Source organism: Lampris incognitus, chromosome 1, assembly GCF_029633865.1.
Source record: "Lampris incognitus isolate fLamInc1 chromosome 1, fLamInc1.hap2, whole genome shotgun sequence".
In the NCBI taxonomy this organism is placed as follows: domain Eukaryota; kingdom Metazoa; phylum Chordata; class Actinopteri; order Lampriformes; family Lampridae; genus Lampris; species Lampris incognitus.
In genome coordinates, this window is record NC_079211.1 from 50,573,601 (window position 1) to 50,645,689 (window position 72,089).

The following is a 72,089-nucleotide window of genomic DNA, read 5'->3' on the forward strand; positions in this document are numbered from 1 at the left end:
GCTTATCATTAGTTGCAACTAATGCTTCACACACCCCTTCTCATCAGTGAAAGCTGAGGTTCACCTGAGAGAAATTGTTCAATTTAGGAGACATTTTCAGGGGGGAAAAAAGATAAAAAATGTATAAAATTTGCTTGACAGATTTTGACAACTAGTTCAACATTTTTGTATGTAATGACTCAAGCAATGAAATGAGGACTATTAGTTTTATAGGGAATGACTATTCAGGATTCACAAGTATAGTTCATTTTGACTGACATGACATAAACAAATGATAATGTTATAAAACAGCAGAGAGTTGTATGAAAGCAATTGATGCATGTCCAAAAGCATTTGCAATTTGTTGGAAGGAATGAGAAACTGCTACTATGATGTGCACAAATGACTAAATGTTGTGGAGGCTGAACTAACTGTTGTGCAAATGTTAATAGTGATGTGAGAAATGCACCAGAGCCACTGAGAAAAACTGTAATGAACATTGGTATGGCAGATACACATGTAAACATGCCGGATTGTAGCAATACTGCTAATTTACATCCGTTGTCCCTCGGCAGGTCAACACAAAAAAAAAACAGATGTGGTACACCACAACACAATACAATAACACTAAAATACACAACAATACATATTATACAACATTATATACCCCACAAAACCATACACCACAATACAATACAATACAATAGAATACACCACAATACAATACAATACAATACAATACAATACAATACAATACGATACAACATCATACCATGAAACACACAACACACAAGTGAGTGATATCATCAGCAGGACAAAGCTGCACTGAGCTCGCACCGATTAAGAATGATCACAAACTTTCCCCCTTTGTTCTTCCCAGTTGTACCCGTCCAATTACCCCACTCTTCTGAGCCATCCCGGTCGCTGCTCCACCCCCTCTGCCAATCCGGGGAGGGCTGCACACTACCACATGCCTCCTCCCATAAATATGGAGTCGCCAGCTGCTTCTTTTCACCTGACAGTGAGGAGTTTCACCAGCGGAAGGTAGTGCGTGGGAGGGTAAAGCTATTCCCCCCAGTTCCCCCTCCCCCTAAACAGGTGCCCAGACCCACCAGGTGCCCAGACCGACACATCTGGTGTGCAGTCCATCATGATGCTGTAATATCCACCTGTTTTGACCTTCTGCACGATGTTTTCCAACACTGCCTCAGCTAGTAGTCCAATGAACACATGTTGAATGTTTTTGCCGAGGTAGTGGGTAGTCTTGGAATGATTGACATGTCGTGCTAATGGCGCATCATATTTGGCCAAAAATTCCACAAGCTTGAGAAAATTGCCGTTGTTTTCTTGGTAAAGGCGATCGACACTTCCTCTAAATGCAAGGTTTTGTAATGCAAGAAACATGATGCAATCCAACATTCTGCTAAGCACTTCATGCCACCGTTGTCTCTCACTGAGAAGCTCTGCTTGCTGGTGGCTGTCAATCGTTGTACCAGCAGCCAGAGCGAATTCCAGAGTTTCCCACTTTGAAAAGTTCTCAAGAGGAGAACGATAATTCTCGTGTTCAGTCAGTCTCGTTGATAACTTGACCCAGTTTGAAAAACCAGTAGTGAAGATCCCTTTGTCAGTTCCAAACAACTTACAACAGAAACAGAAGACGGCATTGGCAGACTCTGAGTAGACTAACCATGGCCGACCGGTGCTAAGTGCAATGTCCTGTCAATTCGGACATTTGAACAGATAGAGAGAAATGAACAATTTGAAGTAAATGTGAAACCCAGAAACCTTGTTGCATATGGGGGCAGCAAAATTAAAACTGTTGTTCTTGTTCGGCTGCAGTGTCACCTAGAGGGACAAACACACACATTTCCGTTCTTCATTGTTCATGAGGATGTTTTGCCACTGCTTGGTCTACGTGCATGTAGAGAGATGGGACTTGTCTCATTCAGCAAAGATGTTCATCAGTTAGGTCCTACTGATGATGATCTGTCGCAGCAAATTTACGCTGAATACAGCGACCTCTTTTCAGATGAGCTTGGGAAACTACCTGTGACTTACTCCATGACACTTGATCCAGAGGTGAGACCTGTTGTTTGTCCTGCACATCACATTCCTGTGGCTATGAAAGACAGAGTCAAAGCTAAATTGAACAGAATGCAGGAATTAGGTGTCATCACCCCAGTATCTGAGCCAACTGACTGGGTGTCATCAATGGTTGCTACACACAAAAAGGACAAGCAAGAAATCAGAATATGCATAAATCCAAGAGACCTTAACTCTGCTCTAAAAAGACCACATCACCCCATGCGCACTGTAGAGGAAGTGGCTGCACACATGTCAAATGCAACTGTATTTTCAGTTCTAGATGCAAAAAAATTAATTTTGGCAGATTCCTCTTGATCACAAATCCTCAATGTTAACCACTTTCAGCACCAGTTTTGGTCGTTACAGATTTCTGCGAATGCCCTTCGGACTCAACTCAGCCAGTGAGGTCTTCCAGCGCTCCATGGAACAGATTTTTGCTGGATATCCCTGTGCAATCATAGTGGATGACATACTCATTGGTGGTAAGATTGTGGAAGAACATGATGCTAACTTGAGAAAAGTGCTTAACCGTGCCAGAGAGGTGAACTTGAGACTCAATCCTCTCAAGTGCAGGTTCTGGCTGAACCAGGTCAGCTATGATGGTCCTGTTTTCTCCAGTGAAGGCCTCAAGGCAGACCCCTCCAAAACAAAAGCGATCAGTGAAATGCCAACATCAACAGATGTTCCAGCTTTACAAAGATTTCTCGGGATGGTTAACTACCTTGGAAAGTTCATTCCCAACTTTAGTGAGCTTACGGCTCCACTACGACAACTAACACACAAGGACCCAGCATGGACATGGCACGAGCAGCAGCAAAATGCTTTTGAACAGCTAAAAACACACGCGTCTAGCCCACCAGTTCTGTCATACTACGATGTCAGTAAACCAGTGACGCTCACATGCAATGCTTCACAGCATGGACTTGGTGCTGCATGTCTGCAGGGAGGAAAACCTGTAGCCTATGCTTCATGCACATTAACGGACACTGAAACTAGATACGCACAGATTGAGAAGGAGCTGCTAGCAGTAGTTTTTGCATGCTCAAAATTCAATGACTATATCTATGGCAAGTCAGTGACCACAGAAACAGACCATCAACCCCTAGTCACCATACTAAAGAAGCCTATACATGCAGCTCCAACAAGACTGCAAAAGTATGACCTCACACTGGTATACAAAAGTGGCAAACTTACACTACCGTTCAAAAGTTTGGGATCACCCAAACAATTTCGTGTTTTCCATGAAAAGTCACACTTATTCACCACCATATGTTGTGAAATGAATAGAAAATAGAGTCAAGACATTGACAAGGTTAGAAATAATGATTTGTATTTGAAATAAGATTTTTTTTACATCAAACTTTGCTTTCGTCAAAGAATCCTCCATTTGCAGCAATTACAGCATTGCAGACCTTTGGCATTCTAGCTGTTAATTTGTTGAGGTAATCTGGAGAAATTGCACCCCACGCTTCCAGAAGCAGCTCCCACAAGTTGGATTGGTTGGATGGGCACTTCTTTGAGCAGATTGAGTTTCTGGAGCATCACATTTGTGGGGTCAATTAAACGCTCAAAATGGCCAGAAAAAGAGAACTTTCATCTGAAACTCGACAGTCTATTCTTGTTCTTAGAAATGAAGGCTATTCCATGCGAGAAATTGCTAAGAAATTGAAGATTTCCTACACCGGTGTGTACTACTCCCTTCAGAGGACAGCACAAACAGGCTCTAACAGGTACTATTTAATGAAGATGCCAGTTGGGGACCTGTGAGGCATCTGTTTCTCAAACTAGAGACTCTAATGTACTTATCTTCTTGCTCAGTTGTGCAACGCGGCCTCCCACTTCTTTCTCTACTCTGGTTAGAGCCTGTTTGTGCTGTCCTCTGAAGGGAGTAGTACACACCGGTGTAGGAAATCTTCAATTTCTTAGCAATTTCTCGCATGGAATAGCCTTCATTTCTAAGAACAAGAATAGACTGTCGAGTTTCAGATGAAAGTTCTCTTTTTCTGGCCATTTTGAGCGTTTAATTGACCCCACAAATGTGATGCTCCAGAAACTCAATCTGCTCAAAGAAGTGCCCATCCAACCAATCCAACTTGTGGGAGCTGCTTCTGGAAGCGTGGGGTGCAATTTCTCTAGATTACCTCAACAAATTAACAGCTAGAATGCCAAAGGTCTGCAATGCTGTAATTGCTGCAAATGGAGGATTCTTTGACGAAAGCAAAGTTTGATGTAAAAAAAATCTTATTTCAAATACAAATCATTATTTCTAACCTTGTCAATGTCTTGACTCTATTTTCTATTCATTTCACAACATATGGTGGTGAATAAGTGTGACTTTTCATGGAAAACACAAAATTGTTTGGGTGATCCCAAACTTTTGAACGGTAGTGTATGTATGTGGCTGACACACTGTCTCGAGCTTCCAGAAGCTCAACTGCTCAGGAAGCTGAAGAGGAGGACAGCTTTGATGCCATGACGGTCAACTACATCTCTTCTTCCCGGCTGTTGGAGTTGAAAGAACACACAGCAACTGACACAACTCTGCAGACTCTCAGCTCCATCATCAGACATGGATGGCCTAGCAGACCATCCAGCCTTCCTTATGCTATTCGTTCCTATTATAATAGGAACGAATAGCATAAGGACGGCTGTGCAGAATGCTGACAGAATGACACGCAGCATGCCCCCTCGCTGAATGTGAGTATAAGCGCTACATAAATCTGATGCTATACATGCAGCATTTTTTCGCACACACGATGTGCTCACAACATCACACTCAAACGATAAATGATTAATTTATTGTTTTAATTAATGCAGCGTCTCATGTTGCCGTCGTTGATGTTGTTATTGTTGGCACTGCTTCCATTGTGCGAGTGTGAAGCTGTGTTGTGTGTTTATGCTGGCCCTTCCTCAAGGCCAGGGGGTGCCTGCTATTGTCATCATTCAATGATACAGCATTCCCAAACCTTAGCAATAGTTGGTCCGTCGTTTTAATCAGGAAAAGGGCAGTGCAACCGACATACCAAGATGATAGCTGAGAGAGGAAAAAACACAAACAATGAACGAAGGGAGATACATTTTCAAAATTAACTGTCCATCTAGACTCCAAAATGAGTTTTAAAAGGGTGATGTTGGCTAACAGCACTTACTAAGACCAAAAAAAAAAAAATCAATGACGAAAGACACAATCTTTAAATGAAAATCATTGCTAAAAAAGATGTCTGTGAATGTTCTCATTCATCCAGGTCATGCGCAGGCACGGCTCCAGGATTTCAGTTTTGGGTGGGCCAGGCCAATTATGGATGGGCCTGGAATTCCCTAGGGGGGTCCGGGGTATGCTCCCCCGGAAGAAAATGTTTCAATATTGATAATTTAAATGCATCAATTTGGTGCATTTTGAGACCAAAATCGAGCTAGATAGAATAACAAATGCAATCACAAAAAACCCTCATAATTCATGCAACATTGACAAAATGAGCCAAAATGTTAAAAATTACTCAGTGCAAAATATATATTGTTTGAACAGCAGCAGGACCATCACTTGCCAACGTTGAAAGCCAGTGAGTGACCATTTTGAACTATAATTCTATCACTGACCGACCAATAGAGGGTGCAACAGGTCTGTGAACAAGCAACCACAGCCCAATCAAAGGCCCTGTCCCAATACGCCCATTTCACGCCGCGGCCATTTTGGATTTTTAAAAAACCAAGTGGTGGGAATTTAGCCACGCCCCCTTCTTACTCAATCGGAAATCAATGCAGCCGGGGCCAGCAGGCAAACATGGTTTTGACTACCAACCTTGAGCACCTACCGTCATTTACCACAATATGAAAACTAAGCTGGATCTTTTCTTTTTCGAGTACTTTCTGCCTCTCCTGTGCCAGTGAGGAGAGACACACACACAGGGCTGTATTCAAAGAAGCTGTTTAATCACAATAAAATAAAAAATAAGATACATTTCATTTTTATACTGTACATTCAATATTTATACATTAGATTGTCCCATCTACAATATTTTCATTCTTTGACCTTTAACTTTAACAAAACTGTTGGTTCATTTTAAACTAAAATATGTTCGGTCAACTGTCATTCTGTTGTAGCAATAAACTGGAACTGGCTACCAACTCAAATCATCAATTGTTTACTAAACTAAGATAGTGATTGCTCATCTCAAGGTGTGGGCTAAAAAATGGGACTGTACTGAAATGAAGTTAAATATGTTTCAATCTATCTAAGGTTTGTGTGCACTATTTTCTTGTCAGCTGAATTTAACAAAGGTATAAAGCAGTGGTCCCTGAAAATTTGTTAGGAGAGCACACACAGTCCCCAGTTGGTTGACTGTTCCACTTAGTGAAAGGGGTATGACTCCATCAAAAATGTGGTACTCCTTTATGCGTCTTATTGACTGTTCGACGTGTATTCTAAAGCCAGCAATACTCTCTGTGTCTGTGAGTTCATCACAGCTAAACTGTCCACTTGGGCCTAAAAATCCAGGGATGACAAGTTTTACATCTATTTCATCGAGCAGGTCTTTGATAAGGAAGCCCTTATCGGCCATGACCTCATCACCTGACTCTAAGAGGTCCAGAACACCTGACCTCTTAGTTATCTCCTTATCAGAAATACATCCTGTGTATAGATTACTTACCAGGATAACTGACCCTGAGGGAGTGATCCCAATTAGGGATTTCAGCGTAGTGTTACTTTTAAAAAGGGAGTATGTCATGGTGTTCAAAACCTTCGAACTAGCTGTCTCGATGCGGATCTCTGTGCAGTATAGTGTCACTCTTGTGTTTGGGTAGAATTCCCTGAATACTGGTGGCATTAGCTCGTCTACTGCTGCTCTACTAGGCCATATTGGGAGGGTCCCTAACATAAAGAGCAAATAGTTGGCCCACGTCATACAGTTCCTGCTGACTGTGGCCGGCGACACATTGAATCGTACGGATAAATCCAGAGCAAAAAAGCCCTGCCTCACACGGCACAAGAACAGGAAAAACTGATCAATCAGCGATAAATGCTCTGCATGGAAGCCATACACAGAAATGTGTTCTAGGTTATGGCTGTTCCTCGCATTTGAGTCCATCGCACCATGGACTCTGCAGTAGGCTGTAAAGCTAGGAAGAGTGCTTTGATGGTGTGGTAATCCTTAAAACCAGTGTAAAACCTGATCAGATTGGGCGCACACTGGAAGCGTTCTAGACCAAAACGCTCACTTTTCAGCTTTTTATTTTCGTCCTCCAGGAAAGCGATGCGTTTCTTTACTGCGTCAAGCTGGTCTTCCACAGAAAGGGGCTTCACGTCGTAGTCATGATCAGGTAGAGTCGCCCAAACCTCACTGGACACATGAGGATATGTCATAGATGTGGGAAGCAATATAAATCCACACATTTTCCTGTTATCAGGATGATGTGTCAGAACAGAGCTATCCACTATTATACAATGCAGTAATCTACATGTTTGAAAAATTGTATTGTACTGACAGTAACAACTCACCTATCTCTCTCATGTTCCTCTTCATGTTCCTCTTCATCTTCTTCCGCTATTAAGTCACCAATGCGACTACAAACAGGAGCAAACATTTTTCAACGTCAAACTTCTGTCTCCCTTCTAATGTTTTAGTCACAGTGAAACTGGTCACCCCAATATTATTTAACTGGCTGTACATGGTGCAACCTCTGCAGCTCAATGCATACAGTAGGCCTACATGTACATAATGTCTGTTGCAATAATAGCAGGAGGAGTAAACATTTAGCCATATGGCATCTTAATGTGTCAGTTGAATTTAGGATGGTACACAGCAGTACGACATGTTGCTTCCAGCAGTGTTTTCAATGAAGTAAGAAGGGGGCGTGGCTAAATTCCCACCGCTCGGTCTTTTATTTAATCCAAGATGGCCGCGGTGTGAAATGGGCGTATAGGACACGTAGAGCCTCTCGGTGTTGCCAGTAGGGGGCAGTGTTGCGCTTCCCCTCTTTGCGTGCGGACTCTCGTTGCTTCTTCGTTCTGCTGAGCGGAGCCACATTGAACAACACGGCGTGTGAGGCCTGTCTCGGTCCTCTCCTGTTTCTACAGGTTGGTGGGGGTTTAAACATTTGTATGGCGACATACACATGTTGTTTAGCATTAGAATGAACAGTTGGGCCAATGTTGTAAGAGTAATGGGGACATTTATATGGTTTTGTGGACAAGTAGAGAGACACGGTCTCCTTTGTGTCGGGTGAGCCAAAATGGCGCCGGCTGTAAACGTTCCGTTGAGGTCTGAATGAGAAACCTGTATGTTCTGGTTCTGTTGCTCCAGTACATTTCATTTTGGGTTCGTACTGTTAATCTCGGTGTAGCAACTTGTTCCAAATGAGTGGTGTTGGTGGTATAGTTTGATCTATTCTGAAACATTATCAGTACTATGAAATATGAGACGTTGCAGGTTTCCAGCTCCTGGTACCGAACTGACAGATGATGAGGACCAACGTGTTTTACTTGACTAGGAAACAAGTTGTACCTGGCTTATGTATTTAGTGTTGTTGTTGATGTTGTGCATGTTCGTATTAAGATGGAATAGGGAAAACAAAACGCAGGAAGGGAAATAAAGAGGTTTTGCGTGTCGGTAAATAAAGTTGGTGCTGAGCGGAGCTGCATTGAACAGAAGCACGTGTGGCCTGTCTCCTCGGCTTCCTGTTTCTACCGGAAGCTTATCTGTTCATGGGCTCTCAGTCTGACACCTGCAACATTTACCACTCACCTGCTTGGTCGGCCCACCACTCAGTCGTGTCATGGTTGCCAGGAGCTGGAACCGTCGTTGGTCAGCTGATCCAGAGGCCCAGTGTGTGAGACTGATCACTGTCCGTCACTCACTTACGATGCTCACTCAGTCAGTCAGGGACATTCGCGTTTGTAGGGCTGTCCCCGCTGGCCGGTCCAGCCAACAAGATGTGTGTCCCATCTGTGATGCAATAAAATGATCTGTTTCTTAACAAGATCTAAGGTCAAGTGACTCCAGTGTGTTTTAGTGCCATTTGGAGAGTTGGAAGAATATTTTGATGGTGATCAGGATAATATTCCATCCATCCATTATCCAAACCACTTATTCTGCTCAGGGTCGCGGGGATGCTGGAGCTTATCCCAGCAGTCATGGGGCCGCAGGCGGGGAGACACCCTGGACATGCCGCCATTACATCACATGGCCCACACACACACACACCTAGGGACAATTTAGTACGGCTGATCCACCTGACCTACATGTCTTTGGACTGTGGGAGGAAACCGGAGCACCCGGAGGAAACCCACACAGACACGGGGAGAACATGCAAACTCCACACAGAGGACAACCCGGGACGACCCCCAAGGTGGGACTACCCCGGGGGCTCGAACCCAGGACCTTCTTGCTGTGAGGCGACCACACTAACCACTGGGCCACCCTGCCGCCCCAGGATAATGTTGTGAATCACAGTTATTGTAGCCCGGATAATCGTGACATGACATTGTCATATCGTCCCACCCCTCGTCTCAGGCTCTTTGGAAATCATCTAACAAGGGTTCAGGTTTCCCATTAAAAAAGGGATAACAGGCAACAGTGATATGAATAAAAGAAGAGCATCATGAAGAGTGGCAGATTTATATTGTACTCCATCCAGTTCTGAGAGAAATCTGCTGATGGAGAAGACAAGTTGATTCAGAGCAGACAACTCTAAAGCTGTCAGAGTAAAGACAGAAGGACCAAAACACGTTGAACATGTTTACTGTCATGTGCAGCCTCCTCATTAAAGCACAGATAAACTAGGGAAAAGGAGGCGAGACGGCAGCAACATCCTGTTTGTCCCAGGAAGCAGCAATAAAGAAGACACAACAGCATCACAGCTAATGCGAGACATTAACACATCACAGTTTGGGACAGGAAAATGTCTTGTGCCTTGTTGGCAGAGGTAATAACTAGAAGAAGAAAGCCACTGTCATTGTGTTGCAGTGTATTTTTACAACGAATGTGTTCTCTGCATGTAACCCCTCCTATTGTATAGGAGCAGTGGGCAGCTAGCTGCAGCGCCCGGGGACCAACTCCAGTTCTTCTTTCTGTTGCCTTGCTCAGGGGCACAGGCAGGAGTATTAACCCTAACATGCAGGTCTTTTTGATGGTGGGAGGAATCCCACACAGACACGAGGAGAACATGCAAACTCCACACAGAAAGGACCTGGGATGGCCTGGGGTTCGAACCTAGGACCTTCTTGCTGTGAGGCAGCAGCGCTGTCCACTGGGCCACCATGCTGCCCCGGTATACAGTGCATCCAGAAAGTATTCACACCCCTTCACTTTCCCCACATTTTGTTATGTTACAGCCTTGTTCCAAATTGGATTAAATTCCTTTTTTTTCTCATCAATCTACACACAATACCCCATAATGACAAAGTGCAAAAGGTTTTGTAGAAATTTTTGCAAATTTATTAAAAATAAAAAACTGAAATATTGCATGCACATAAGTATTCACACCCTTTACTCAGTACTTGGTTGAGGCACGCTTGGCAGCGATTACAGCCTCAAGTCTTCTTGGGTATGAAGCTACAAGCTTGGCACACCTATATTGGGGGTATTTCTCCCATTCTTCTCTGCAGATCCTCTCGAGCTCTGTAAGGTTAGATGGGGAGCGTCGCTGCACAGCTATTTTCAGGTCTTTCCAGAGATGTTCAAAGGGTTTCAAGTCTGGGCTCTGGCTGGGCCACTCAAGGACATTCACAGACTTGTCCCGAAGCCACTCCTTCATTGTCTTGGCTGTGTGCTTAGGGTCGTTGTCATGTTGAAAGGTAAACCTTCGCCCCAGTCTGAGGTCCTGAGCACTCTGGAGCAGGTTTACATCAAGGATCTCTCTGTACTTTGCTCCATTCATCTTTCCCTCGATCCTGACTAGTCTCCCAGTTCCTGCCACTGAAAAGCATCCCCACATCATGATGCTGCCACCATCATGCTTCACTGTAGGGATGGTATTAGCAAGGTGATGAGAGGTGCCTGGTTTCCTCCAGATGTGACGTTTGGCATTCAGGCCAAAGAGTTCAATCTTGGTTTCATCAGACCAGAGAATCTTGTTTCTCATGGTCTGAGAGTCCTTTAGGTGCTTTCTGGCAAACTCCAAGCAGGATGTCATGTGCCTTTTACTGAGCAGAGGCTTCCGTCTGGCCACTCTACCATAAAGGCCTGATTGGTGGAGTGCTGCAGAGATGGTTGTTGTTCTGGAAGGTTCTCCCATCTCCACAGAGGAACGCTGGAGCTCTGTCAGAGTGACCATCGGGTTCTTGGTCACCTCCCTGACCAAGGCCCTTATCCCCCGATTGCTCAGTTTGGCTGGGCGGCCAGCTCTAGGAAGAGTCCTGGTGGATCCAAACTTCTTCCATTTACGAATGATGGAGACCACTGTGCTCTTCGGGACCTTTAAAGCTGTAGAATTTTTTCCGTACCCTTCCCCAGATCTGTGCCTCGATACAATCCTGTCTCGGAGGTCCACAGACAATTCCTTTGACTTCATGGCTTGGTTTCTGCTCTGACATGCACTGTTAACAGTGGGACCTTATATAGACAGGTGTGTGCCTTTCCAAATCATGTCCGATCAATTGAATTTACTACAGGTGGACTCCAATCAAGATGTAGAAAAATCTCAAGGAAGATCAGTGGAAACAGGATGAACCTGAGCTCAATTTTGAGTGTCATAGCTAAGGGTGTGAATACTTATGTACATACAATATTTCTGTTTTTTATTTTTAATAAATTTGCAAAACTTTCTACAAAACCTTTTTCACTTTGTCATTATGGGGTATTGTGTGTAGATTGATGAGGGAAAAAAAGGAATTTAATCCTTTTTGGAATAAGGCTGTAACATAAAAAAATGTGGGGAAAGTGAAAGGGTGTGAATACTTTCCGGATGCACTGTAACTAATAAGGGTGCTACCTGGATGTGCTTTGCCTCTCTGAAAAGTCTCCTGCAACATCTTGTGTGGGATGGAGGGTGGTGCAGGACACTTGGATATATGGGCATCTTCTTGTTTCTGTCCAGCCTCATAACTTTCAGGGGTGTTGTTTTTAAATGTTTGAAGAGGTGACTCGTGTTGCTGCCGTGTGGCACTTTCTGTCACAAATAGTTCATCTTGCTGTATTGTTATCTACAGGTGGAAAGTAGCATCACACCACGCTACGTTTCTTTCCCATCTCTCACAAGTTTGATGCCGAAGTGTGCGCACAAACATCAACATTTATATTTAATATTTATATTTAACAATTAAAGTTTATATTCATATTTTGTATTTAACATTTATATTTATATAATAAAAAAAGCTTATATATAAGATGTATAAATATAATATAATAATGCAGATCTTATATAAGATCTAATTAAAGCAAAATTTCATAATTTTGCTTTAATGCAGATCATTACTCTTTAAAAAGATAATAAATAGTTTACATGATTTTCTTGAGATGTTTAAAAAAGTGACACTTGAAAATTGCATTTATTTATCTATCTATTTATTTATTTATTTAACTTTGGCGTTGCTAAATTTGCAAAAACTGAGCAGGAAAACAGAAGGTGCAGCTTTTTACAAGCAGCGCCCCATAAAGCTCTTCGGGACAACCTTGTGAATTTGGGCGATACAAAAAAAGCTTGAGGTAACTACAAATTCTACCTTTTCTCACTTGAGTGGTTTTGATTTTTATCATTTGGAGGTGGATCAACAGACTGGCCACTCTTCATGGACCCACAGCTGGACACAGAGGAGTCTGCTCTCTCTTCCTGGACCCTTTCAGAGACAAGACCAGGACACAGTAAATACATCAGTGTCTGTACTTAGAAAGACAAAGTTGCCTTTTTGTTTGCTGGTATATTTGATAGTGTTATTCATCATAATGCCATATAGTAATATATAATAGCATAACCACTAAACGCTGTCTAAGAGTGGGGACCATCTCAAAGTTAAGGTACTGACTCTTAGACCGGTCACTCTTGATGGACACACAGCTGGGTACAGGGGGGTCTGGTCTCTCCTGATGGACTGGGCTTCAACACAACACAAACAGACCTTTGACTCTGACTGATGACGTCACGGTGACGTCACTGCTGAGCTGTGAGATGGAGACCAGTCATGGACAGTTGGAGGTCCTCATCTCACCTCTTAGCTTTGGTCTGGCTGTCATGTCCTCCAGACAGAGTGGTTTTAGAGGTAGGACCTCCCTCCTGTCTCTCCTCAGACACATTCATAGTAAAGACCTTTATTCAAAGACAACACACAGCTGAGTTTCATTCTGATTAGCTTTCTATCAGGGTCAGTGGTGATTATGAATGTCAGCAACAGCTTCCTGTTGTGTCAGCATGAAGGCGAGCAGGCGAAACAGTCTGGTAGGACAATGATGCTGGTTTTAATTTTGAATATAAGTCTTAATATATTTGATTCAGATGAAGATTGTGTGCAGAAAACAGCACACACAGTAGGAAGACACAAGCTGAATAAGTGGCAGAATACATCTTGGGAACTACATAATGCTTGAGGTAACAAAAGTCAAACTAAATATCAATTTCTTCACTTGTGGTTTGGTTTTACAGTTTAGGATTCGTTCGTTGTTTGACACTGGTCAGGTAAATGCCCCCCCCCCCCCATTTTCTCCTCTATTGTATTTGCCCAGTTACCTTATTTTCTGAGCCATCCTGGTCGCTGCCCCCCCCTCCCTCTGCCGGTCCGGGGAGGGCTGCAGACTGCAGACTTGCCTCCCCTGATACATGTGGAGTCACCAGCTGCTTCTTTTCACCTGACAGTGAGGAGTTTCACTAGGGGGACGTAGCGTGTGGGAGGATTACGCTATTCCACCCTGTTCCCCCTCCCCTCTGAACAGGCACCCCTACTGATCAGAGGAGGCGCCAGTGCAGCGACCAGGACATGCACCCACATCCGGCTTCCCACCCACAGACACGGCCAATTGTGTCTGTAGGGACTCCCGACCAAGCTGGAGGTAACACGGGGATTCGAACCAGCGAGCCCTGTGTTGGTAGGCAACAGAGTAGACCGCTACGCTACCCGGAGGCCCAGGTGAACTTTATGATGGTTTACAGTTTGTCTTTTTCCTTGCAGACCTGCTGACATGCATGTTTGCGTGTCATTAGAGGTCAACAGAAGGTTGATCCTGGTTGTTGTGTCTGGTGCAGTCCTGTGTTGGTCAGTAGACATGGAGACAGTTGATGGCTGTGTTACGGCAGGTCTCCTGCTGGAGGCGTTGGAGGAGTGTACGGCTGGGACAGTGTATTTCTCTTAAACTTGACTTGAACGTCCATTCAAGTCATCTTAATGAAGTCCTAGTCAGGTTTTTGTGTCTTCTTATGAAATACAACATGTAATGGAGTGTAAATGGTGACCTCCATGTGTTGGCTCTGTAAGATGTCTACCAAACTCACATCCTCAGCAGTCCTCTGTAAGGACTGTATTTTCCTGTCCTCGGGGTTCATCAGGAGGGACGTTGATTATCTCCTCACACCGTTCCACTTTACACTTCATTTGTATTTTAGTAAAACACGTTATGATGTTACGCTTTCCTCCCACAGGCCACAGACGTGCAGGTCAGCTGAGTCGGCCATGCTGACTTGTCCCCGGTGTGTGTGTGTGTGTGTGTGTATGTGTGAGTGTGTGTGTGTGTGTGTGTGTGTGTGTGAGCGTGTGTGTGTGTGTGTGAGAGAGATGGACTGGCGTCCTGTCCAGCGTGTCTCCCCACCTGCCGCCCAATGACTGCTGGGATAGGCTCCAGCATCCCCGTGACCCTGAGAGCAGGATAAGCGCTTTGGATAATGAATGAATGATGTTATGAAGTAATTTAAACTTTTTAAGATGTTTTATTCTTACTATAAGTTTTTTTTAAATACATGTTTCTGGTATGCCAACAAAAGCAGTTTGACAGTGGACACTGAAAGATGTTGGTTTGTATGAGTTTGTGGACAAATCACCCATCCTGTGTTTTATGCTTCTTTCTTCTTGCTTGTGTACATTGCAGTGGGGCTCTTCAAGCCTTTAACGGGTTTCTCAGCCAGCTGGTCATCCACAGTTTAACTCACCACATCTTGTTGAGACACATGTTCACCCTAACTAACTAAGCCTGGCTGAGAAACCTCCAAGCACAGGATGTTGTGTTGCTGTAAAGCCTCTGAAGGCAAATGTGTAATTTGTGATATTGGGCTTTACAAATAAAACTGACTTGACTTGACTCGGCTGGGGTGTTATGCCAAAACAATCCACCAGGGGGCAGAGGGGTTTCACACTCTCTTTGAAACCGAAAGTTCCTTTTTCACAGTTCATCGTTGTAAACACCATATGTGCTAGTGTTATTTCATGATGGTGTTATTCAGTTAATTGTTTCTTTGTGATTTTTGCCTGTAGTTAAATATGACTGCGTGAAAGTTATACTCAGTCCAGTCAAACAAAGCTGAAAGTAAAATAATAAAGCTGTCATGGTGTCTTGCTTTCTGTCTCAATACAAATAGATGGAAGCCAGCATCCTTTATGATTCACAGACGTGCTGTTTTCTGGCTCTGGTACCTGAAAAGCTTCTTGGTCCGATGCTGAGGATCTGGGTGATGAGGATAAAATGGAGGATCCTGATTATAAGCCCACACTAGCAGAACTGAATGACAACTCTTCTTCTAAGTCTTTGGATAAGACAGACGAGGCCCCACCAAGCACTTCTTCATCACCTCCTGACAAGAAGGAAAAGAAATGTGGAAAAACACTGAAAACCATCTCAGTGGAACAGCCAGAGGACTTCCCTGTTTCCCAGTCAGGAGAAAAAAACATGAGAATAAATGAAGGTAAAGATCGTGGAGGGGTGAGAATACTGAATCATCCCTTTCTCCGGATTCAGTGGGTTTGAAGCCCTAGAAGATGCAAAGACTCCTTCTCGATATTGAAAGGTGCTCCTCACAGACCGGATGGTTGACCATATCAATCTGTATTCTGCCCAGGAGTCGGGAGAGCAGTTAAAATGAGAGACTGAAGACTTCTTGGGGATACTCTTGTACTACATGGTTGTGTTGTCCTTCCCAGCCATTGATGACTGCTGGAAACCAGGGTCACACTTCAGCTTGGTTACAGATACACCATTGAAGGTTTTTTGACTGTTGTGTTGGTTCATACTTTTCGGTGATAATAACCAATATGGTGGCAGCAGTGACAGATTTTACAAAATCTGTCCCCTTTCTGAGATGCTCCGTCAGCCGTGTCGTCTGGTCCCTCCTGAATACAAGCAGACTGTGGATGGGTCATGGGGACATATAAAGGAAGAAGGGCAGGCTCTCTGTGACCCTACATTGCAAATAAACTTTAACAAGTTGGGAGTCAGATTGTCTTGCAGGGCCAGGTCCTCTGGCATTATCCCTGACTGACTCTGTATCAAGGGGCCTTCACATTAGTCAGTGCTACCCTGAGTGAGGAGGGACAGGCGCTAACCCTTGGGGCCAAAGTGGTGATGGGCTTATGCAAAGCCATTCAAGAGCCAAATCCTAGTTATCTTCTGTGAAAATTACTTTACCCACTTTGATTTGGTCCAGAGACTTGATCCAAGCCTGGGTGTAAAGTGCGTTGGCACTGTGACATCAGCCCTCACAGGTGGAGCTCCTCAGATGTCTGATAAGGAGCTTGTCCAGAAGGGACAGGGAGCTTGTGATCGCTGCTCATCTGAAGGAGTCACTGCAGTGAGATGGTTTGACAGACAACAAGTGTGTCACCATCCGTAGCATCGCCTGGTTAGTTGAGCCTCTTTCCTCTCTGACGTGGTGGAGCAAAGGAGCCAGTGTAAAGATTGCTGTTCCTGTCTCCAGTCAGCATATGGGAGGGACTTAGCTCTCAGATATGCTGCTTAAACCTGGACAAACCACAGACATGGTGCAGGTTCTTGTTCTAAATATAATCCGTCTCACATGGTTGGCTGGTGATGAAGAGGGAGTGTGAGGAAGAGAAACCCATGTCTCTCTAAAGAGTTTTTGCAGTTGCACACAGATTGAAAACAGACAAGACAGCTCCACCCCAAGAGCTGTTTTCTTTTGCCCATGAAGGCTTCCTAGGGTTTTATATTGTTCCTTTATTTTGATGCATTTTAATCTTAATTTAGTTTAATTTCATACTTTTAGAATTTAATTAGTATTTATGTTGACATTTATAATTCAGTTGCTGGTTATTATTCTGTAGGATTTGAGGTTTCATCATTTAATAATGGTCTAGTCTAGTATTATATAAAGGGTCAGTGCTGCCCTCATCTCATAACCTGTAGCATCCTGCATCACTTTGTGTCCTGAGTTAAAGGAATAGAAAGGGTCATATCCAATGCAAGACTTAATGTGCTTTTCTTATTAATCTGTAGGCCCACACATGTCTGTTCTAGCAGTGACTGCTGCTGAGCAATACAAAAACTATAATTACCTGGAGGATGAACAAGTTATTACAGGACTATCTGGGACACTGGTGGTCTGTTGAGAGCAGGATTGACCCTTAGACTCTACTAGAAATTACAGTCACACACATGCAACTTGCTTTTAGGCTGGAGACTCTTTTTCATAGGACCAACCTGTTGTATTGAACTTGGCAGGTGGAAAAAATATATATATAACTAACACACACACACACACACACACACACACACACACACACACACACACACACACACACACACACACACACACACAGGTTGAGTTACAGTCTAATAAGCTTTCTACTGGAGGATCAGTGGTGATTATGAACAGAAACAACACGTCACATTAAAGTCAGTGTAAAAACACTACAACCATCTGCTGTTTCCATCAGATGGGCTGAGCAGACCAGCATTTTAAATCTTGGACAACGTCAAAGGCTGTGTAAGGTATTTCAGGTTGTGTTTCTGCTTTGGTGGTGTGCCAACAGACTGTTTTCAGTAACAACACTGTCAAACTGGCTCTGAGACTTTGGCATCATTTCCAAATGAAACCCACACTTGTTTTTTATTCAACCTCTGCTCAGTGTGGTGGTAAACACAGTTGAATGATGCTATGGTAGTTGTGTGGTTTTGTTATTTATATATATATATTTATAAGACAATTCTAGTCCAGCTATAAGCCATTTAATAATTAGATAAGTAATTAAATTAAGTAAAACTACGGTGGTAGGAATGAGAAAGATAACCTACATGTATGTCATACTGTGTTGTTGTACTGGGAGGACAAATGGAGGGAAGTCCAAATACAGTCCTTACTGTCCGTCCCTCTACCCGACAGACTGAGATATTCCTGTTGAACCTTCATCATCAGCTAAAAGTCAGTCAGGACACTTGTCAGTTATGGGACAGTGGATTTCTGTCAGTGTTGAAATGTGAAATTGTCAAGTCACATTTTGTCAGCACTGGCTCATCTTTGGCTCCTAACTTCCCTCACAGAACCAGGATCCTGTTCGGACACATTCCTGTGTGCACTTCCAGACTGACTGTAAGTTTCATCAGGGCCATCGGGATGGAGCCTGCAGTCCAACATAGGGATCCAGTCTGAACGCCCCGTCCTGTATCCCACCGTCAGCACAGACCTGTTTCTGGATGTTAATTCACCAGGTAAGGATTTCACCAGGCAGCATTATCCAGCCACTACTAGATGAATAAACTACTGTCAGGTCCTTTGTATTTTACTACTCAGTGACTATGGTGTACTTGTAAAGGACAACTGTGATGAAGTGTTTTAAAATGTCAATTTGATGCTTTTACATTTCATGCCCGCCCCCGATCCAGCATTACATATCAATTTCTGTCCATGCTGTGAAAATTTTGCGTACACAATTTCAACTACATTATTCATGTAATGGATTATAGTATTAAGTTTACGGAGCCTGCAGTCCAACATAGGGATCCAGTCTGAACGCCCCGTCCTGTATCCCACCGTCAGCACAGACCTGTTTCTGGATGTTAATTCACCAGGTAAGGATTTCACCAGGCAGCATTATCCAGCCACTACTAGATGAATAAACTACTGTCAGGTCCTTTGTATTTTACTACTCAGTGACTATGGTGTACTTGTAAAGGACAACTGTGATGAAGTGTTTTAAAATGTCAATTTGATGCTTTTACATTTCATGCCCGCCCCCGATCCAGCATTACATATCAATTTCTGTCCATGCTGTGAAAATTTTGCGTACACAATTTCAACTACATTATTCATGTAATGGATTATAGTATTAAGTTTACCTAAATTCTTCAGTGTGTGTATTAAGTCACTGTTAAGTCCGACCCACCATTAATGATTCCTCTACAGCAGCAGCAGCGTGCTCAGCAGTCCTGCACAGACTCCATAGACATGTTGACTATGTTCATATATCAGACAAAACAATGTATGAAACAACAGCAAACCATTTATCAAACCAGTTCTGTCAACACAGAAACATGAGAGCTTACTGTTGCTCTGGTTTCCCCTCAGTAATAGACTTTATTATTTATTATGTTCTGTACTGTAGCTGGGATTTTGTGTCATTGTAGACAGATTTTCATAACCACTGACTTTCTACCTCAGCTACTGAATTTTAAATTGATAAAAGTTTCTGTGTGTCCATCAAGAGTGACTGGTCTATAGAGCTACCTATTAATTTCAAAGATGGACACCACTCTACTGAACAGAGGTGAGGTCTATGGTCACATGTATAGTGACTATCAGTTAACAAAGTTGTTATTAGTCTCTTGCATTGGAGGGATAATACTGTTCTTTTCACATGTCCAATAACAATGTCCAACTGAGATGTTCTCTTTGGGTGTGTGTTCCCATTTATCACAGCATGCTGATTATTGACAATATTTATTGTGATGATGTGGTGAATTGGTGAAGGCAAGCTGATCCAAAATATTTCAAAATGACTTTTGTCTTTGTTCCAATATTAATTGTCTTGTTTTTGGTAAGAACTGTGTTTTTCCTGATATCTATGATCATTTACAATACTTCCTTTAACCTGTGACCTTAAAACAGCTGCCTATCACCATCACTTTGCCATCTAGTGTTCAACTTGTGACAGTGCAACAAAATAACCGTTTTCCTATTTACATTCTTATATTGCACATTATGTGAAGGGCTGCTATAACAGGCAGAAAGATGGTGAATTCAGTTTGTTCCAAGTCGACTAGTCGGGAGGTTGTCTGAGTGAATAGTCGACTAGTTGGTCTCAAGGAAGCCCTATTAATTAGGCTCTACTTTTCCAGGACCCACTTGCTTCAGTGAAGATCTATGATTGTTATTCAGGCCTACACACATTCACAATAAAGAGATGCATGTGTACAAATTGTTATATCTTTAATCTGTTTTATTTGCACCATAATTTAATTTGGACCATAAAGTGTCACTACAAGTAACACGACACTTACTGATGACCAGCGATTCCCTCTCAAAACAGTGATTTGCCAAACTGACGTAGGACTAATCTACATATATCTGGATGGTATATTTAATTACTTCAAGAGATTAAGAAAAACTAGTCAGATCCATCGGGAACATCATAATAAAAACAATCAACAAGCTGCTTATTTACTTTATCTTATTCACTTACTTGATTGTATTTATATTTAGTTATTTTATTATTAATATTACAATATATTTTTATCCATCTTATCGATTTTGTTTTGTTTTGTCTTGTTTATTTAAACTATTTTATCTACTTTATTTGTCTAGTTTTTATTCAAATCTATTTTATTGTCATTATTCTCAAATTGTCTCAAATTGATCTCTTATCGGCTTGTCAGTCATCTGTGAGGTGCTTTGAACATCACTAACCTGTATGAAAGGTGTTATTCAAATAACGTTTGATTGATTGACACAAGATAAAAAAACCTTACAACTAAAGATAAAAAAGTTGACACAGTAGTCGACTATTCTGACCCATACCTACTTAATACAGCTTCAAAACAAGACATCCAGGACCCACCAAAGAGAATAAGAAGCATCTTCTCTCTGTGTGTCCTCTACTGATGAAGACAGAAGATCTGTTTGACTTGATGTGGACCTGAGTTCACCAGGTAACAATCCTACCAGGAAACATATTAAATGTATGATGACTCGTCTCCCTCCTATTACTTTGTACTGTATAACTGTATAGTGGAGTTGTACCAGATAATGGTGGTAAAATCTTTCCAAATGTTTATTTGTTGCTTTCAGATCTGAATATTCATTGGCATTCATTGCATCATGATTTCCAGCATTTCTGTCTGACTTTGGTGTTGAGATGAACATTTCATGAGAATGTTACATGTGTTTTCCTCTCAGTGGTACCCAGACAGAACCAACAGCAGCCAACAGGTTATAGTGTGTTGTCTCTCCTCATTCTGTTGGTGAGTTCAGCAGAAAGTCTCACAGCTGCTCTGACAGCCCAGATAAGTTTGACTGAAGTACATTTTATCTACTGTTCATCTACTGAGTGTAATAAACACTACCGCCTTCCAACACTGAGACCCACTCCCTTTAACACAACCACCTGTTAAACAGTCTAGGTCTCGATGGTCCACAAGGCTCCAAATCCTTCTTTCTGGATGTTTCTGGTCAGTCTGTTAGATGCAGACAGCAGGTGGTTCTAGTATTTTATACACTCAGTGTGTATGTGACATGTTACTAATATGAATGATGACAAGCCTACAAATAACTGATCCTCTAATGAAAATCTTATGATAACGAATGTGTCCAACTAACACAGCATGTTGTGTGTATTTGTGTGAAGGTCTACACTCTGCTATGAATGTGTCTGAGGAGAGAGAGGAGGGAGGTCCTACCTCTAAAACCACTCTGTCTGGGAAACATGACAGCCAGACCAAAGCTACGAGGTAAGATGAGGATCTCTATCTGTCCATGACTGGTCTCCATCTCAGAGCTCAGCAGTGATGTCATCGTGACATCATCAGTCAGAGTCAAAGGTCTGTTTGTGTTGTGTTGTAGCCCAGTCCAGCAGGAGAGACCAGACTCCCCTGTTCCCAGCTATGTGTCCATCAAGAGTGACTGGTCTAAGTATATACCAATTACATTCAAAGATGGACACCACTCTACTGAACAGAGGTGAGGTCTATGGTCACATGTATAGTGACTATCAGTTAAACCCAAAGTTGTTATAACTCTCTTGCATTGGAGGGATAATACTGTTCTTTTCACGTGTCCAATAACAATGTCCAACTGAGATGTTCTCTTTGGGTGTGTGTTCCCATTTATCACAGCATGCTGATTATTGACAATATTTATTGTGTTGATGTGGTGAATTGGTGAAGGCAAGGTGATCCAAAATATTTCAAAATGACTTTTGTCTTTGTTCCAATATTAAATTGTCTTCTTTTTGGTAAGAACTGTGTTTTTCCTGATATCTATTATCATTTACAATACTTCCTTTAACTGACATAGGACTAATCTACATATACCTGGATGATATATTTAATTACTTCAAGAGATTAAGAAAAACTAGTCAGATCCATCGGGGACATCATAATAAAAACAATCAACAAGCTACTTATTTACTTTATCTTATTCACTTGCTTGATTGTATTTATGTTCTGTTATTTTATTATTAATATTATAATATATTTTTATCCATCTTATCGATTTTGTCTTTGTTTTGTTTTGTCTTGTTTGTTTAAACTATTTTATCTACTTTATTTGTCTAGTTTTTAATCAAATCTATTTTATTGTCATGTCAAATTGTATCAAATTGATCTCTTATCGGCTTGTCAGTCATCTGTGAGGCACTTTGAACGTCACTAACCTGTATGAAAGGTGTTATTCAAATAAAGTTTGATTGATTGACACAAGATAAAAAACCTTACATCTAAAGAGAAAAAAGTGGACACAATAGTCGACTATTCTGACCCATACCTACTTAATACATCTTCAAAACAAGACTTGTTAAATAGTCTTCCTCTGTTTTTAGCAGGATCCATCAGGAGAGACCAGACTCCCCTGTACCCAGCTGTGTGTCCATCAAGAGTGACCAGTCTATGAAGATACCTATCACATTCAAAGATGGACACCACTCTACTTAGCAGAGGTCAGAATTAAACAGCTGATATGAACAGGTGGTTTGGTTGTTATCAGACTCTACTGAACAGACAGAGGTAACAAGCCATGACACATAGAATTGGTCTGAACCTTCTGTTGGTTTAGTTTCTTCTCTCAAAACATCTCATCTGTTCAACACAATTTTTCTTGCATGGGGGTTTTCAATGGATTCTAGCTAACTTTATGTGCTGAATCCAAATCTGGCATTAGTTTTTGCCTATCACATCAGATTTTTGAACAATGAAAAATCCTTATTTTTGAGAAAACAGCAATTTTACACTTGAAGTTAAAAAACACTGTTGCATTAGAAGATCGATAGATGCAAAATTGATTACAACGAAAGGTACCTACTTCAATTACAATATTTAATCATACATTAACATTTAATCCATGCTGGCTTGCACATATTTTTACACATTTTCTCAACATTCTCAAAGTTTACAAATTTCACTAAACTAATATATAGATGGAAAAAGTTCCCCTTAACATGGTGTACATCACTTAAATGCAAGGCATCACTCAAGCTCAAAGCAGTTTTGTGACTTTTCACGACATTCAAAATGCAGCAAAAATTTGCAAATATAAGAAATTAAGTACCGGTACTTGAAAGCGTAAGTATCCAAAGGCACAGGTGTAATCATATTACAACATGGTAAACTTCCTGTTTGTGGACGATCTCTTATATACAGCATCTGGGACATCCCTCATCAAACTCCAGCAGTAATCTGCCATCATATTTGAGTCCCAACGACCTTGATAACGTTCTTCCATCACTTTAATGTCTTGATGGAAAAGTTCACCCTGTTCCTCGCTTACATCTCCAAGGTTATCTGGAAACTTGCTCAGGTGACTGTGCAAGTAGTGCACCTTGATGCTCATTCTGCACCCCAGCGCTCGCAGACTAAGGAGCAGCTCCTCCACAATCTCGGTAGTTGTCATCTTTCTTGTTCCCAAGAAAATTCTGCACCACATTAGTGAATGCATTCCATGCTCGAGCTTCGACAGCGGTCATCGTCATAACGAAGTGTGGGTCCTTGAGTAATGTTCTGATCTGAGGTCCGTCGAATATCCCTGGTTTTTTCTTCTCGTCGCTGAGACTCGGAAAGGTTGAACATATGTAGCCAAAGCAGTCTCCAGTGTGATCAAGAGCTTTAACAAACTGCTTCATTAGACTGAGTTTGATGTGCAATGGTGGAAGGATGATATTTTTCCGATCAACCAGTGGTTCATTAATGATGTTCTTGTCACCAGGTATCAAACTATTCCTTGATGGCCATTCCTTTCTCACCCAGTGCTCCTCCTTAGCCCGACTGTCCCAGTAGCATAGAAAACAAAGGTATTTGGTGTAACCTCCTTGTTGCCCCAAAAGGAAGTTCACCATTTGCAAATTCACACAATCAACCATTCATGATCGTGGTACTTCAATTGTTCAAGTACAACATTGATGTTTGCATACTCCTCCTTCAAGGTCACTGAGTGTCCTATAGGGATGGATCCATAGATGTTCCCATTGTGAAGTAAAAGACATTTCAAACTTCTTTTCGATTGTCAATAAAGAGTCTCCACTCACTTGAATGGTACGCAGGCAAACCCATAGTGAGAAGAAGCCCTGCAACATCATTGCAGTATACAAGTTGACCATCAGAGTGGAAATACTTCCTCAGTTGTGCCTCTCTGTTGCGATAAAATGAGACGCTTGTGCCAGGTTTGAGAAGGTTTTTCTCTTGCAGCCTGGAAGCCAACAACTCAGCAGATTGTTTTGGCAAATTCAAATCTCGGATCAGATCAGCAATACATTTATACAATACATGTGATATTACATGATAAAATACATTTATTTCAAAGATATGACAAATAAACACTCAGCCTAGCATGAAATTACTTAGGAAATGAATAGGGGTCATGTTTATCCCCACCAAGATTGCCAGACTAGATGGTCAACTTTTGTAAAATCCTGAATAAGGAGCGTACAGATAGCACAAAAACTTGATGTGATAGAGCAAATTTGAGCTCAGATTTGGATTCAGCAGCCCAAAATTAGCCAAAAACAGTTTCCAAAGTCCATGCAGGAAAAAAAAAAACTATATTTTTGTAGACCAGTACCTGCATCCATCAGGACACAACACCTCAACCTCCTGTGTGTGTGTGTGTGTGTGTATGTGTGTGTGTGTGTGTGTGTGTGTGTGTGTGTGTGTGTGTGTGTGTGTGTGTGTGTTGCCAAATTTGAATAGCCCAATCAGAGCCCTGAACCCACCCAAAAATAGCCCTTTTTTTTTTTTACTGTTTAGTAGAAAGTTTCTCTGTCCGTCCGGTGTATGTATGTAATAATAATTATGTTTATCAGAGCCATTTTTACCCACTCAATCAAATAAAAAGTAGCCCAATCTGCCAACGCTGCAGATACTATTATCCAAACTGTTGTAATGATGAAAACAAGTAGTAAAATCAAAATTATTAATGCCATTACAATGTGATAGAATGATATATTTGTGTGTGTGTGTGTGTGTGTGTGTGTGTGTGTGTGTGTGTGTGTGTGTGTGTGTGTGTGTGTGTGTGTGTGTGTGTGTGTGTCCATTCAGGTTGAGTTCCTGTAATCTGTCAGACAGAAGCTGTGAAGTTGTGTCCTCAGTTCTCAGCTCCAACTCCTCTAGTGTGAGAGAGCTGGACCTGAGTCACAATGATCTGCAGGATTCAGGAGTGAAGCTGCTCTCTGCTGGACTGGGGAGTCCACAATGTAGACTGGAAACTCTCAGGTCAGTATTCCTAATCTTCTACAACACAGGACCACTTCAGTCCTCATTTACATCCACTTTAATGGCAGTCAGTACATCCTTACCTGGGTGGTCTTTTCTCTGACTGGAGGAATTACTGACCAGTTGTAGTAACAAGCTCTGGTTCTACTTTCTACTTCCTGTCAACTGCTTTCCATGAGCACATACACCAGCAAAGAGGTCATGACAACACATTACAAATCAATACAGTTTGGTTTTCAGAGAAAAAGGTGAAATAGTCTAACAGGCATAGCAAGGCCTTCCTTCTGACCATATTCCAACTACATATTTATAATTCATATTTCTTGTTTCAGTTTGCAGTGTAACTCTGTTTTCACCTGAAAAATACTGCACTGGTTAAGATTATATTGTAGTGTATCAAACACAACTTAAATGCACATGTGCTTGTATGAACACATGAATGTGAGGTGGTAACCCTGTGTAGAGGTTCATGTTTTAGTGGTTTTGTCTGTCTTTTAAATGTGGAGGTACAGGCCACAGGTTCTGGGGTGAAGAGCGACTTCATCTTCCTATTACAGACACACTGTAGGAGTGAAGGAGACATCACTTCCTCTGGCAGTGTGTTCACACTCACATCTCTACTATGACAACACAGTAGGATGCATTGACCTCTGCAGCTCTCTGAGCACACAATGTGTCCTCATCACTGTACCCCCCTAAGAACAAAACATGACAGTGCGTTAATGACATCATCTATATGGTTTGTGTTCATCACATGATCTATAAAGCTATGTGGTCCTTGTTCACTGCTGGGTTTGATACCTCTCTGTGGGGCTTCATGACTGTGTGTGTTGGCTCATTAATATCAGGATTCCCTCAAAACTGCAGATGGTCAGTACACCCAGCCACATGTGCTCACATCACAGCTGTAAAGCATAAACTCTCATTTACATAGACTATCTGCTGTCAGAGAGGTCTGCTTGGAGCTGCCAGCAGCAGGGCCACAACACACACCTTTCTGGACCCCCACCATGTTAGACCACCCCTCATTATTAGAGATGGACAACTTCTTTACTGGAGGATCTTCTGGCAGAGATGGATGTTCTCCTGTCCTTTTTAGTTCACTTTTTTATTTTCATTTTTATTCAGTTTGGTGCAAATCATATAAAGTGTTAATGTGTTGTACCGTAGCACACATTCACACCACTGAAAGAATAAGGACAGGGAATACTGACCACTTTGGATCATGTTTTATATTTAGTCTTGATTTGTATCCAAGACCTCTTCATACAACTAGGGTTGCAGCTACTGTAAAAAATAACAAAGAAAAGTGTGCATACCAACATGGACCCTAGTCTGATCATGTGACGTGAGTTGACAGAGGAAGTTGTTGACCACCGTCATGATATCAGTTAACTCAGATTGGGTTGGTTTGCTGGCAGCCATACCAACATGTACCCTGGCTCTGCCCATGACACAAGCTAAGCAGGTGTGGATTTGGCTCGAAGACTGCCCGGGAAAACTGAGTTGCTGCTGGATTTGGTGTAGGTGGGCCAGTAGGGGGCAGTCTTGCCTATGGGACTAAAAAAATGCCCCTGTGCACTGATGGGGACACAGTGCTGTAGGAGATGCCGTGATCAATGGTGTCAAAGGCTGCACTGAGGTCCAGTAGTAGAAGCACAGAAGTGGAATCAGAGTCGATAGCCAGTAGAAGATCATTTACCACTCTGGTCAGAGCAGTTTCAGTGGAGTGACAGGGCCTGAAAGCCGACTGAAAAGGTTCATAGAGATGGTTTTCTTTTATATGGGTCAAAAGTTGTTGATACACAACTCTCTCTAGTACTTTAGAGAAGAATGGAAGATTAGAGACTGGCCGATAGTTATTAATCGACCCTGGATCAAGGTGCGGTTTTTTAAGTAGAGGTTTAACCACAGCTGTCTTAAAACTGCTGGGAACAAAGCCAGTAGTAAGAGATAAATTAACGATGTCTAGCATTGTAGGTCCAAGAAAAGGCCAGAGGTCTTTAAAAAGTTTTGCTGGTAAGGGATCAAGTAGGCAAGCAGTTGGTTTAGAAGCTGACATGAACTTATCAGTATCATTGTGATTAGTAATGGTAGCAGTAGTGGTAGCAGTAGTATTTGTAGTAGCAGTAATCGCAGTATGGTAATCTCAGTATCATTGTGATTAGTAGTGGTAGCAGTAGTGGTAGCAGTAGTATAAGCAGTGACAGCATCAGTATCAGCAGCAGAAGTAATGGTAGATGTAGTATGAACAGTAGTCAGGTGACAGGCATGGACACAAGTCCATGAATACTGGGACGGCGTCCAGCGCTTTACCTGTGCCCCGTCCACAGGGTTAGTGTTGTGTCAGGAAAGGCTTCTGACCTAAAATTTTACCAAATCATTTTATAGATTGACAAGACCGTACCAGATCGGTCGAGGCCCGGGTTAACAATGGGCACCATTGGTGCTGTGTCCTCACAGGGTACCAAACTGTAAAATCCACTGTGGTGACCCCCGAGAAACAGGGAAGAAGCCGAAAGAAGAAGTAATATGAACAGTAGAAGTAACTGGAATTGGGTTTGTAAAAGCAGTTGGAGTTGTAGTAGTAGTAATAGTAGTTGTAGCAGTAGTAGTAATAGTATTGGTAGTAGTAGTAGTATTATCAGTGTTACCAGTATTAGTACAAAGTAATTGGAGTCTTTTCTAAATGTTCAGTGGTAATTTCTACTGGACTCCAACTGGGTATGTGATCTTATACAATACCAGTCAACAGTTTGGACACACCTACTCAGTCTCATAGTAGGATGTTTCTTTATTTTTACTAAATGAAAAGACTTGTTGAGCCGGAGGACATTTTATAATATATTCTTTAAATTCAAATTTGTTTTAAAAAGAGATTCAGATATAGGCAGACTTTTGACTGGTACTGTATATGTAGTGACTGGTACTGTATATGAGGGGACTGGTACTGTATATGTAGTGACTGGTACTGTATATGTAGTGACTGGTACTGTATATGAAGTGACTGTTACTGTATATGAGGGAACTGGTACTGTATATGAAGTGACTGGTACTGCATATGTAGTGACTGGTACTGTATATGAAGTGATTGGTACTGTATATGAGGGGACTGCTACTGTATATGTAGTGAGTGACTGATACTGTATATGAAGTGACTGGTGTAGTTACTGGTACTGTATATATAGTGACTGGTACTGTGTATGAAGTGACTGGTATTGTATATGTAGTGACTAGTACTGTGTATGAAGTGACTGGTACTGTATATGAAGTGACTGCTACTGTATATGAGGGGCCTGGTACTGTATATAAAGTGACTGGTACTGTATATGTAGTGACTGGTACTGTATATGAGGGGACTGGTACTGTATATGTAGTGACTGGTACTGTATATGTAGTGACTGGTACTGTATATGAAGTGACTGTTACTGTATATGAGGGGACTGGTACTGTATATGAAGTGACTGGTACTGCATATGTAGTGACTGGTACTGTATATGAAGTGATTGGTACTGTATATGAGGGGACTGCTACTGTATATGTAGTGAGTGACTGATACTGAATATGAAGTGACTGGTGTAGTTACTGGTACTGTATATATAGTGACTGGTACTGTGTATGAAGTGACTGATATTGTATATGTAGTGACTAGTACTGTGTATGAAGTGACTGGTACTGTATATGAAGTGACTGCTACTGTATATGAGGGGCCTGGTACTGTATATAAAGTGACTGGTACTGTATATGTAGTGACTGGTACTGTATATGAGGGGACTGGTACTGTATATGTAGTGACTGGTACTGTATATGTAGTGACTGGTACTGTATATGAAGTGACTGTTACTGTATATGAGGGGACTGGTACTGTATATGAAGTGACTGGTACTGCATATGTAGTGACTGGTACTGTATATGAAGTGATTGGTACTGTATATGAGGGGACTGGTACTGTATATGTAGTGAGTGACTGATACTGTATACGAAGTGACTGGTGTAGTTACTGGTACTGTATATATAGTGACTGGTACTGTGTATGAAGTGACTGGTATTGTATATGTAGTGACTAGTACTGTGTATTAAGTGACTGGTACTGTATATGAAGTGACTGCTACTGTATATGAGGGGCCTGGTACTGTATATGAAGTGACTGGTACTGTATATGTAGTGACTGGTACTGTATATGTAGTGACTGGTACTGTATATAAAGTAACTGGTACTTTATATGAAGGGACTGGTACTGTATATGAGGGGACTGGTACTGTATATGTAGTGACTGGTACTGTATATGTAGTGACCCGTACTGTATATGAAGTGACTGATACTGTATATGTAGAGACTGGTACTGTATATGAAGTAACTGGTACTGTATATGAAGGGACTGGTACTGTATATGAAGGGACTGGTACTGTATATACAGGGACTGGTACTGTATATGAAGTAACTGGTACTGTATATGTAGTGACTGGGTGAATTTATGGCCCCACGGTGGACCTTCGGGGGTTTGACTCCCTCTAAAAAAGAACTGAGTTTGTGTCTCAGAGGCAGCAGGATCACAAACCCGGATGAGAGAAACATCTACTGACTGAGAACATCTGCTTGCCAGATGTTTTCATTTTGTGTGTCTTTTTATGTCTGTACTTTCACTTCATATAAAGTACACACAGAGTAGTAACCGCAGTACCAAAGTAGTAGCAGTACTAACAGTAGTTGTAATAATCATAGTAGGGAGCAGTAATCATTGTACTAGTAGCAGCAGTCGAATTGGAAGTAGCAACAGTAGTAGTAGTACTAGTAGTAGTATTCGCAGTTGTAGAGGGATAAGTAATAAAAGTGGCAGCAATCATAGTACTCTTGTAGTAGTAACCATTTGTAATATCTGTGTTCAGATGAGTGCTGTCATAAAGTACTATTATCCAAACTGTTGTAATGATGACGACAGGTAGTAAAATCAAAAGTATTAAAGCCATTAGAATATGATAGAATGATATATTTGTGTGTGTGTGTGTGTGTGTGTGTGTGTGTGTGTGTGTGTGTGTGTGTGTGTGTGTGTGTGTGTGTATGTGTATGTGTATGTGTGTGTGTTCAGGCTGTCAGGCTGTCTGGTCACAGAGGAAGGTGTTTCTTCTCTGCTCTCAACTCTGAGCTCCAACCCCTCCCATCTGAGAGAGCTGGACCTTAGCTACAACCAGCCAGGAGACTCAGGAGGGAAGCTGCTCTCTGCTGGACCGGAGGATCCACACTGGAGACTGAACACTCTCAGGTATGGACAGGCTGGATGACACTCACTCATCATGTCTTCTACAAGGATTTTCTCCTCCTGCTCTGATGCTGGATCAGACTGGTTCTTCTGTAACAGTGGACAGGACTGATACTGGATGGAGGTTTATTAGATGGAGGATGTTCTGGTGTGACTGTGTCTCTCCTCCACCCCCAGGTTGGACCATGCTGGAGTGTGCTGGTTGACACCAGGAGTGAGGAAGTGTAAGTGTGTGTTTAGTTCCTTCATGAGAACAAAGCAGATCACATTCAGCTATTTAGATGGAAAGTGCGTCCACACAACAGTGTGGGACATCCATTCATTCGCATCCTACTGGGGATGAAGCTGATGGTGGACATGATGTTTCTTCATCACACTGCTGAGAAATTAACAGTCATTAGGTCTCATTTATCAAGGAAATTCAACACTAATGTGTGTGTGGTTCCTTCATACTGAGGTTTCTACATGAAAAGTGGATTTATCAACTTTTTCACCCATCTGACAGAAATGTATGAAAACCTGAGACCACACGTAAGATGTGTGTCCACTCCTCACTTCTACCTTTATGCAGAAACTTTCACTTTTATTCATTAAATAGTCTTATTTGAACAGACTTTGTCCTCTAATATGGAGATATGAAGAAAGATGAACAAAAGACTTGAGAAAAACATGTTTGCAAACAATATTGAAGTGAGATAAAATGTTTAGAATGATTAATAGACTACTGAAAAGACTTCCTGTGATTGTTCCCTGTGTAATATTCATTGAATTATTGAAGAAGAAGATTTAAAGGGACACAACACTGTAAAGTCCAGATGTTAAATGGGCCGACCTTGTCTTCTAGAGGATTTGACAAGAGCGTCTTTTCAGGGACAGGACGGATTTATGATTTTTTTTTCCCTGAGAATGACGAGTGACTTTTGAGTTGATTCTGATTCACCAGAGCCCTGCTGTTAAAGACCACTATCAAGACCACTATTAAGACCATTATTAAGATCACTATTAAGATCACTATTAAGACTAATATTAAGACCACTATTAAGACCGCTGTTAAGGCTAATATTAAGACCATTATTAAGACTAATATTAAGACCACTATTAAGTAATATTAAGACTAATATTAAGACCACTATTAAGACTAATATTAAGACCACTAGTAAGACCTCTATTAAGACTAATATTAAGACCTCTATTAAGACTAATATTAAGACCAGTATTAAGACAAATATTCAGACTATATTAGTACAGTCCATTATCTCAGAGGTGGACTGAACAAGGAGCAGTTATTTTAATTCATGGTAAATAAGGTCATGTGACGTGCTTCCAGTTTATGAATAATTGGTGTTCATCATAATACACACAAGAGTACAATGGAAACTTCATACTTCAGAACACGTGATAAATACAGCGGCAGTATAATTCATAACATGATACGAGGGAACTTACACATTTATGAACATGTTGATAGATGAGGTCCAACCTGTGAATAAATCAACACAAACCAAACAGAAGAGGAACATTAGATCAACAACCGCTGCTGTATTGTGTCTTGTTGTCTCCATCAGATGCCTGTGAACTCACACTGGACCCAAACACAGCACACAGACCCCTCCTTCTGTGTGAGGACAACAGAAAGGTGACATGGGGGAGAGAGGAGCAGTCGTATCCTGATCATACAGACAGATTTGACCTCTGGAGACAGGTTCTATGTAGAGAGAGTCTGACTGACCGCTGTTACATGGAGGTACAGTGGAAAGGAGATGTTTATATAGGAGTGACTTACAGAGGAATCAGAAGGAGAGGAGGAGGTGATGACTCTCTGCTTGGGTGTAATGAAAAGTCATGGAGTCTGTCCTGCTATAGTGATGTATACTGAGCCTGGCATAATAAAAGAGAAACACAGATATGTATCTCCTCCTCCTCCTCTGACAGAGTAGGAGTGTATCTGGACTGGTCTGCTGGAACTCTGTCCTTCTACAGAGTCTCCTCTGACACACCTCCACACCTTCACCTCCACATTCACTGAACCTCTCCATGTTGGGTTTGTGTTGTGGTCACCTGGCTCCTCAGTGTGTGTGTGTTAGATAGAGGAGGTAGAGATGCCTCCTGTGTCCTGGAGGAACACTCACACTCCTTCCCAAACACATCTGCTGACATTATAGATCACTCTGTACACACACACACACACACACACACACACACACACACAAATACAGACAGTGTGACCAAAGATATGTGTTTTGTGGTTGTAATAGTTGTGTGGTGTGTTTAATGTGTTTTGGGTGTATGCTTCATTGATTCAGTTTCTGCATTTTACTCATGCTTATATTCTTATATTTACATTGTTTATGTTCCCTATGTTTATGTAAGCTTTATGCCTATATTTGATATGTTGTCTTCTAATGTAAAGCACACTGAGCTTACTTGGAATAAAATGTGCTACATAAATAAAATGGCTAAACTATTCAATTGTTATTCAGTTTTTTTATTGTATTGAATTAAATATATTAAACAACTTGTATTTTTTATATTTGTGTAAAATTTATCAATGCAAAACACCTGAACCACCATGAAAATACATAGCCACACACACGCACACACACACACACACACACACACACACACACACACACACACACATGTTGGCTGAACCTGTGTGAAGTCCCTGCTGCTGTGTTGCTGTTGCAGGTCCACGTGGGTCCATGAGGGTCAGTGCAGCATTGGTTGTGCGCTCCATTGTGTTTAAGAGTGACTCGTTCATCTTCTGGCTGTACTGGAGGAACTTGTCGTCCCGTTTCTCCATGTGCTTCCTCTTCCCTGTGGGACAGACACACTATTAAAATGCAGAGTTCATGTGGTGCAGCAGCAAGGTGGAGCTTTGTTGTGTGTAAGTCTATTTGGACTCATCAGCAGCTCTGTGGTCCGTTCAAACTCCACTTTATTGTCATCAGCAGCTGTGTACATGTACACAGTTAGATGAAGTAGTGTTTCTCCATGACCACAGAGTGAAAACACCACACAAGACAATGTCCACAAACAGCTGGACAGTGTGGTGGAGGAGACGTGTGTAGCAGGATTGTTAAGTGGGAAAGGAGCAGCATGGGGTGGAGATGCAGTCATGTGCAGCACAAAAAGCAAAGCAGCATATGTGTAACTGGGCAGCACCATCACAGGTGGCCTGTGTTGTGTTGTGTGAAGTGTGTTTACCTTCTGGTTCCAGTGCTTGTTGATGGTGTTGGAGGCGGTGGTTCACTGCCAGGTGGTGTTGAGCTGTTTTCATCACATGTGACGTCTTATAACACAACAGGATTATGAAATGAGTGTTTATGTGCAGTAAATACTGAACCCCACTGACTGTACATTGCAGCTGCTCACCCACTCAGCTGTTTGTATTTTGTATAAAAATTGTGTATTATAACACAATAAGTACACATTGTCTTCATTCATCAGCCCCTCAAAGTACTCCTTCCACCTCCTCAACACACTCTCCTCGCTTGTCAGTACATTTCCATCTCCATCCTTGATCGCCCTTACCTGCTGCACCTCCTTCCCAGCTCGGTCCCTCTGTCCAGCCAGTCGCTACAAGTCCTTTTCTCCTTCCTTAGTGTCTCAGGAGGGAGACGGTCTTCAGAGTCCACTGTAACACGCTTCATTCTGAACCGGTTTTCATGAAAGGTCATTTATTATAAAGGTGAGGAATTGAACATTTTACTGGTTCCTTATTGGAATGAAACTCAGTTACTGGGGGCAGATCTAATCCACTCTGCCCCAAAACACCACCCTTCTGAACAGCCACCTCCTCCTCTGGGAGGTGAGGGTTTGTGGAGTGTTGGAGTCAGTCTTGCTGTCAAGAAAGCAAGGCTGTGGGATGAAGACTGAGGCAGGTGACTGTGAGAGTGAAGACCTGACTCACTGATATGTGATGAAGGGTAAAGCAGGTGTGTGTCCACATTCATAGCTGATTATGAGGCCAAACTGAGAGGTGACAGTTTATCTGTTGGTTCAAGACTCTTTATTTGTTACGTCTCATTATACAAGTACAAGAGAGTCACATTCTTGTGTTTCAGCTCCTCAACACTGCAGCAACAACAACAACACAATAACAACAAAACACAACAAAACAGCAGTAATAACAATAAATAGTGTGTGGTGTATGTAAGGTGCTGTGTGTGTGTGTGTGTGTGTGTGTGTGTGTGTGTGTGTGTGTGTGTGTGTGTGTATATATGTGTGTTCTTCAATGTTGTCAAACCGCTCATCCAAACAACTTCACTCGACACTGCACTTCCGTGGGTCCTCAGCAACACACCCAGGGAGTGTGAAGTCGATCGGGATGAACGGTTGGCGAGAAGACTGAAGGGCAGACAGACACAGACAGAGTTCCTTCCATTATGGTATGATAAGCAACTGTCTGGATGGTCTGGTAAATACACGATCAGCTGGAAACCATGTGGGATACATCTTACTGCACTTTAGAGAGAAAATTAACAATCCCTGATAGATAAAATCACACCCGTCACATGAAAACAAGAACAAGTCTAAAATCATTCATTATGTTGAAGATATTTCATATCATTTATTTATATATTTATACACACACACACACACACACACACACACACACACACACACACACACACACACACACACACACTATATGTACAAAAGTATTGGGACACCTGGCCATTACACCTACAGGAGCTTTTATGACATCCCATTCTAACTCCATAGGCATTAATATGGAGTTGGTCCCCCCCTCCCTTTGCAGCTATAACAGCTTCCACTCTTCTGGGAAGGCTTTCCACAAGATTTTGGAGTGTGTCTGTGGGAATTTTTGCCTATTCATCCAGAAGAGCATTTGTGAGGTCAGACACTGATGTTGGACGAGAAGACCTGGCTCACAATCTCCCTTCTAGTTCATCCCAAAAGTGTTGGATGGGGTTGAGGACAGGGCTCTGTGTGGGCCAGTCAAGTTCTTCTACACCAAACTCACCCAACCATGTTTTAATGGACCTTGTTTTGTGCACTGGGGCACAGTCCTGCTGGAACAGAAGAGGGTCCTCCCCAAACTGTTCCCACAAAGTTGGAACCATAGAATTGTCCAAAATGTCTTGGCCCGCACAGAGCCCTGACCTCAACCCCATCCAACACCTTTGGGATGAACTAGAAGGGAGATTGTGAGCCAGGTCTTCTCTTTCAACATCAGTGCCTGACCTCACAAACACTCTTCTGGATGAATGGGAAAGATTCCCACAGACACACTCCAAAATCTTGTGGGAAGTCTTCCCAGAAGAGTGGAAGAGGAAGAGGAGCAGTTTTCCAGGTATGGACTAAGTCCCAGCAGGAGGTCTCCTTCTCCATCAAGTAGTTCAGACAGCGAGGAGGAAGAAGAGGAGGCATGGTGCTCCTGCTGCAGGGCGTTAGCCAGCAAGAGGCGCAGAGTCTGACGAGACATCACAAGAATGAGGAGTGCTGCCATTTGGAGAAGTTGTTGCACCATCTGAGTTTGGTTTGTTTTCTGACATGTTTTACTATTTTACATCAGTGTATGAAATACTTAAATGCAGCTGTACACCAGATTTTACTGCACTGAATTTAAGTATAAAAACGACCAAACAAAACACCAGATGCTGAGGGTTCACCCCCTCACAACAGTAGAGATAGTGACCCGTCCACTGTGAATCCCAGACAATACAAACATGAAGCCCATTCAGTTAAATAACCCTAGAGCAGTCCAGGTAGCGGGTTTCTATCCTGTGAATATCAAGCTGAAATGAGCATTTCTGAAATAACAATTTATTCAACTTTTGTACACATTACTATTGATTTAGTAGTGTTTAATTCCCTCCTTTTTTATATTTGTGACACTGTTAAAATGAGAAAAGACAACTACAGTGTCAGAAAGAGAACAGCAGAGAGGATCAGCTTCACCTTTCTTCTCGTCCATTCAAAGTGCGTCCTCCAAGTCTTTCTGTGCATGGGCTCTGACTCTCTGTTAGAGGACCTAATGAACGATAACACGTTTTATTTTTACACCTCTTCTCAAAACTAGGTTGTAAAAGTGCTTTACGAAACAAGACGCCGACAGAGTTCAAAACGACACAGAACACAAACGAGAGACTAAAACTGAAAACACAAGAAGAGACGGAGAGACATGAGAGTAAATTGATAAAAAGAATAAAAGATGCACTACGAAAAAGCCTTAACTTGAAAGTCAGTTTAAAGTGTCTGTGCCCCCTCGTGTGTGTAAAAAGGGTAGAATAAGAGGTGTGGATGAAGAGGCCAGAGGTGGCGCTGTGGGGGGGACTGAACGTGGCAGTAATGTAGTACAACACCTCGCCTCAGCTCGTCACACATCTGTTAGTGGGCTCATGTCAGTGTGTTGCTTTTCTAATATCTGATGAGGTGAGTCGCGAGTCCTGCTCCTCCTCCGGACCTGCAAGGGTCTCCCATAATGTGGCGGTCCTGTTGCAGGCCCAGGCCAAGCAACAGGCCTCCTTCTTCACTGGTCTTTATTAGTTCAGGCAGTGAAGAAGAGGAGCAAGAAGAAGACTGGGGTCACCCACTGGACCCTGAGGAGGAGAAAGAGGATGAAGAGGAAAAGAAAGAGGAGGTGTGGTGATCCTGCTGCAGCCAGCAGGAGGTGTAGAGTCGTAATAGAGCCAGACTCGGAGGGCCTCTCCTCAAAGAGACATCAGGAGGATGAGGAGAACCGCCATGTTGAGTCGTGGTTGGTCCCCTCAGGTTTGTCCTTTACCACTGTCTGCTGTTGCTGCTGAAGAAAAGGGTGGAACCTCCGATTGTGAAAGTCTGGCTGTTTTCTATCACCAGTATATTAATAGTGGTGAGCGGTGGTAAACCAGACCCTAGCACACTGTGTTTAAGATCATTTTATCCTCTGTTTAAACCCACTTGGCTCATCAGATGCTGAGGGTTTGTCTTCTCACAGTGGTAAAGCTGCTGACCTGTCAGTTGGCCGTCCCCAGAAAAACACATCGAATTAATGGCTTCCTCGTGGTGGTCAAAGCAAAACATCAGTTTCTCCTCTCAGGATCGATGCTTGGTAATCCAAGGTACAACAGGAAGAGATGTGTTATCTGTTGTTATTATGAGAGCTGCTGATGACACATTGGATGGTACGTTGGTAAGACTTGGACTTGTGTCTTCTGTTAGAAGCCTGAGGTTCAACATGGAGGCTGCTGGTTACAGCACCTCATCTGCCTCATAAGAGAGCGAGCTGGGAAGTCCCCTATCAAGTGCAGTCAGGGGAGTGTCCACCCTGTGAACGCCACATGGACAGGATCTTTCTGGAATACTGAAATCTGATAGACTGTGATGTTTGTTGCTGTTTATTTTGCGGTTTTTCTGTTAAAATTGGGATCAGAGAGAATTTGTTCACGCGGGGTCAAATATAGAGGATGTGTATTCGCCACCGTCACAAGTGTGTGTTGTGTATTCCTGGTAGTGAAACCAGAGGATCAGGAAATCTAATGTATAGCACCTTACACAGTTTCTATTCTGAGCCTTCAGAAGAAAATCTAAAAACTCTGTGGGTTTTTTTTTTAACTTTATTTCCAGTCATGTAAGTTAACAATGCAGAACATAATCACCTTGAGACTGGGTTTCACTTGACGTACATGCACGTATATATGACATAACACCAGACATGGGTAGAACACACACATACATATGCCTACACAGATTATATATCAAAACTGTCCAGCCCAGTACAGTCCAGTCCAGTCCAGTCCAGTCCAGTCCAGGTTTCCTAGCCAAGGTAGCTAATACCTGGTGTCCATCTCCTGATAAAAACAGGCAGTGAACGTTGTAGCTGGGCAGTTGTGCGTTCCATCATGTAGACATGTTTGACTTTTTGCAGCCATTGAGTCATTGTGGGGGGTTAGGCTTCATCCAGTTTATCGTAATTATTATTATTATTATCATTGTTATTATTATTATTATTATTATTTGCACCCATCAACAAAATATGCAGTCTACAGCACTGGTCTGTGGTAAACAAGTGCTTCTGTGACATTTCCAGTAGAAACAATGGCGGGTCTAGGGGAATGTCTGTTTCCAGGATGTCCTCCATCTCTTCTTTGACGTTGCTCCAGAATGTCTGTATTTTCGGGCAGTCCCAGAATATGTCAGTATGGTCTCCGACCTCACCAGTCTCTGCAGCATTTGTTGGTAGGATTGTTTTTAAAGACACAGGCGGTCAGTGGGGTCCTAAAGAACCTCATTTTAACCTTCCAGTCAAACTCTTTCCATAACTGGCTCCCAGTCCCCTCATGACAGCTTGAGCATATGCCTTCCCAGTCGTCATCGTCCACTGTTGTTTCACCTGCAGTTCCCATTGCCCTGTGATATGTATGGTGGTATCACATGTGTCCCACACCAGCTTTTTGTATATATGGGATATTTGTTTTCTTGTTAATACAGGGTGTTCAAACAGCTGTGTGGAGTGGGTTTCTATATTTACTGGTTCTCTTTTAATAACATCCCGGTCTGTATTTTCTCTAATATAGTGTCTAATTTGTAAATATCTGTATAGGTCACTTGAGGGTAGAGCAAACTTGTCTTGGACTTGTGGAAAATATTTCTGTGGTTTTCCCCACTTTTACTTGGATGTAGCATATGGCGACAGGCAACTGGTGCAAGTCCATGAATACTGGGATGCATCCGGTGCTTCACCTGTGCCCCCGTCCATAGGGATGATGGTTGTGCCAGGAAGGGCATCCCACGTAAACTTCTGCCAAATCAGTATGCGGACTGACAAAACCATACCAGACTGGTCGAGGCTCCATACTGGATCGGTCAAGGTCTGGATTAACAATGGCCGCCATTGGTGCTGTGCCCTCACAGGGTGATGGAAACTGTAAAATCCCCTGTGGTGACCCCTGAGAAACAGGGAAGAAGAAGAAGAAGCTTTGGATGTAGCATCTGGAGAGAAAAAAAAAACACATTTTTAACAACCAGTGAAAAGAAAAATATACATTGGTTGCATAAGACTGCACAACCCTCATAAATGTGAGTTAAATTGTTGAGCACAAAGCCAGCTTGGTTAAAGATGAAATCTGGGGTCATTTCCATGTTAACATGTCTCAGTCACTAACACTCAGCAATGAATGAATGAACCAATTTCTTTCTTATTTTGCCTTTGTTCAAGTTTTCACTTCCAAACACCAAACGTCTTCCTCGCTACTGAATGCAAAGAAATTAAAATTCATGCCAAGGAAAAGTATTGGAAGTACACATCTTGTGAAAACCATGACATGGATAGACAAATAAGTCCAACTCAGAGTCCATTAGTGAGAAAGAGGGAATAAAGAAACGTCCCCCATGATGACTTATTTTACCTTTAATCTGAAAACAGAGCTATCTCAAAACTACAGCAGGACTTCCCCTCAGCCTCTCCATGTACTGAGTTGATTTACTGAAGCGGGTTTTCCTCATTTTTAACTTCATTTAGAGCTGATAGACATTAGTAATATCAGTCTAGCTCCTGTCATCTTACGTTCTTTCATAAACAGACGAAGGGACAACATGAGATTAATGAGCGTTTTAATCTTAAAGTAAATATCTTGTTCCTTCTACAGCCGCTGACTGATAGATGAAGACACTTCATGTCAAACCTCATCTTCTATGTGTCTTGTGTCTTCTGACTCTTATTGTTATAGAACTCAAATGATGGGTCTTACAGTGCCATTTTTATGGGGACTGGCACACATTGGCATTGAGGGAGATGAAATAGCAGATAAGGCTGCAAAGAAGGCTACAGAACATAACCACATTGGTTTGGTAGTTACTTTAAGCAAGGCAGAAATAAAGAGCATCATTAAGCACAGATTGAAGGACAGGTGGCAAAAGCAATGGAGGAAGAGAGGAAAGGACGGTGGTTTTACACAGTTCAGAGGAAGGAGGGAGAAATGAGGTGTGCAGGAAGGAACAGGAGAGATGAGACAATAATTTCAAGACTCAGATTCGGACACACTGGACTAAACAGTACACTTTTCACAACAGGCCAACACAATACAGGCAGATGTGCTGGCAGTTTCCCTATTGGCTGATAACGATTTATTTTCAGCAATGTATCAAAAGTTGTGTCGTCCTCCCCTCCCCCATGAGTCAGTATAGCCTATGGTGGAGACGTAAAACTCGGTTCTACTAACCAAAAAAATGTCTGGAAACAAATCTGGTTGTAAGAAAAGAAAATGACAGAAACGTAAGGTAGAAAATACAAAAAAGAGGCAGAAAACGCAGAGAAGGTATACGGTGCTTGGCTTAATGTTCGGGCAGCAGAACACTTGGAGGATACTGTGGATAGCAATGAAGCTAGCACATCCACCACATGTGCTGACTCAGCAGCAGAGGATACCGGAGCGGACAGCGACCGCGGCGCTCGTGCTAGCACCTCCACCGCTATCGAGAATGCAAACGACCACCGAGAATCTGTGGAGGAAGAGGGAAGTCACGGAAGTGATGGGGAGTGTGAGTTGGACTTATTTGATCCTGCACAGTGGCCAGATAGAATGCAGGATGATGAAGTCAGAACGGACATAGTCAGAAATAAACCACTGCAGGTGACCGATTTTGATTTCCCTAAAACGGATGGCCGTCGTTTCACACCAGCTAATTACACCAGGACAGTCGCTGCCCTAAAAGCACCTCGGCCATGGTTAGTCTACTCAAAGTCTGCCAATGCCGTCTTCTGTTTCTGTTGTAAGTTGTTTGGAACTGACAAAGGGATCTTCACTACTGGTTTTTCAAACTGGGTCAAGTTATCAACGAGACTGACTGAACACGAGAATTATCGATCTCCTCTTGAGAACTTTTCAAAGTGGGAAACTCTGGAATTCGCTCTGGCTGCTGGTACAACGACTGACAGCCACCAGCAAGCAGAGCTTCTCAGTGAGAGACAACGGTGGCATGAAGTGCTTAGCAGAATGTTGGATTGCATCATGTTTCTTGCATTACAAAACCTTGCAGTTAGAGGAAGTGTCGATCGCCTTTACCAAGAAAACAACGGCAATTAATATGATGCGCCATTAGCACGACATGTCAATCATTCCAAGACTACCCACTACCTCAGCAAAAACATTCAACATGAGTTCATTGGACTCCTAACTGAGGCAGTGTTGGAAAACATCGTGCAGAAGGTCAAAACAGGAGGATATTACAGCATCATGAGGGACTGCACACCAGATGTGTCGCACAAAGAACAGCTCTCTCTCGTTTTGCGATATGTTACAACAGACCAGAAGGTAGAGGTGCATGAGAGCTTTTTTGAATTCATTGCTGTGAAAAGCACAACGGGCGAAGCACTTGCAGACACACTGCTGGGAAGGCTGGCTAAATATGGCATTAACATTGATGATTGCAGGGGACAATGTTTCCATAACGGGGCCAACGTGAGGGCTGTGCACAGGGGAGTACAAGCAAGGGTGAAGCAGGTTAACAAGCGGGCTTTCTTTGTGCCCTGTTGCCCTCACAACTTGATTCTGGCCATTGAACATGCAGCCGAGTCCTCGAACGAGGCCAAGAATTGTTTTGGACTGCTAAATCGGCTATACAAATTATTGGGAAAATCAACGAAACGTTGGGGGATTCTTGAAAAACCTGTACGCATCACACTGAAACCTCTCTCAGAGACCAGATGGAGCGCTCGCGCTGACGCGACAAGAACGGTAATTGAGCAGCAACCCCAGGTCCTAGATGCTCTCATAGCCGTCAGTGAAGATAGCACCTGTGGTTCCGAGACCACCTCTAAAGTCCCAAGTCTCGTACAGGCAACTGAAACATTTGACTTGTTGGTCAGCTTAGTTGTTTGGCACAAAGTGCTGAATACAGCCAATCAGGCCAGTGTCGTGCTGCAGTCACGACATTTGAGCATCGGTGGTGCAGTAAGAGTTGTCACAGCTGTAGAAGAAGAGGCGGAACAATGTCGACTGAACGGTTTCCAAGATGCTGCTGAAAAAGCAGAAGAACTTGCAGAGAATATTGACGGTCCACCGGCTTTCCCTGAACATCGTACGCGACGCCGGAAACGACGTCCCGGTGAAACGTCAGTGGATGAGCCTTTGACAGGGGAGGACAAGTTTAGAGTGAGCTTTTTCACCCGCTTGACCGACACAGTGATAACTGAGACAGAAGAGCGTTTTTCATATTTGAGTCAGTGCCATCGTCTTTTCCACGTTTTGGAGGACATTAAAAATGTTAACCTGATTGACAACCACAGAGAGGCCCGTGAAGAGCTCGCGGGGTTTGTGGGGGGGGGGGGTGATGGTGGAGAACTGGACAGTGGATTTGGATTTTTGTCACGTCTGCTCCCAGCTGATGTAAAAACAACCTGTGAAGTGCTGGATGTTTTAGTTGAGAGAGACATGAAAACGGTGTTTCCCAACACTGCTGCTGCTTGCCAGGGGTTTCTTACAACTCCATTCTCAGCCGCAAGTGCAGAGCACTCTTTCAGCAAACTGACATTGATCAAGACACATTTGAGATCAACGATGTCCCAAGAAAGACTGTCTGCGTTGGCTGTGTTGTCCATCGAGGACCGTGTGGCAAGACAGGTGGACTACAATGACACACCTGCAGCATTTGCAGCGGTCAAGACACGACGCGTCAAGTTGTAAGGTGAGATAATGAGGAGGACTTTACAACAGCCCGCTGTGGCATGGCTGCTGGTCATTGTGTCCTGTGTATTGTATTTAGAAATCACGTCAGGACACAGCGCTGTCGCTCGACACAACCTCTCCGTGGCATTCTTTATTTAGACTGACACAGCATCAAAGGCAGACCCGATCAAACAACCCAGAGCCCGCAGGCATCACCAATCGATCCCAGCACAATAGAACAGCACCAAATCAAATGCAGCACTGTCGATGTGTGCATACATAACATTTCCCCCCCCCCCCCCCCGGGCAGGATTTCAAACATGAAAGGTTGACACAAAGTCCTCTAGGTGGCCAGGGCGTAAACGTGTGCGAACAGGTCGCGGGGCGGCCTGAGGCAGGGCAGGCCGAGGTGGGGAGGGAGATGGCAGGGGGAGCTGAGGCCCAGAAATGTCTGGGGCCCGTGTAGGAGCTGCATGAAGCCCCGGGGCGTCTCGCCATGCTGAGGGAATGGCTATGGTTGTGTCACCAGCTGTGTGTGGCGGAGCTGACACCTTCCGTAGACGACTGGAGTGCCACCGAGTGCCATCGCTGAGGAGGTAAGTGGCTGGGCCCAGCTGACGGGTGACTTGGAGAGGAGATGACCAGTATGAAGCCATTTTATTGTCCCTGTGGGGCCTGCGGACCCTGACCCAGTCTGACACATTGATGTCTGGCACCCTGGTTCGTTTTGACTGGTCAAACCGTTGCTTCATCCGCGTCTGCTGACGAGTGACTGAGGCTCTGACCCCAGAGGGAGGTGCCTGAGGTGTGGAGGGGCGGAGCCTGTCAAGGGGCATGCACAGTTCCCGGCCTAGCATGAGAGAGGCTGGGGAGACGCCTGTGGTCGAGTGCTGTGTGGCCCGATAGTGTAGCAGAGTGTGACGGATGGCCTGCGTGAAAGAGCACCCTTGGGCCATGTGTGCTCTGAGGCCGTTCTTCAGTGACTGGTGAAAACGTTCAACGCCGCCATTGGCCTGGGGGTGGTAGTACGCAGTGCGTATATGACGGATGCCCTTGCTTTCGAGATAAGCAGTGAACTCAGCAGAGGCCATCTGAGGGCCGTTGTCAGTGGTGATGGCCTTTGGGAGGCCCCAGCGAGAGAAAAGAGAGTCCAGGAAGTCGATGATGATCTGTGAGGTCACAGTGCCGGAAGTGGTGAGTTCAGGCCATTTTGAGTGTAGATCGTAGGCGACCACCATGAAGCGTTGGTGGTGGGGAACTCCATGGATCTCACCACAAATGTCCAACTGCAGGTGTTCCCAGGGCTGAGAGGGCCAGGCGAGAGGTTGCAGGGGTGGGGGAGCCTGGTGGCCAGTCTTGCCACTCACAAGGCAGGCAGAACAGTCCTTCACCAGAGCCTCAATATCTCTGTCTATCCCCGGCCACCACACCAGGTCTCGGCAGCGCTGTTTCAGTTTCACAATGCCCAGGTGGCCTTCATGCGCCGTATTCAAAACACGTGCACGGAGAGCAGCTGGGACCACTGTGCAAAACCCACGTGCCACGCAGGTGTCGTTCCAGCAGGAGAGCTCCTGTCTGACTCGGGCGAACGCAGCCAGCTCCTCTGGGACCTTGTGAGGCCAGCCGTTCTGGATGTAGGTGCGGAGCTGGAAGAGGACAGGGTCCTGTTCGGAGGCTGCCCTCAGCTCCTGCAGAGAGACAGTGGCCTGGAGGGGTGTGTGTAGCATTTGGACAATGTCCTTTTCCACACAGTCAGTGTCCGTCTGTGGAGCTGGGGTGGAGACAGAGCGAGAGAGCAGGTCGGCGACAACATTGTCTCTGCCTGGGGTGAACTGCAGGCTGAAGTTGTACTGGCGGAGGCGGTCAGACCAGCGGTGCAGCCTCAGGGGTTTGTGGCCTGTCCCAGATGTGGACAGCAGCGCTGTCAGGGCCTGGTGATCTGTCCTGAGGGTGAAGGAGCGGCCATAGAGGTAGAGGTGCCACCTTTCACAAGCCCAGATACAGGCTAACGCCTCACGCTCACCCACGGAGTACCGCTGCTCGGTCAGGTTGAGGGCACGGGAGGCGAAGGCAATGGGCTTCTCCACACCGTTCTGGGTTTGAGACAGCACGGCCCCTATCGCTGTGGCTGATGCGTCACAGGTCACAAAGGTGGAGCTGGAGATGTTGAAGTGAGCCAACACTGGTGGTGAAGTCAGTTGAGTCTTGAGATCACGCACAGCGTCACTGCATGCCTTTGACCACACCCATGGCTCGTCCTTACGCAGCAGCTGGCGCAGGGGGGCTGTGGTCGCAGAGTACTGGGGAAGAAACCTCAGGTAGTAACTTGTCATACCCAGGAAGGAGGCGACCTGGGCGGCCGAGCTGGGCTCAGGGATGGCCTGAATGGCGTCCACGTTGGATTGTAGTGGAGTTGCACCGCTCGCTGACAGCCGGAACCCCACGAAGTCGATGGCTGGCACAGAGAGGACACATTTCTCAGCATTGAGAGTTAGCTTGTGCTTGGACAGGGCTGCGAAGACCATGTTAAGGTGCTTGTCGTGGATTTCACTGGTGGGCCCGTGTACCACTATATCGTCCAGATAAATGGCCACGCCCAGTATGCCAGCCAGCACGGAGACCATGATTTTCTGGAAGCAGCTAGGGGCGGAGCTGAGACCGAAAGGCATCCTGGTGTAGCGAAACACTCCTGCATGTGTCACAAAGGCTGTGAGGTTTCGGCTGCTGGGGTGGAGGGGCACCTGTAAGTACCCCTGTCTGAGGTCGAGCTTGGAGAACACCTCAGAGCCATAGAACTGAGCAGTGAGTTCTTCTGAGGTGGGCAGTGGATACTTATCAGGGACCACTGCCTTATTTACTGCACGTAGATCGACGCAGACACGCAGGCCCCCCGACTTCTTCTTAGCCACCACGAGGTTTGAGACCCAAGGTGACGCGTCCACCGGTTCAATGATGCCAGCTTCCAGCAGTTGTTGCAGCTCGGCGGAGACCCCATCACGGAGAACCAACGGGATGCGGCGCAGTGGTTGGATGACAGATTTCACAGCAGGGTTGAGGAGAGGTTGATGGGTGAAGGCGGAGAGGCAGCCAAGCCCCATAAACAGCGATGGCCACTTCTGCTGCCAAGGTGTGGCGACAGTCAGGATTGCTGCCCCCCTTGTGTCTAAGAGGGAGAACCCCAGAGCGGAGAACAGGTCCAGGCCCATCAGGTTGGCCCCACGGCGTGCCACATGAAAAACTGCATTAGGCACCAGCTTGGTTCCATAGCGGACAGTCAGTTGGAGAGAGCCAACCAGATCGATTTTGGAGTCACCATACCCACAGAGGACAGCTGAGGGTGCGGACAGTGGCAGTGAACCGAAAAATTGACTGTAGGTATCAACATTCAGGAGAGACACACTTGCACCGGTGTCCAACAGCAGGGGAATGCACACATCATTAATGTTGACTGTGCATGATTTGAATGACACTGGCGCAGAGCTCACCTTGTGAATGACGGCGGTTGAAGACTGGGGGGTGTGGCCCTCTGACCCAGCCAGGGAAGATCGACAGACGTTGGCAAAGTGATTGTGCTTACCGCAGCTACGGCATGTCTGGCCACGGGCAGGGCAGTTCTGAGCCCTTGAAACATGAGACCGAGACCCACAGTTACCACAGGACTGTTGAGGGCGGGGCCGAGAACGCCGTCGTTGCAGTTGCAAGACGTCCCCAGTGGAGTCGGCGCCCGCCTCGCTCTGGCTGGGTTGCGTCCCGAGGGGCAGCCGTGAGTAGAGGGAGGAGTCGTTGGCAGCTTGACTGGAGGTGGCCACTTGCTGTGTATTTAGCATAGCAGCACACTCAGCTGCTCCCTCAACCTGTAGTGCGATGGTAATTGCTCTGGACAGCAGCAGATCATCTTTTTCCAGCAGGAGAGTCTCACGCACCTTTGCGTTGTTGGTGTGTTCGATTAGCTGGTCGCGAACCATCTCGTCCTGAAGCGGGCCAAACTTGCATGAGCTAGCTAGCCCTCGCAAATTAGCTACGTACTGCCGCACAGACTCACCAGGCAGTTGGTGTCGCTGACGGAATATAAATCGCCGAAGGAGGGCACTCTGTGGAGCAGTGAAATGGGTGCTCATAAGTCCCACAGCTTCGGCAAAGCTTGTGACGTTCCCCAGAGTCCCGAGCACACGATGACCCTCTGCTCCCAAGCAGTGAAGCAACAGAGCCGTCTTCCTAGCCTGGCTCACGTCGTCGAGCCCTGAGGCGATGATGTAATTTTCAAAACTATGTAGCCAGCGAGTCCATGGTACCGGAGGCTCGCCAGGTAATGCCAGGAAGGGGGCAGGTGGTGGGAGAGAGATATCAGCCATCCTCGTCGCCAATATTGTATTTAGAAATCACGTCAGGACACAGTGCTGTCGCTCGACACAACCTCTCCGTGGCATTCTTTATTTAGACTGACACAGCATCAAAGGCAGACCCGATCAAACAACCCAGAGCCCGCAGGCATCACCAATCGATCCCAGCACAATAGAACAGCACCAAATCAAATGCAGCACTGTCGATGTGTGCATACATAACATTGTGATTGATGTTATGTTGAATTGCTTGTTTCTCCTGCTAGCTTGTGCTGCTCACCCCACACACAGCTGGCTGCTGTATGCGTGCGTGCGTAGGCCTATAGGCTTTATGGCTGTTGGTGGTTGTCCCGGTCGTGCATGTCTGTGGGGTTTTTTTTGGGGGGGGCGGTGAGCGATGGTTGCTCCCCGGCCCAGAATAGCATAGGACCGGCCCTGCTGCGGTAAAGACGCATTACGTTCAATATCCGTTTGGTATTCCCGTCCAGCGGCTCGTAGCTTCCTAGCGTGTGATATATCCTGATGTGGGGATTTGTATTCTACGGTGTTTTCTTTATGAGTTGGTTTTTTCTCCTCGGGTTTGATGTTGTGTTTCAAAACGCTGCAGATTTACAAGAAGCTGCTGTGCAGATGGCAGACCAACTGTAATGCAGAACGATTTGCGGAAGTTTATTTTTATTTTGATTGTATTTCACACAAACATCGCAGAGGTTCGGCGTCCGGGTAGAGTAGCGGTCTATTCCGTTGCCTGCCAACACGGAGATCGCCGGTTCGAATCCCCGTGTTACCTCCGGCTTGGTCGAGCGTCCCTGCAGACACAACTGGCTGTGTGTGCTGCTGGTGGGAACCCGGATGTAGGTATGTGTCCTGGTCGCTGCACCACGCGCTACGCCCCCCCGGCGAAATTCCTCACTCCTCACTGTCAGGTGAAAAGAAGCGGCTGGCGACTCCACATGTATGGGAGGAAGCATGTGGTAGTCTGCAGCCCTCCCCAGATCGGCAGAGGGGGCTCGGAAGAGTGGGCCAAGTACAATCTGGGAGAACAAAGGGGGGAAATACCCCCCCCCCCAAAAAATAAAAAAAACTACACAGGTTTCACAAATCTAGAAGCAGATCTTATTTAAACTCTAGTACGTGTTGATAGATGTAGTCCATATTTAACAAGTCCAGCTGCTATGGTTGTCCAGCTAGACCAGGTGGTTCGTACCCTGCCCCACCACGTTATGAATGCACAGCTCTTCATAGCAACGTACACTGTTTGGACAGAGAAGATAGATGGTTTGAAAGAGGGGTGAAGGAAGCCATCTATGTGTAGCCCGTGGAATTAGATACCACACAGGACACAATTACTTCCGGGGTTCTTGTAGCTTTAATTTTGTTTGAACCTTCGAATGCAGATCGTTTCACTGAGTGCATAAATTCCTGTCTTTCGAGCAAACAGCTCATAAATGTTCACAGATGTGGCAAGTTTAACAGAAAAGATTTTAAAAGGAAAATAAATACAACATACAACATACGGTGCAAAATACGGCAGTGGACTATGTATGTTAAACAGGGTTTAACAAAGACATGTGGAACTTCCTGAAGATCGCGCAACTTCTCACTCTGTCAGTTACCTTTAAACAGAATTAAAATGCATATAAAACCTTTACATCCCAAATACAATGGCATGGCGTGGCTTTATGCACGCCAACATTACCTTGTCATGCCTGCAATGGCGAACAGTGGTCGACGGCTCGCGCCCAAAATCACCGAACATCAACTCCAGTAGCGTCTAAATCAAACCATCTTGTCAAATTACCGACATACAATATTGTTTGGAATAATGTTACAGGTATATTTCACAAGATATTTACCCTTACTTACTGCGGAGTCAGAGCACCGTCACACCGCAATCTTCAGGCGCTCCACACAAGAAAAAAAGAAAGAATACCCAAGATGCACTTGGATAACTTGCACGGAGTTACAATAAAAGTCCGCAACACTGCCACTTACTGGTCAAAACATGCAATGACAACCAAAACTATAAAAATACACTCACAATCTGCTTCACAATTTAAATACATCAAATGACATTTTACATGGCTTGACAGTGTAACAATTACATATATTAACAGTTAAACTATACTAAATTTAAGTGGAAAATCATTTAACATATTTAACAGATTTACCACCCGGCTACATACTCCCCTGCAAATATAGTCAACGTCCTCGGTGACTACGAAACATGAACTGACTCAAATACTCCCTGCAAGGCCTTTTCAAAGAGAGCAGCACCCAGGCTTGTCAAAACCTTAGAGACCATGTCTGTGCTGACTGAGACTGCATTACAGGCTGACTTTGGCAGATGAAATGGGTTTGAATGAGATCCAGCCATTTCCCGCTTGCTTTTCCTAATGGCAGGTTTAGGTGCATAGGTTCTACGTCCTGCTCCACCAGCATCATCTGTTAGTGCGGGCCTGTCCCTGTTTTCAATAATGGGCAAGTCACTGTTGCTAACGTCTGGATGCACATCATTAACACATTCTGTTTCTGTGCCACAATTTCTCATATCTGAATAACCTTCCTCAGGTCCTTCACCGTCACCCTCATCTGTGGGTGCTGTCACATGTAAACTAACACTTTCTGCTGCAAGAGGCAGGCTAGGTACTTGCACAAGCCGGCGAGGGATGACTTCCTCAACAATAACAAAATCAGCCTCAGGTGACTCAGGCTCATCCTCAGCTACAGGCTGTGTAGTGGTCTGTAACCTAGTTCTAGTTCTTGGTTTGGGAACTGGTTTCGCACAAGGTCGCAACTCTGGATCTGAGAGGGCCTGAAAGTCTCGCACAAGGTCGCAACTATGAACTCTTTTAATGGGACCTCCCTCAAAAGGTTCAACAGTGTGTGTGGTACCCTGGATGTCAACTACCTTGTAGACTGTTGAGGTCCATGTGTCCTGAATCTTATGTCTACCTGGGGGTCTGTGACGTAGGAAAACCAACTGACCAATGTCCACAGGAGGACAATACACCTTCTCATTTTGCAGTGAGATCCTCTCAGCTGCCTTCTGCTCTGAGTACTCTCTGGCTCGCTCGTGTGCCTGTCGGAGTCTCTCCTGATGAACAGACAACCAATCCTGTTTCCTGTCTGACACACACTCACGCCCTAATAAAGCATCTACTGGGAGATGTGGCTGTACCCCGAAAAGCAAATAATAAGGCGAGTACCCTGTGGTGGAATGAGGAGTGACATTATAGGCATATACTACTTAGGACAGATGCTCTGGCCAACGCTTTTTTTTCTCTGGTGGGAGTGTCCTTAACAAGTCATGGAGTGTGCGATTGTATCTTTCACACTGACCGTTTCCCTGTGGCCTGTAGGGAGTTGTCCGTGTCTTTTTAACCCCATAGAGTTTGCACAGCTCTGCTATAATTTCACTCTCGAAATTTCAACCTTGGTCTGAGTGCAGTCTCTCTGGGACCCCATATTTCATGAACCACTCCCTGAGCAAAACTTTAGCTGTAGTGTCAGCCTTCTGGTCTTTGGTAGCATACGCTTGTGTGAACTTTGTAAACACATCGGTCACAACAAGGACATTTTCACGGCCATCTGAAGCTGCCTCCAACACTGTAAAATCAACAGCCACCACTTCTAGAGGTTGGGAGGCCAGGAATGCCTGAACTGGAGCATGGATTTTTGGCTGAGGCATCTTGGTCAAAATGCACCGCTCGCAGTTTTTAACCCAGCTTTCAACATCCTCGCATAGCCCTACCCAAAAACACCTCCCTCTTAGCAAGTTTACAGTGCGCTCTATGCCGTGATGTCCCATGTTGTTATGTACATTTTCTAGAACTTGGTCCCTCAAACAACTAGGCACGAGTAACTGCCACACTTCTCCATGACGTGGGTCTGTGATAACCCTGTACAACAACCCTTCTCGCTGTTGTATGCATCTCCATTGTTTCAACATCTTTTCACTTGACTAGACAGGGCTGCTCTCTCTCTGGGACATGGCCTCCTCCCCCGATCCCAAAATGCCCTAAACTCTTTTAGGGTGGGGTCACCGGCCTGAAAACCTACCAGCTCCTCTCTGGTATAACCTGGCAGTGTGGGGGTGTTGCCCTGTTTAGTACCTGTCTCACCAGACCTCGACTCCCCAGCACGGATCTGTCTCACTTTGTAACACTCCAGACCTCTAGAGACAAGACCAGGATCCAGAACTGTTCCTCGCTCAATCAGGTTACACACAGTGATACAGTCGTCAAAATCCGAGTCAGGGTCTGTTTCAGGCTCCCCTGCAAACTCCTGCCTAGAGAGAGCATCTGCGGCGGCATTACTGCAACCAGGACGGTACTTAACCTCGAAATCAAAAACAGACAGTTGCGCTACCTACCTCTGCTCTATAGCACCTAACTTGGCTGTCTTGAGGTGGCAGAGGGGATTGTTATCAGTCAGGACAACAAACTTTGAACCAAGCAAGTAACCCCTGAATTTTTCAGCAACTGCCCATTTTAAGGCAAGCAACTCCAACTTCATGCTACTATAATTTCGGTCATTCTTCTCAGCCTGGCGTAGTCTGCGGCTAGCATATGCTAGGACACGTCTGGTGTCACCTTGCTGCTGACACAATACAGCGCCTAATCCATGCTGACTAGCATCTGTCTCAACTACAAATGGTTGTGTGAAATCGGCAAAACCCAAAATGGGAGCAGAGGTAAGTTTTTCCTTTAACTGCTCAAAGGAAGAGTCACACTCTGGTGTCCACATATTACAAAACTGGTGACCTACTTTCCCTGTTTTTTTCACACCTGAACATTTGTTGACTAGGTCATGCAGTGGCCCGGCAATCTGTGAGAAGCCTCGAATGAATCTCCTGTAGTAACTACAGAAACCCAAGAACGACTGCAGCTCTTTGGCAGTGGTTGGGACCTTCCAGTTCTTAACAGCAGAGACCTTGGAGGGGTCAGTTCCTATACCTTCTGCTGACACCTGATGACCCAAAAACTTTACTGACTGTTGTAGAAAAGCACACTTCTGCAACTTCACCTTAAGGCCCGTCTCTGACAGTCTCTTAAACACAGTCTCAAGTCTCTCCAAATGCTGCTCAAATGTCTCTGAAAAAACCAAGATGTCATCTAGGTAGACCAGGAGTATCTGAAAAATGAGATCATTCATAGTAACCTGCATAAGTCTCTGAAATGTAGCTGGACCGTTACAAACACCAAAAGGCATTCTCACGTACTCATACAGACCAAACGGTGTAGTAAATGCAGTCTTAGTCCGATCTCTCTCATGCATAGCTACCTGGTGGTATCCGCTCGCCAGATCTATGGTCGAAAAGAACTTTGCCCCTCTCAGCGCATCAAAACTCTCATCAATTCTCGGGAGCGGGAATGCATCACGTCTTGTCTTTGAGTTGAGTTTCCTGTAATCAACACATAGCCTCAGACTACCATCTGCCTTTCTCACTAGTACTATGGGCGAAGCATAAGCACTAGAGCTTTCTTGAATGACCCCTTTTTTAAGCAGCTTGCCAATATGTTCCCTGACTTCACTGTACTGTGTGGGTGGGATTCGTCTGTATGGCTGTGTTACAGGTATGTCATCTGTCAGATGGATCTCATGTTGTACTTTGTCAGTGTGGCCTAGATCTTCATCTTCTGTTGCAAACACAAAAGAGTACTTCTCCAGTAACAAAGTCAGCTGTGCTTGCTGTTCTGGGCTACCACAAAAATTGAGCTTGCCGAGAATTTCCTGCACATCTGTCGGTGTTTCGGGGTGTTCACTGATACTCACTTGTTCAGTGTCTGCTGAGATTCTCTGGAACTGTACCTCACAAAGCTCATCACTTTTCACACAGTCTACCTGAGTCAAAACCCCTAGCCTAGTCCGTGGCCCTAGCCAGATATCTTCATCAGACATGTTCATGACTCGGACTGGAAAAATGTGATTGCCCGATGAAACCAAAGTAGGCACAACAACCAAACCTCCAGGAACGGGGACACCCACAGACTCCAGCAACAAAAAAGAACCATCCTCACTCACGGTCCTGAGTCCCCTAGCCATAACTGTAGCAGCAGATGAAGCAGGTATATGGACTACATCCTTACCAGCTACCCTAGCGAAAGAGAGTCTGTCTGTTGCATGTACTGCATGAAGATGATTAAAAGCCTCTCTCCAGTTTGAGTCAAACCTCTCCTGCAGTGTGGTGTCAAACTCAGTGTGTACTAGCTCTCAGCATTTTTTGACAATGTTCATCCCTATTAGACCTGGAACAGAGGAAGAGTGTTCAGAATCTTTAACTATCAGAAAACCTCGCTCTGGGATAGTCAGACCCATGGCTTCTACATCAAGCTCCACATAGCCCATATAGGGTATGTCTAATCCATTAGCTGCAGTGATCTTTAACCACTCAAATGCCGGGTGAATGTCTTCGCCTTTCACTGACAGGTGTTCCCTGAAAAAACTCTCAGAAATTGTACTGACCTGGCTACCAGTGTCAAGTAAGCAGGACACTGTAACACCTCGTAGTTTCACCTCAACAGTTTTACATTCTCCGACTGCACGCTCTAAGATCCTGCTTCTGTCTGGAGTCTCTTTTGGTGAGCCAGCTTCCTCCCCTCGAGTTGTGTGGCTCATGACAACTGAGGGTGCGAGTTTTCCTGCACTACATAAGAACTAGGTGTTGCGTCCCCTTGACCCCCTCTGGCCTGTGAGCATTTTCTTGCAATGTGACCTATGCCTCTACACTTGAAACAGATAGGCTGACCATCTGGTGTGAACTTTGGCTGGGGTCTAGGTCGTGGCTTGGGCTCTAGGAATGTCTGTTGAGTGCTGCGCTTACTCAGTTCACCTACAGCAAAGGCTAGATCAGCAAGTGTTTTGCCTAACTCTGCTAGCTGTTTTTCCTGATGGGCTACTGCTCTCCGAACATCATTTAATGCAGTACCTTGGTCATTGTTTGTTTTAATAATAGAGCACTGGGTTTCCGGAACCTCTGATGTAACTTGGTTGCTCTTTATGACCCTGGGACGATGAGACCTGCTGTCCTCCATCTCCCACAGGAGGGCCTCGTTCCTCACATCTAGAAGACTGCTCTCTGGTTTGTCCCTAACCATTTTCCTGAGTTCACGCCTGAGGGCTGCTTCTCTTAAACCCTCAATAAACCGGTCTCTGAGCACAGTTTTCTCATTAGGTATTACATCTGTGGACTGTTTCACTACAGAGCTCAAAATCTGGGATAGTGCATGGGAGTAGTCACGGAGGTCTTCTCCATCAGTTTGGTTACGGTTGTAAAAGGTCTGCAAAAGCTGTGTGGAACTGCGCTTTTCCCCAAATGCATTGCTCAGGTAAGAGTATAAATCACTGGGCCCCACTGACTGACCCCTCATGCATAGTCGCACCTCTTCCAATGCAGGGCCACGCAATAGAGATAGTATATAGTCACATTGTTCTTCTGTTGTTTGCTCTCTGTATCTTAAAACCCTTTCAACCTCTTCAATAAACTCTTCGACAGATCTCCTGTCTGTACCACACTCCCCACTAAATGCTTGGATCTGGCGTTCTCTTGGAACGTAGATGTATGAACGTGTGGGTGCACTGTTATCACTTGCTCTCTGAGCCCTTGCTTCACCATTTAACCTGGTGAGCTCATCTCGCAGTCTGGCGAGCTCTTGCATGGTGGTCTGCATTTCTTTTGTAGCACCTTCACCTATACCCGTTATGCCACCTGAGATGTGGCCATTATCATTACGTGAACTCCCTTCATCACCAGAATCACTAGACATAATGATATATTAATCTTTACTCAGTCCAGTATAAATGAGGATATTTAGTTCAAAACCTGGTTCAAGGATACTACAAGGACAGTCTTTAACTTGGAGCCTTGCTGAATCTTGGTCTTTGTAGCTGAAGTTAGCGCTGGAGTCCTCTGCGCTGGTACGGCTGAATCGTGTGACACAGGACGCACCAGAACCTCGTAGAGCCCCTCACGTCGTCTCTCGCTGGTCACCACCTCCACAGCAGGATGGCTTCAGACCCAACACCAACGGACGTCACCAGCAATCTTCACCACTGCCGTATTTTTTTTAAGTAAAAATAAGCCACTCTGTTGCCAATTAAAAAAAAAAATGTTTTAGCTACACCCCAGTCCTGGTACCAAAATTATGTAGCCCGTGGAATTAGATACCACACAGGACACAATTACTTCCGGGGTTCTTGTAGCTTTAATTTTATTGTTTGAACCTTCGAATGCAGATCGTTTCACTGAGTGCATAAATTCCTGTGTCTTTCGAGCAAACAGCTCATAAATGTTCACAGATGTGGCAAGTTTAACAGAAAAGATTTTAAAAGGAAAATAAATACAACATACAACATACGGTGCAAAATACGGCAGTGGACTATGTATGTTAAACAGGGTTTAACAAAGACATGTGGAACTTCCTGAAGATCGCGCAACTTCTCACTCTGTCAGTTACCTTTAAACAGAATTAAAATGCATATAAAACCTTTACATCCCACATACAATGGCATGGTGTGGCTTTATTCACGCCAACATTACCTTGTCATGCCTGCAATGGCGAACAGTGGTCGACGGCTCGCGCCCAAAATCACCGAACATCAACTCCAGTAGCGTCTAAATCAAACCACCTTGTCAAATTACTGACATACAATATTGTTTGGAATAATGTTACAGGTATATTTCACAAGATATTTACCCTTACTTACTGCGGAGTCAGAGCACCGTCACACCGCAATCTTCAGGTGCTCCACACAAGAAAAAAAGAAAGAATACCCAAGATGCACTTGGATAACTTGCACGGAGTTACAATAAAAGTCCGCAACACTGCCACTTACTGCTCAAAACATGCAATGACAACCAAAACTATAAAAATACACTCACAATCTCCTTCACAATTTAACTACATCAAATGACATTTTACATGGCTTGACAGTGTAACAATTACATATATTAACAGTTAAACTATACTTAATTTAAGTGGAAAATCATTTAACATAATTAACAGATTTACCACCCGGCTACATATGCGAAACTGGAAAAACCATCCCTCAACAGAGGAGGAGGTCTGCGACACCACCTACCTCCCACTTACAATGCCGTCCTCTCATCTCCACCCAGGAGACTCAAGAAGCCTCGCCTCCAAGAACACCAGTCGCTCACTAACGGCTCCAACGACCCTCATGACCACTGAACAATGAAGTGGAAACTAACCCCCCCAACCACCGTCGCTGCTAAACACATGCAAACCAATAGCTCCGATAACGACGGGCGCGGCCAAACATCGGGACACAAAGAGCCATGGACACCTACAGCTCTGTTATTGTGTGTGTGTGTGTGTGTGTGTGTGTGTGTGTGTGTGTGTGTGTGTATATGTGTGTGTGTGTGTATATGTGTGTGTGTGTGTGTGTGTGTGTGTGTGTGTGTGTGTGTGTGTGTGTGTGTGTGTGTGTGTGTGTGTGTGTGTGTGTGTTCTCCTGGATCGCTACCTTGCCGTTGTGGAGAAGCTTGCATCACTGGCGTAACATATGCATTATGGGCCCTGGTGCAAGCAACCCTCGTAGACCCCCCCCCGTCTCTCTCTCAGTTGCGCTCACACACACCACCACCACCACCATAGGTGGGTTCAGTAAGTAATTTTAGTAATTTATTTATACCACCTTTCACAGATATACAATCACAAAGTGCTTCACAGCATAACATATAACAAATAAAATAGAAATATCAAAGTAACAGACAAAGTTTACACAGATGAGTTATTGTAAAGGTCAGTAGGTCAAAGACTGGCTACACTTCAGAACCACGGAGAGTGGACGCACCACGGACAGGGTTGGGAAACCTAAACAGACGGTCTCCAAATCACATCAGTCGACAAGGCAATGAAACAAGTCAACAAAGCAACTAGGCTGTAATATAGCTGACAGCCTGGTCATTCGGCATTAACAGGGGAGCACACATCAGACCCAAAACCTGCTAGATTGCATGGTTTGGCACGCACGCAGCACACACTGCAGGCCTGTTTTGAACATCCAGAACCATTATGGGACAGGCCCTCAGCACCGACCAAACTCAGAAATGCTACAAGCACGGCGGCAAACCAGAAATACGATGTTAACAGTTTGGCACGGCGGCCCAGAAATCATATTGGCAAATTTCAAACACTTGAACTCACTTATTTGAATGGCATCCGACGAGCCTCGCGTTGAGCAAAATCCTCGACAATGTCCTTTAAATCCAAGTCCCGGGCTCTGGTGCTCTCAGTAGAAATGGTTGCTGGTCCACTCAGCCTCTCCTGGGCCATGCTGCTCCTTAAGTAGGTCTTTATTATCTTTAATGTAGAAAAGGATCTCTCTGCTGTTGCGACAGTGACCGGTAATGCCAAGAACAACAGGAGGGCAGGGCACACTTCACTGGAGGCAGATGTTACAGGGTTATGACCAACAATGAGGATCTTCGCTAGCTGAGAGACTGAGGCCTGTTGAGCAATCTCAGTTCTGAAACAGGACCTGAATGAAACGAGTTGTGCGGGAGAGGTACTGGATATGTCCCCGTTATACTTGTCAGACAGCCGCTTTCCCCTTTCATAGAAATCTTCATCGGACGCGCTCTGCAGGGTCAGGGGGTGTACGGCCTCAAATGTGGGCGAAATTGCACGCAGACTAATGAATCGCTGGGTGAGCTGATTAATGACGATGTCCAGACTGGCGCAAAAAATGTTGACTCTAAAATAGCTCTCTGCGTCAGATAGGCGCTCGTCTTCGCACAGCTCATCATCAACCTGTCGTTTCACTTTCCGTGTGCTTGTGTTTTCTGATGTGCTTTGGGCTCCCCACTTGTCTGCGAGTGTCTTGGTGGGGGCTTTAGCCCGGTCAAAGGCACCCCGGTATCCAGACAGCACCTTTATGGCGTTGTCAAGCAAGCTCACCGCTTTGTGAATGTCTGCATTTGTGTCTTGCAGCATCTTGCTCACTGCATTCACACTCTCCAATACTTTTGTCTGGAGGACCAGAAGAAAAATAGAACTGAACTTCTCCATTGTTTTTTTCAAGCAAGCTGCTTCATCGCGTTCTTCCTTCTTGTCACTTGTCAGGGTTATTGTTGTCAGTGCCTTTATAACATCTGCATATCTATATCGAATGGCAGAAAGCGACTCGTACCTGGACGACCAACGGGTGGGGGCACAGTCGTGTTAATGTTACATCCGGGTGCGCTGAGGCTGAGCTGTCTGTGGACATTATGCCACTGAGCATAGCCCATCTTATAATGCTGTGCTCAAAAAAGCAACACAAATCTTCCACGTCTTCATAAAACTGCCTCATCTCTGGGATGATTTTTACGGCGTCATTTGGAGCCACAGGTTTAGATTGTGAGCCTCGCAATGTACTATGTAAGTAGCGAGTGGCTCCATTTCTCTTATCCTGGCCTGAACTCCCGAATAAACTCCACTCATGTTGGCCGCTCCATCAGAGCCCTGCCCACGACATTTCCATATATCAAGGCCATTCTTTGTGATGCAACCGAGTATTTTATTTGGCAGTTCGCTTGCCGAAGTGTCAGATGTCTCCTCAAAACCAAGAAAAGCCTCAATCACTTTTACATCGACTGCTATATCCATCGGATCTCTTACTATTTTGACATATCTGAACACTTGTGTCAAAGCGAGACCAGTTTAGCCATCTTGTGTGGTATCCATAATTACCGAATAAAACGGTGCTTCGTTAATTTCATCAGTGATGGTTTGTTTAACTCGTTGTGAAAACATATATATATATCAGTTAATTTGGATGGCAGGGCTGAGGTATTTGGTTGACCCCTCAGGCGGCTTGATTAGTTCTTGCAGAACAGGGTCGTAGCTTGGCAGCAGCTCAATAATAGCAAGGGAATTCCCGCTGTTCGGCTGTCCCAACATCTCTCCATGACCCCGGAACGCCAAATTACATGTCGCCAAGTGAGTGTGACATTCACAATGCGCTCCAGCACTCGTCTCCAAAAGAGCGCTGCATTACGCACGTCCCTCTCCATCTGCGCGTCAATTGTGCCATTGAGCTTCCACCGCTCATACACCACACAGGCGCCAACGTGGATGTGAGAGGACTCGAGAGTTTCGATCTTTGCTGACAAAGCGCCCAATCATTGATTCCCTTAACCCAAGCATTGTTGTAAAATGGCCAACTACGGTCTCCAAATAGCCAGCAGGGCTCACAGTATACCCTGTCTAATGGTGGAGAGTAGCAAAGCCAGCTACGGGGAAGTTCAATACCGGCTTTGGTAGTCTTGTTATAAAACACCTTGGAATCGGAGAAACACCGATTGTTTTGATTTTTTGGGAAAGGGCCGCGGGGTTTACAAGAACCTGTGTTTATGATGTAACGTTTAACCTTGGCATCCTGCACATTCTCTTCAAAATTGCCCCTATCCGTCGAGTATGGTTGTCTAGGCTGCTGCGGTGCCTCATCCTTCTCAATCTCTGCCTGGTCCTGCTGTAGCTGTTCTGCCTGGTCCTGCTGTAGCTGTTCTGCCTGGTGCTGCTGTAGCTGTTCTGCCTGGTCCTGCTGTAGCTGTTCTGCCTGGTGCTGCCGAGGCTGTTCTGAACTGACATGGTGATGGTCCCTGTCCTTTATTTCCCTTGTCATTTCTGTCTGGCTGCTAGTGGTGGGGGTGCTCACTTCAGCAGCTTCTGAGCTGTCATCCTTGCTGTCTGTCTCGGGCTGGTTAGGTCTGCAACGAAGACAAAAGACATTTTTTAAGTTTTAAAAATAATTTTAAAAATCAAGTAATTTATGAAGCTACATTTTATGAAGCTACATACAGCCAACGTTGCTAGCTTGCTAGTGTAGACGGGTGGTAAATATGTTAAATATGTTAAATGATTTTCCACTTAAATTTAGTATAGTTTAACTGTTAATATATGTAATTGTTACACTGTCAAACCATGTAAAATGTCATTTGATGTATTTAAATTGTGAGGCAGATTGTGAGTGTATTTTTATAGTTTTGGTTGTCATTGCATGTTTTGACCAGTAAGTGGCAGTGTTGCGGACTTTTATTGTAACTCCGTGCAAGTTATCCAAGTGCATCTTGGGTATTCTTTCTTTTTTTCTTGTGTGGAGCGCCTGAAGATTGCGGTGTGACGAGGCTCTGACTCCGTAGTAAGTAAGGGTAAATATCTTGTGAAATATACCTGTAACATTATTCCAAACAATATTGTATGTCGGTAATTTGACAAGATGGTTTGATTTAGACGCTACTGGAGTTGATGTTCGGTGATTTTGGGCGCGAGCCGTCGACCGCTGTTCGCCATTGCAGGCATGACAAGGTAATGTTGGCGTGAATAAAGCCACACCATGCCATTGTATTTGGGATGTAAAGGTTTTATATGCATTTTAATTCTGTTTAAAGGTAACTGACAGAGTGAGAAGTTGCGCGATCTTCAGGAAGTTCCACATGTCTTTGTTAAACCCTGTTTAACGTACATAGTCCACTGCCGTATTTTGCACCGTATTTTGTATTTATTATTTCCCTTTTTTTAAAATCTTTTCTGTTAAACTTGCCACATCTGTGAACATTTATGATCTGTTTGCTCGAAAGACACAGGAATGTATGCACTCAGTGAAACGATCTGCATTCGAAGGTTCAAACAATAAAATTAAAGCTACAAGAACCCCGGAAGTAATTGTGTCCTGTGTGGTATCTAATTCCACGGGCTACATAATTTTGGTACCAGGAGTGGGGTGTAGCTAAAACATTTTTTTTTAAATTGGCAACAGAGTGGCTTATTTTTACTTAAAAAAAATACGGCAGTGGTGAAGATTGCTGGTGACGTCCGTTGGTGTTGAGTCTGAAGCCCATCCTGCTGTGGAGGTGGTGACCAGCGAGAGACGACGTGAGGGCCTCTAAGAGGTTCTGGTGCTTCCTGTTTCACACGACTCAGCCGTACCAGCGCAGAGGACTCCAGCGCTAACTTCAGCTACAAAGACCAAGATCCAGCAAGGCTCCAAGTTAAAGACTGTCCTTGTAGTATCCTTGAACCAGGTTTTGAACTAAATATCCTCATTTATACTGGACTGAGTAAAGATTAATATATCATTATGTCTAGTGATTCTGGTGATGAAGGGAGTTCACGTAATGATAATGGCCACACCTCAGGTGGCATAATGGGTATAGGTGAAGGTGCTACAAAAGAAATGCAGACCACCATGCAAGGGCTCGCCAGACTGCGAGATGAGCTCACCAGGTTAAATGGTGAAGCAAGGGCTCAGAGAGCAAGTGATAACAGTGCACCCACACGTTAATACATCTACGTTCCAAGAGAACGCCAGATCCAAGCATTTAGTGGGGAGTGTGGTACAGACAGGAGATCTGTCGAAGAGTTTATTGAAGAGGTTGAAAGGGTTCCCCATGCACTATCCCAGATTTTGAGCTCTGTAGTGAAACAGTCCACAGATGTAATACCTAATGAGAAAACTGTGCTCAGGGACCGGTTTATTGAGGGTTTAAGAGAAGCAGCACTCAGGCGTGAACTCAGAAAAATGGTTAGGGACAAACCAGAGAGCAGTCTTCTAGATGTGAGGAACGAGGCCCTCCTGTGGGAGATGGAGGACAGCAGGTCTCATCGTCCCAGGGTCATAAAGAGCAACCAAGTTACATCAGAGGTTCCAGAAACCCAGTGCTCTATTATTAAAACAAACAATGACCAAGGTACTGCATTAAATGATGTTCGGAGAACAGTAGCCCATCAGGAAAAACAGCTAGCAGAGTTAGGCAAAACACTTGCTGATCTTGCCTTTGCTGTAGGTGAACTGAGAAAGCGCAGCACTCAACAGACATTCCTAGAGCCCAAGCCACGACCTAGACCCCAGCCAAAGTTCACACCAGATGGTCAGCCTATCTGTTTCAAGTGTAGAGGCATAGGTCACATTGCAAGAAAATGCTCACAGGCCAGAGGGGGTCAAGGGGACGTAACACCTAGTTCTTATGTAGTGCAGGAAAACTCGCACCCTCAGTTGTCATGAGCCACACAACTTGAGGGGAGGAAGCTGGCTCACCAAAAGAGACTCCAGACAGAAGCAGGATCTTAGAGCGTGCAGTCGGAGAATGTAAAACTGTTGAGGTGAAACTACGAGGTGTTACAGTGTCCTGCTTACTTGACACTGGTAGCCAGGTCAGTACAATTTCTGAGAGTTTTTTCAGGGAACACCTGTCAGTGAAAGGCGAAGACATTCACCCGGCATTTGAGTGGTTAAAGATCACTGCAGCTAATGGATTAGACATACCCTATATGGGCTATGTGGAGCTTGATGTAGAAGCCATGGGTCTGACTATCCCAGAGCGAGGTTTTCTGATAGTTAAAGATTCTGAACACTCTTCCTCTGTTCCAGGTCTAATAGGGATGAACATTGTCAAAAAATGCTGAGAGCTAGTACACACTGAGTTTGACACCACACTGCAGGAGAGGTTTGACTCAAACTGGAGAGAGGCTTTTAATCATCTTCATGCAGTACATGCAACAGACAGACTCTCTTTCGCTAGGGTAGCTGGTAAGGATGTAGTCCATATACCTGCTTCATCTGCTGCTACAGTTATGGCTAGGGGACTCAGGACCGTGAGTGAGGATGGTTCTTTTTTGTTGCTGGAGTCTGTGGGTGTCCCCGTTCCTGGAGGTTTGGTTGTTGTGCCTACTTTGGTTTCATCGGGCAATCACATTTTTCCAGTCCGAGTCATGAACATGTCTGATGAAGATATCTGGCTAGGGCCACGGACTAGGCTAGGGGTTTTGACTCAGGTAGACTGTGTGAAAAGTGATGAGCTTTGTGAGGTACAGTTCCAGAGAATCTCAGCAGACACTGAACAAGTGAGTATCAGTGAACACCCCGAAACACCGACAGATGTGCAGGAAATTCTCGGCAAGCTCAATTTTTGTGGTAGCCCAGAACAGCAAGCACAGCTGACTTTGTTACTGGAGAAGTACTCTTTTGTGTTTGCAACAGAAGATGAAGATCTAGGCCACACTGACAAAGTACAACATGAGATCCATCTGACAGATGACATACCTGTAACACAGCCATACAGACGAATCCCACCCACACAGTACAGTGAAGTCAGGGAACATATTGGCAAGCTGCTTAAAAAAGGGGTCATTCAAGAAAGCTCTAGTGCTTATGCTTCGCCCATAGTACTAGTGAGAAAGGCAGATGGTAGTCTGAGGCTATGTGTTGATTACAGGAAACTCAACTCAAAGACAAGACGTGATGCATTCCCGCTCCCGAGAATTGATGAGAGTTTTGATGCGCTGAGAGGGGCAAAGTTCTTTTCGACCATAGATCTGGCGAGCGGATACCACCAGGTAGCTATGCATGAGAGAGATCGGACTAAGACTGCATTTACTACACCGTTTGGTCTGTATGAGTACGTGAGAATGCCTTTTGGTGTTTGTAACGGTCCAGCTACATTTCAGAGACTTATGCAGGTTACTATGAATGATCTCATTTTTCAGATACTCCTGGTCTACCTAGATGACATCTTGGTTTTTTCAGAGACATTTGAGCAGCATTTGGAGAGACTTGAGACTGTGTTTAAGAGACTGTCAGAGACGGGCCTTAAGGTGAAGTTGCAGAAGTGTGCTTTTCTACAACAGTCAGTAAAGTTTTTGGGTCATCAGGTGTCAGCAGAAGGTATAGGAACTGACCCCTCCAAGGTCTCTGCTGTTAAGAACTGGAAGGTCCCAACCACTGCCAAAGAGCTGCAGTCGTTCTTGGGTTTCTGTAGTTACTACAGGAGATTCATTCGAGGCTTCTCACAGATTGCCGGGCCACTGCATGACCTAGTCAACAAATGTTCAGGTGTGAAAAAAACAGGGAAAGTAGGTCACCAGTTTTGTAATATGTGGACACCAGAGTGTGACTCTTCCTTTGAGCAGTTAAAGGAAAAACTTACCTCTGCTCCCATTTTGGGTTTTGCCGATTTCACACAACCATTTGTAGTTGAGACAGATGCTAGTCAGCATGGATTAGGCGCTGTATTGTGTCAGCAGCAAGGTGACACCAGACGTGTCCTAGCATATGCTAGCCGCAGACTACGCCAGGCTGAGAAGAATGACCGAAATTATAGTAGCATGAAGTTGGAGTTGCTTGCCTTAAAATGGGCAGTTGCTGAAAAATTCAGGGGTTACTTGCTTGGTTCAAAGTTTGTTGTCCTGACTGATAACAATCCCCTCTGCCACCTCAAGACAGCAAAGTTAGGTGCTATAGAGCAGAGGTGGGTAGTGCAACTGTCTGTTTTTGATTTCGAGGTTAAGTACCGTCCTGGTTGCAGTAATGCCGCCGCAGATGCTCTCTCTAGGCAGGAGTTTGCAGGGGAGCCTGAAACAGACCCTGACTCGGATTTTGACGACTGTATCACTGTGTGTAACCTGATTGAGCGAGGAACAGTTCTGGATCCTGGTCTTGTCTCTAGAGGTCTGGAGTGTTACAAAGTGAGACAGATCCGTGCTGGGGAGTCGAGGTCTGGTGAGACAGGTACTAAACAGGGCAACACCCCCACACTGCCAGGTTATACCAGAGAGGAGCTGGTAGGTTTTCAGGCCGGTGACCCCACCCTAAAAGAGTTTAGGGCATTTTGGGATCGGGGGAGGAGGCCATGTCCCAGAGAGAGAGCAGCCCTGTCTAGTCAAGTGAAAAGATGTTGAAACAATGGAGATGCATACAACAACGAGAAGGGTTGTTGTACAGGGTTATCACAGACCCACATCATGGAGAAGTGTGGCAGTTACTCGTGCCTAGTTGTTTGAGGGACCAAGTTCTAGAAAATGTACATAACAACATGGGACATCACGGCATAGAGCGCACTGTAAACTTGCTAAGAGGGAGGTGTTTTTGGGTAGGGCTATGCGAGGATGTTGAAAGCTGGGTTAAAAACTGCGAGCGGTGCATTTTGACCAAGATGCCTCAGCCAAAAATCCATGCTCCAGTTCAGGCATTCCTGGCCTCCCAACCTCTAGAAGTGGTTGCTGTTGATTTTACAGTGTTGGAGGCAGCTTCAGATGGCCGTGAAAATGTCCTTGTTGTGACCGATGTGTTTACAAAGTTCACACAAGCGTATGCTACCAAAGACCAGAAGGCTGACACTACAGCTAAAGTTTTGCTCAGGGAGTGGTTCATGAAATATGGGGTCCCAGAGAGACTGCACTCAGACCAAGGTCGAAATTTCGAGAGTGAAATTATAGCAGAGCTGTGCAAACTCTATGGGGTTAAAAAGACACGGACAACTCCCTACAGGCCACAGGGAAACGGTCAGTGTGAAAGATACAATCGCACACTCCATGACTTGTTTAGGACACTCCCACCAGAGAAAAAAAAGCGTTGGCCAGAGCATCTGTCCTAAGTAGTATATGCCTATAATGTCACTCCTCATTCCACCACAGGGTACTCGCCTTATTATTTGCTTTTCGGGGTACAGCCACATCTCCCAGTAGATGCTTTATTAGGGCGTGAGTGTGTGTCAGACAGGAAACAGGATTGGTTGTCTGTTCATCAGGAGAGACTCCGACAGGCACATGAGCGAGCCAGAGAGTACTCAGAGCAGAAGGCAGCTGAGAGGATCTCACTGCAAAATGAGAAGGTGTATTGTCCTCCTGTGGACATTGGTCAGTTGGTTTTCCTACGTCACAGACCCCCAGGTAGACATAAGATTCAGGACACATGGACCTCAGCAGTCTACAAGGTAGTTGACATCCAGGGTACCACACACACTGTTGAACCTTTTGAGGGAGGTCCCATTAAAAGAGTTCATAGGTCAGAGTTGCGACCTTGTGCGAAACCAGTTCCCAAACCAAGAACTAGAACTAGGTTACAGACCACTACACAGCCTGTAGCTGAGGATGAGCCTGAGTGACCTGAGGCTGATTTTGTTATTGTTGAGGAAGTCATCCCTCGCCGGCTTGTGCAAGTACCTAACCTGCCTCTTGCAGCAGAAAGTGTTAGATTACCTGTGACAGCACCCACAGATGAGAGTGACGGTGAAGGACCTGAGGAAGGTTATTCAGATATGAGAAATTGTGGCACAGAAACAGAATGTGTTAATGATGTGCATCCAAACGTTAGCGACAGTGACTTGCCCATTATTGAAAACAGGGACAGGCCCGCACTAACAGAGGATGCTGGTGGAGCAGGACGTAGAACCTATGCACCTAAACCTGCCATTAGGAAAAGCAAGCGGGAAATGGCTGGATCTCATTCAAACCCATTTCATCTGCCAAAGTCAGCCTGTAATGCAGTCTCAGTCAGCACAGACATGGTCTCTAAGGTTTTGACAAGCCTGGGTGCTGCTCTCTTTGAAAAGGCCTTGCAGGGAGTATTTGAGTCAGTTCATGTTTCGTAGTCACCGAGGACGTTGACTATATTTGCAGGGGAGTATGTAGCCGGGTGGTAAATCTGTTAAATATGTTAAATGATTTTCCACTTAAATTTAGTATAGTTTAACTGTTAATATATGTAATTGTTACACTGTCAAGCCATGTAAAATGTCATTTGATGTATTTAAATTGTGAGGCAGATTGTGAGTGTATTTTTATAGTTTTGGTTGTCATTGCATGTTTTGACCAGCAAGTGGCAGTGGCGGACTTTTATTGTAACTCCGTGCAAGTTATCCAAGTGCATCTTGGGTATTCTTTCTTTTTTTCTTGTGTGGAGCGCCTGAAGATTGCGGTGTGACGAGGCTCTGACTCCGTAGTAAGTAAGGGTAAATATGTTGTGAAATATACCTGTAACATTATTCCAAACAATATTGTATGTCGGTAATTTGACAAGATGGTTTGATTTAGACGCTACTGGAGTTGATGTTCGGTGATTTTGGGCGCGAGCCGTCGACCGCTGTTCGCCATTGCAGGCATGACAAGGTAATGTTGGCGTGAATAAAGCCACACCATGCCATTGTATTTGGGTAGTAAAGGTTTTATATGCATTTTAATTCTGTTTAAAGGTAACTGACAGAGTGAGAAGTTGCGCGATCTTCAGGAAGTTCCACATGTCTTTGTTAAACCCTGTTTAACGTACATAGTCCACTGCCGTATTTTGCACCGTATTTTGTATTTATTATTTCCCTTTTTTTAAAATCTTTTCTGTTAAACTTGCCACATCTGTGAACATTTATGATCTGTTTGCTCGAAAGACACAGGAATGTATGCACTCAGTAAAACGATCTGCATTCGAAGGTTCAAACAATAAAATTAAAGCTACAAGAACCCCGGAAGTAATTGTGTCCTGTGTGGTATCTAATTCCACGGGCTACATATATATATATATATATATATATATATATATATATATATATATCAGTTCATTTGGATGGCAGGGCTGAGGTACTTGGTTGACCCCTCAGGCGGCTTGACCCCGGAACGCCAAATGACATGTCGCCAAGCGAGTGTGACATTCACAATGCGCCCCAGCACTCGTATCCAAAAGAGCGCTGCATTACGCACGTCCCTCTCCATCTGCGCGTCAATTGTGCCATTGGGCTTCCACTGCTCATACACCACACAGGCGCCAACGTGGATGTGAGAGGACTCGTGAGTTTCGATCTTTGCTGACAAATGCTCCCAGTCATTGATTCCCTTAACCCAAGCATTGTTGTAAAATGGCCAACTACGGTCTCCAAATAACCAGCATGGCTCACAGTATACCCTGTCTAATTGTGGAGAGTAGCAAAGCCAGCTACGGGGAAGTTTAATACTGGCTTTGGTAGTCTTGTTATAAAACACCTCGGAATCGGAGAAACACCGATTGTTTTGATTTTTTGGGGAAAGGGCCGCGGGGTTTACAAGAACCTGTGTTTATGATGTAACGTTTAACCTTGGCATCCTGCACATTCTCTTCAAACTTGCCCCTATCCGTCGAGTATGGTTGTCTAGGCTGCTGCGGGGCCTCATCCTTCTCAGTCTCTGCCTGGTCCTGCTGTAGCTGTTCTGCCTGGTCCTGCTGTAGCTGTTCTGCCTGGTGCTGCCGAGGCTGTTCTGAACTGACATGGTGATGGTCCCTGTCCTTTATTTCCCTTGTCTGTCTGGCTGCTAGTGGTGGGGGTGCTCACTTCAGCATTTTCTGAGCTGTCATCCTTGCTGTCTGTCTCGGGCTGGTTAGGTCTGCAACGAAGACAAAAGACATTTTTTAAGTTTTAAAAATAATTTTAAAAATCAAGTAATTTATGAAGCTACATTTTATGAAGCTACATACAGCCAACGTTGCTAGCTTGCTAGCTAACGCTTTCAACATGCTGCTCACATAATTGAACATCGCTTGAGGTGCTGACGGCTAACTACAATTTCAGCTAATAGTAGTTCTGTTCCTCGATTTCAAACCTTATAGTAACCACATTAGATTACGGTAACACAGAAACCCTAGGCTACTAGAGTTAGCTTGCTAGCCTACCTCCGAGGGTTCTCCGCCGCCGGCGGTAACACTCCAGGCTGAATTTTCTTCTCGCCCATCGCCATCAATTATACTGCTCTTTAAGAAAAATCCATCCAATTTCTGGAGTTTTGCTGTTCTTTCCTTTTTGCCCTTTCTCTCCTCCCTCTTTTTACATCCACTTTTATGTGTGTAACTCATGCTTGCTGGCTTGATTTTATTTTTCTAACGTTACTTAGGTAGGCTAGATAGGTAAATGATATTGCGCGCGCTAAACAAGCTATCGTCACATACTCAAAACAGACACGTAACATTGGACTAGGACAATGCTTTCAGAAATATTGACGGGCCCCCCCTAGCGACGGGCCCTGGTGCCACTGCACCGGCTGCGCCACCTATATTTACGCCAGTGAATGAGACGTAACAAATAAAGGGTCTTGAACCAACAGATAAACTGTCACCTGTCAGTTTGGCCTCATAATCAGCTATGAATGTGGACACACACCTGCTTTACCCTTCATCACATATCAGTGAGTCAGGTCTTCACTCTCACAGTCACCTGCCTCAGTCTTCATCACACAGCCTTGCTTTCTTGACAGCAAGACTGACTCCAACACTCCACAAACCCTCACCTCCCAGAGGAGGTGGTGGCTGTTCAGAAGGGTGGTGTTTTGGGGCAGAGTGGATTAGATCTGCCCCCAGTAACTGAGTTTCATTCCAATAAGGAACCAGTAAAATGTTCAATTCCTCACCTTTATAACAAATGAGCTTTCATGAAAACCGGTTCAGAATGAAGCGTGTTAAAGTGGACTCTGAAGACCGTCTCCCTCCTGAGACACTAAGGAAGGAGAAAAGGACTTGCAGCGACTGGCTGGACAGAGGGACCGAGCTGGGAAGGAGGTGCAGCAGGTAAGGGCGATCAAGGATGGAGATGGAAATGTGCTGACAAGCGAGGAGAGTGTGTTGAGGAGGTGGAAGGAGTACTTTGAGGGGCTGATGAATGAAGACAATGTGTACTTATTGTGTAATAATACACAATTTTTATACAAAATACAAACAGCTGAGTGGGTGAGCAGCTGTAATGTGCAGTAAGTGGGATTCAGTATTTACTGCACATAAACACTCATTTCATAATCATGTTGTGTTATAAGACGTCACATGTGATGAAAACAGCTCAACACCACCTGGCAGTGAACCACCGCCTCCATCACCATCAACAAGCACTGGAACCAGAAGGTAAACACACTTCACACAACACAACACAGGCCACCTGTGATGGTGCTGCCCAGTTACACATATGCTGCTTTGCTTTTTGTGCTGCACATGACTGCACCTCCACCCCATGCTGCTCCTTTCTCACTTAACAATCCTGCTACACACACACGTCTCCTCCACCACACTGTCCAGCTGTTTGTGGACATTGTCTTGTGTGGTGTTTCACTCTGTGGTGATGGAGAAACACTACTTCATCCAACTGTGTACATGTACACAGCTGCTGATGACAATAAAGTGGAGTTTGAACAGACCACAGAGCTGCAGATGAGTCCAAATAGACTTTCACACAACAAAGCTCCACCTTGCTGCTGCACCACATGAACACTGCATTTTAATAGTGTGTCTGTCCCACAGGGAACAGGAAGTACATGGAGAGATGGGACAACAAGTTCCTCCAGCACAGCCAGAAGATGAACGAGTCACTCTTAAACACAATGGAGCGCACAACCAATGCTGCACTGAGCCTCATGGACCCACTTGGACCTGTAACAGAAACACAGCAGCAGGGACTTCACACAGGTTCAGCCAACATGTGTGTGTGTGGTTGTGTGTGTGGATGGTGGTTCAGGTGTTCTGCATTGATAAATCATACACAAATATAAAAAAATACAAGTTGTTTCATATATTTAATTCAATACAATAACAATTGAATATTTTTGTGCAACTTTTATAAACAACTAAATGTTTTGTCTGAAAATACAGAACTGGATACACAATACAAAATGTAACTGGTCTTTTGTACGTCACTCCAGTGTTGCAGCATGACCGGTCTTGGGTAGTGAAGTGGTCCATTAATGCAGCTGGGGCATCATCTCCTTGCTGCCATGCTCTGGTGAAGTGTGTACTGGGGGCTGCAGGTTTACCAGCATGTCTGGGAGGTCGTCACAAAAACCACCACCACCCTCTTCACAAGTGTTGTGCAACACACAGCATGTCAGCACCATTCTCTTTATCGTGTCCACTCTGCAGTCATTTCTTGTTAACACACACCTCCATCTTCCTTTAAGCCTCCCAAAGGTGGTCTCCACTAGTGAGCATGCGCTAATTATTCTGTAGGTGTGTCTGTGCTGCTCTGGGGTCAGTCTTCCTGGGTCTGCAAATGGTTTCATCAGCCACTTCTGCAGGGGACAAGCTGGTCTCCAATCAGAAAGTGTCCGATATCATGTCCAGCAATGTTCACTTTGTCTTGACTTAACATGTGTCCATCACTCAACCTTTCCCCCAAATGTGACTGTGTGAGTCCTCGGGCATCATGAACACCACCTGGACAGCCCACACACCCACCCCAGAACAGCCCTTTACCACCCACAACTGCCTGCAGCATGATGGAGGGACATCCTTTTCAGCTGAAATAGTCTCTAGC